The following is a 72,089-nucleotide window of genomic DNA, read 5'->3' on the forward strand; positions in this document are numbered from 1 at the left end:
TAGACATACTTTTAGTAAAAATTTGTTAATGTTTTCCATTTTAATACCTTTATTTGTATTTTATTATTATTAAGATTATTAAATTAATTATGACATCATCACGGTTCGACCTTGGTTGAACCTCGGTCCGACCTTAAAAACCTTGAATCTCTCTCTTTTCCGGTTCGTTAAACGGTCCGGGTTTGAAAACCTTGGTTGCTACTATTGCGATGTTGATCTTGTGCATGGCAATGTCCCTTTATATACTGTCTGTCGTGACTGATATTTACTATTTTACCCTTTAACTATTTTTGTCTTGGTGTGGGTGTACTTCTAGACCACTTATTGGTTTGTCAGTTGCTCGGCCACCACTACTTACCTGCACTGGCCGTGCCACACCCTATTACCAGACAAAGAATTCTACTTTGTTTACTTGTTCACTATGGCACTCCTATCTGCAACAAGTTGGGAATTCTCTCTCTCACTATCCCTCATAGCATGCACCTAGTGGTTTCAGCTCATCCTCCCTTTTTTTGGATAATATGTCATCCCAGCATGACATTTCTCCTAAAAGAGTTTGAGCGGGAACCCAAAATAGGCCTTCCCTTCTCCTCACCGCCAAACCATACCCTCTCTTATCTCTTATCTCTAACCCATGACCCACTACTCCTGTATTGGCTAGGTAAAGTTAGTGGTGCCTGGACCTTATGCGTGCTCCACTTCTATATATGTCTAAAGCTTGTCTGCTACTCATGCATTTGTCATGGACTAGAGGCTTGTCTATGCATTCTGCCGTTCATTCTTGACCTCTTGTGGCATGAACTGTTTTCTGATCTTCCATCCTTTATGGCTCGCTTCTCCCGAGGGCTGGGCCTTGCTTGATTGTGGCCTTTTTTCTCTTTCAGTCTGCTATTTGTTCCTTCCGTTGGCTTGCCAGTATTCCTGCCATGTCATTCTGCTATTCCTGCTGCAGTGCTATTTGATCCATGCTTGTTGAGCCTCTTTCGGGCCTACTGTATGCTCTTCCCTCAATTAGTTACAATGTCCCAATATTGTCATTTGGCATATACTCATGTTACTTTGGGCTTTCTCGACCCATTACATTGCTTGTGGACTCCTTTGGCCCATTTCTTCCTCGTTGGGCATCCTCAACTCATTTCCAACTCTACATTCTCATGGGCTTTTACTAACTCTATTGGGCTTCCTTGCCCCAATTTTCATATCCTTCACCCTTGAGGTTCATAGGCTTTCCATCAACCCCTCACTTTCTTACTTCATTATTTTGGGTCTGTTGTGATTCATTCTCAGTTTTCTACATCACATAATACCCATGGGTTTACTGTTTCTTCCTTTGGGCTCTTGTAGGCCCATTTGCTTTTCCCTAAGCCCATTTGTTTACTTTATGGGCCTAAGACTCATTAATCCTGCCATTTGGGCTTGATGGGTTTTTTCTCTCAATTCACTAACTCTTCTCCTGCCCATATTATTGGGCCTCTTCCTGCCGTTGAGCTTTTCCAAAATGAGCATCAACAACTACTACTAGAAACTTCTACCTATTTATAAAAAATTTTCCATTTTATGGAACATAATTCTGAGATATTTCATAATAATGACACATTCCATTCCTTAAACTTATCTACAACATTTTTGCGTAGCTACACAGCCTAAGAAAAAGAATCCTAAATGTGTGCATTTGTATTTTCCAATCAAGTCATTTTAGACATTCAATCAAATCAATTTCTTTGAAAAAGGGATAGTTCTGAAGCACTTTTCTAACATATGGTAGTATCCTCCTAAACAACCTTTGGGGACGTTCTCTTCGATATAAGATCTCAACGTGAATCTCTACTACCGAACTACATTATCAACAAGACAAAGACCCAAAATTTAATATTCAAGACATATAAGAATTAAAATTTTGGAAACAATAAACAAAAAATATTCCAACCAACCTTACTTTCATGCACCTTCCCTAGTGAAAGAGGCTTCATCACACTTCTGAAGTTTAACTCCAAATAATAATCAAGAAAGCTCAACAAGAAAAAGCCAAAGTAGAAATCTTGTATATGATTTTTTTTTTCTCCGATAAAAACTCTCATCTGCTTGAAATCTTGAATCTTAAAAAAAAAAAAAAAAAAAACTGAGAATCGAAGAATGGATTTGTGTTGGGTGAGATGGAGGCACATAAGCAAATTTAGAGCTTGTTTAGCTGTGTCTTGAATCAAACTCTCATCCGCACAGTGCGTTTAGAGCTTGCCTAGCTGTGTCTGGATTGAAATGGAGGCACATAAGCAAATTTAAGAATTTCTTGAAAGAACTGTTACACATGTTTACTTTTCAAACTTGAACATGAGAAGAAGCAATTAATTCAAGAGGGTGGAAAACGGTGGGAATATGAAACAAAGTAACAATAGAAATGTGAATCAGCAAAATAAAGACTTTTTTTTTTGTAGAAGAATGACAAAATGGGAAATAAATTTTAAAAAATTAGAAAAAATGGCATAGGTGATAATGTAACTCAATAACAGAATAGCAAAAATAAATACTAAGTTTCAACTATATATATATATATATGCTTTCATTTCAAGTAATTTCATTACAAATATTTCAAGTTAAACCAGCCAACTACATTGGTAAGTACTTTCCAATAATTTCTTCAATAAAAGCTTTCAGTTCAATTATATTATATGCAGTTTACATTTTACTTTAAGTTTTACATACTTACATTAAGTTACCGCGCACCCTTGGTGCAGTGGTCACTCCACAAGTATAAATGCTTGTAGGGTATGGGGAGCAAGGGCCAGGGTTCAAGTCTCCAGAAGGAAGTTTCACACACATACACACTTAGATTATGCTATAGTAGAAATTCTATCTTGTATAAAAAAAAAAAAATTTAAGTTAACCTATTATATGATGTTACTTTAAGTCATTTATGGAATTTATTTATTATATTTTATATTTATATTTCTTTGTCTTGTCTTAGAGTAACCACATCAGTCCCTCTAAAGTCTTCTAAAATAGAAAAAACTACCAATTTTACACATTTTGAGCAAAAAAAACACCCACATCAGTGGGTGTAAAAATGTGCAAAATTATGTAAATCCATCCACGAGCTACAGTAACCATGTATATTTACACTATTACTGTAGCTCGTTTATCCATTATGTTATTAATTTCGATTCGCTCTTTTTTTTCTCTCTCTTCTCCGTGCTCAACAAACCCAGTTAACTTCTCCTCTCCTTATCTTCTTCTTTTTCCTCAGATGCACACAAACACACCCACACACAAACACACCCACACAGACAAATCAATAGAGATCGATGTTTGACTAGATCGGAGCTCGTGGGTCTTGCCTGTGGATCGGAGCTCGTGGATCGTGGATCGAAGCTCGTGGATCGTGGATCAAATCAAAGCTCAGAGCTCGAGAGAGTTGATCGAGAGGGAGAGATGGATCGAAGCTTGGGAGAGTTGATCGAGAGGGAGAGATGGGTATAGAGAGAGAGCAACAAATCAGAACTGGGTAGAGAGAGAGAGAGAGAGAGAGAGAGAGAGAGAGAGAGAGAGAGAGAGAGAGAGAGAGAGAGGGAGAGAGAGCGTGCGTATATATCGGGTAGTTGAGAGATATAATAAAAAATTTGAGGAAATTGATTATTTAATTAGAAGAGGTGATAGAATAGATGAACTGATGTGGGTGTTTTGTAAAAATGGATGTGTAAAATAGAAAAAATAGGTTTTTAGTGTAAAAATGGATGTGTAAAATAAAGGAACTGATGTGGTTGCTCTTAGTATCTATCTCAGCTCCTCACTGATTGTATGTATTTAAATTTCATGTTGCCCTCGATAGAGGGCAAGTTAGACTTTAAGTTTTTTATCTTTTAGAAAAAATACTTTAAGGTTGATATCATCATTGCCCTCCATACAAGGGCAATGAAGACTTTAAGGTTGATACATATATCAATTTATTTATTAAGTTTTATATATTTTATCTTCATATTTCTTTATTCTTATCTTAATATTTATCTTCAAATGCATACATACAAAGAGTGAGGAGAAAGGGGGCATCATCTAAGGTAACTGAGACACGGTTTACATGCTTAACCCTTTAATGCATAGAACCCACATCAATGCTTGTATAATAAAATAAGGACCACATTTTTGTCAATCAAGCCCAAAATTTACCCACGTCAGATTATCCAAAATTATGTAAAAATACATTATTGTCATAGTAACCATAGATATATACATGAATGCTATTCATATTGTATTTCAATATTTTATTTTATTTTATCTCTCCTCTTGTTCTCATGTCTTGTCAGATTTTCTTTCTTTTTACGAAGATGATAATAAAAAAAAAGAATGAAAAATGATTATTTGAATAAAATATTATGTAGAATAAATAATTTAATTTGGATGTTTTTGAAAATTAATTTTGTAAAAAAGAAAAAGTAAATTCTTCGCTCCGTTTGTTTTAATGGAAAACTTTGTGTAAAGATAGTTTTCCTTATTTTCCAGTATTTGGTAGCATAAAAAAAGATGAGTCAAAGGAAAACTATCTTTGGTCAACATAAAAAGTATGGCTTATTTTTGGAGATTGTTTTCCATTAAATTTTTTTGGAAAACAACTCTATCTCACAGCAAGCTAAATAAGGGAAGTTAGGAGGTTATTTTTCAATTCATTTAAAGTTGCTACCAAACATTGAAAAATGAGATAGTTTTATAGAAAATGATTTTTTGGAAAACAACTCTATCTCACAGCAAACTAATAGGAATGCTCTTATTTGAAATCTAACTCACATTGTTATCTCCGCAATGCAGGACAGCTTTTTTAATGACTGCCAAACACAGCTTACAATATATATTTTCTGTTTTCTTAATTATAAAATACCCAAAATTAAAATTTTTATAGAAAATAGTCAAGAGAGCTGTGATTTGTGGAGTATAAGGTTAAGGTGACCCAAAGTGAAATAGAAAGATTTCTATTTGGGCTGCCTATATATAAGTACATTGGAATGATTCTAAAAAAAAAAAAGTACATTGAAAACCTATTTCTTCCCCACACAACTTCTAGTCCAATTACATATTTCTCTCCAATGGCAAACATAGTATTGTTGTTGGTTCCTCTTTTCCTAATCTTCAACATTGTCTCCCTCCCTCTCCTTGCACGTGCCACATCCTCCTACAATGGTCCATGTAGAACTCTCAACGATTGTAGAGGCCAGCTGATTTGCATTGACGACAAGTGCAACGATGACCCCGATGTCGACACCCACATATGCTCTGTAGGTGGAGGTGGAGGTGGCTCTTCACCATCTCAAAGCCAAAATTGCAAGTCCTCTAGTACCCTTATGTGTAGAGGCAACTCATACCCTCAGTACAAGTGCTCACCCCATTGACGTCAGGGCCGGCCTTAGGCCTAGGCCACTTAGGCCATCGCCGAGGGCCTCCTACTAGAGAAAGGCTCCCAAATTTTGGGGAAAAAGTTTATATATACATATATATATATATATATATATATATATATATTAAATGCTTTTTTGGAGATATAGAGAAAAAAATTTGGTTTTACATTTTTCCTTTACTTTTAAGAAGTCCCAAAGAATTGAGTAATGCCAAAAATAATACAACTTTAAATACATGGGTCTTACAAATATACGTGTACTAATCACAAGAAATAATTCAAATAGAAAAATGCTAGACATATTATTAATTATACTTGAAAACCTTTACAAATTGATGTGACAATTAATATGATATGTGAATTTCAGTAACCTATTAAATGCATTTTTTAATTACTTTTTGTGATTGTTGATACATCTTTGCAAGCCTCATGTTGTAAAATTTATAATATCCTTAACATCATTCATTCAAATACTTATTTATTATCTTCTTGAAGTATCACTAATCACGTTTATTGCTACATCATTTGTATGTTTTTTTAGTAAAATTTCATATAGTTTTAGCATTTTTCCAAAAAAAAAGAGCATATTACAAAATGAAAAGAATGAAGTTTTGTTATAAAAAAAATTATGATATTAAAAACTAGTTAAATATTATTTAAGTGCATTCTCAACAAAAAAAATTATTTATTTATTTAAGTGATAACAAAATTGCCATATTTTAATATATCGTCTTAGGCCTCCAAATTTTTTGGGCTGCCCCTAATTGATATCCTCCACACAAGCCCGTCTCCAGGGCCGGCCCAAGGCCTAGGCAACTTAGGCCTAGGCCTAAGGCCCAACAACAACAACAAAAATTTACTAAGAAAAAAAAAGACCCCATCCTCCTCAATTGTAAAAGGCCCAAAATTTTATAAAAATATTATAATTAACCTTGAATAGGTTGTTGAATAACATAAATTTCATAAGAATACCATAAATTTTACTATAGATTTACAAACTGACTTGTTACCAATCACATAAAAAAACAATTCAAACACTTGAAGTTCATCAATCACAGTTATTATCACATTATTATGTGAACATTTTGTAATATCTTTAGTATTTTCCTTTTTCATTTCTAACAAGCCTTCCAAAATAATAGACCAATAGAAATTTAACCCAATTGAAATCCTAAAATGCTTCAAAAAAAAAATGTTGTAGACATGTTAGATCATCAATGCTAACTAATGTCCCCTAATAGTTTGAAACATTAATTTTTGGAAACTAATCTCCTACAAATCCACACACCAAATAATATCTATCTATCTATCTCATCCTCTTAAAAATAAGATATAAAATTCAAATTTAGATTACAACTCTACTTAACTATTGCATAATCATATATCCAAGTTAAAGTAAGGCCTTGTTTGGTTCTAAAAAGTGATGTATTCACTTTTCATTTTCTCTTTTCTGTATTCAAATTCTAAAATTGAATATATATATATATATATATATATATATATATATATATGTGTGTGTGTGTGTGTGTGTGTGTGTGTGTGTAAGACCCATTTTTATATTTGATGGTGTTTGGTAAATTATTTTGAATACATAATTTTGGGTATAAAATTCATCATACATGATTTGGCATTATTTTATTTTTTTTAAGTTACTTTTTTCACTTACATACACTCACGTCAATCAAGTGGGGCCCTTTACGTTTTCACAAAATTCACGAAATTGCCACTCTATTCATTTTCTATGAAAATAAAAACGCTGAATATGTGTTTTCATTCTTTGTATTCAAATCTAACTTTTAGGATACTGAAAATGAAAAATGAGTACAAGTTCTTAAATCAAACAAGTTTTTTTTTGTGATGGGCCCCATTGAAAACTGAAAATGATAACAGAAGGCACAACTTTTTTCAGCTAACCAAATATGCTCTAAGTTTCTTTTATAAAAAAATTTTTAGTTCTTTTTGTTTAAATTTATGCTCCAACTATGATATTTAATCCTAAAATTAAATTTGCCTTAGTTTAGTTAGGATTATTCATCAATCTCTATATTTAATACATCAAATTAGTCTTAATTTAATTATTATTAAATAATTTTATTTAATTAATATTTAAATATAAAAGGCTCGCCCACATAAAATTTTTACCTTAGACAGATTGTGTTGGGCCGCCCTACCTGTCTCACACTCGATCAGCGAGTGGTGGCCTTATCGACTGGGTGTTATGACCATGGGTCGCGGTGTGGGAAGATGATAAGGATTACGGCTAGCAATGGGAAGAGTGTGACGGCTAAGGTGGTGGATGAGTGTGACTCTGAATGGGAGTGATGCTGAGCATGCAGGCCAACCACCATGCAAGAATGATATTGTTGATGGGTCTAGAACTGTTTGGTATGGCTTGGGTTTGGATAAAAATCTGGGTAATGTGGGAATTACTTGGTCCATGGCCTAGCTAGGTATGGAACTAACTAGTTAGCTAGCGTGGGCTAAAGAAAGACCAAAGGCGGCACGCCACTCTAGTGTAATAATTGGTCCCTGGTCAGCTGGATAATAATGTAATATTATCAAGTTTGATCCATGTCTTGTGGATCATATCTTTGTTTTCAATTAATGTTTATGGGAAATATATATATATATCTATCTTTCTGGTTTCACCGCACAATAGCATCCTATGACATAGTATCTCTATACATCTTATGATATAGTATCTCTATACATTTCATGCTTGCAAACCCTACGCCGTTTTTTTAATGGAAAGACTAGAGATTTTATTGATCAAGAAACCAAATGAGATACATCACGGGCCATGGCCATGGGATAAAGCACTCTCAAAGTCTCAGTGAAACCCAGGATCAATCTACAAAATTCGTCCACTCCTTTAGCCAACAAATTAATGTGCTGGTTGATTAATGACTACCTTGCCTCTGTACATGTGCAATTGCAGAATAATCTAAAAGCTCCAAGCAAGACTCTAGTCTCTAGTGCTTGAGATAATGTCAATGTGCATGAGCATGACTAGTTGAGAGTCACTTTCAAACTTGACTTCCTGCAACCCCACTTGCAAGTAAAGCCGCCACTGCCTTCACATCTTCACTCGAACCCCCATTACTAAGAACACATGCCACAAGATATCAATAAACTCTGCTTCCACCCCAAATGACAATTTATCGGCCAAGTCACTACCCAGTCTACTTCTTTAGCTCTGTCACAGGACCATATATAATAATATAAAGCCATGTCCTGTTAACGTTGTTTCCCGAGCTTTATCCATACTCTTCACATATAACATCACTATTAACCCCACCTCATTTTGAGAGAAAGCCAAGTAATTAACGCCTAGAGTTATTTAACAACATATTTTCAATTTTTAAATAATATTATACTTATTTTTACACACTTTTCACTTTTTCACCTACACCTATTTCAAAAAAATATAAACAACATTACTAGAATAATGTTTCGACACTTAATAAATTCAAGATTGCTGGGCTATTCCTATTTGAGAGATTGGACTAATACGAGTTTTAAATTCTCTATTGGATTCGGCTTTCCCATATGAGCAAATGAGGAGAAGAAAATTAAACATAGTACTAAATGGGTTGGGCTTATCCAGCAGAGTTTGGGCTCTGATGTTATTGTTTCAAGACCTTTGGATCGCCCCATCACACAGCAGAATTTTATAAATTCTTTCTGAAGTCATCAAATAATGTTTTAGCTATATAAAACAATAAACAGGAAAGAAAAAAAAATTATGTTGGTGTGTGTTCCAATTTCCGCACTTGCTTTTTTTTTTTTTTTTTTTTTTTGGGTGAGTCCCAGGAGTTTTTTTTTTTTTTTTTTGAAAATCCTGAGTCCCAGGAGTTTGAGTTTGTATTATTTCTTAAAGTCTCTAGCTTACACTTGGGTCTTACCTATGATACAGATGCTCTATCACGTCTTGCTTGTGAATCCAGCTCAATTGTGCTTGGCCCATATATCTTTTCTTTTTCTAGGGGCTAAGCATTCTTGGGCTTTATAGCTGTTTGTGATCAATGGATGTTTTGGCTCGTTGGTGCCTCTTTTTTCTTTTCTTTTTTGAGAAGGACGTTGGTGCTTAACTGCTTATCTTATTGTGTAAGGCTGTAAGCTAATCAACTTTTTATTAATATTTGAATAAGTCAACCACTTCTTAAACACACAATCATATTACTTTTGAAAAATGCTAAAAATATTACAATTTTTATTATATAAAACTTACATATTAATGTAGTAGAATGTGAATAGTGAGCTTCAATTACCTAATAAATGAATGTTTGAATTGTTTTCCTTTTGTGATTAAAAACATATTAGTTGTTAATGTTAAGCTCTATGCAATAAAATTTTATAGTATCTCACTCTCTTAAAAAAAATAAATAAACTTTTTCTATTGGAATCCCTTCCTTCTTCACTAAATTTTTCAAAGATGCTCTTATTTGCAGTAGCATACATTTTTTAGATACAACACTCTTTGGACTGATCATAGCATGATTGTGGTTGTTGAAAAATGGTTCCACAACCCATTTCTTAGGGATGTTTGGGAGAGTAATTTGAGTTATGTTATTTAAGTATTTTTGATATACGTATAGGTGAAAATGTATGTAATGTTGTTTAAAATGTGTTATAACTATGCTATCAAACGGGCTCTTAGACTTCTTTAGTCTTTGACACCCCTAAGCATTGCTTTTCATACCGTTCTAAGAGTTGAACAAAACTTCAACAGTTTTTGTTTTGCGTTGCCCTTCACCACTAACATAAATATGACTTGCCACATCTTTACTTCTAGAAGATGTTTTTTACTAGAACAAACGCAAATTCCAAAACCTTCTTTTTCTCTTGCAAATTCTTTAAAAAATGCACCTCAACACCTGCAAGGGAATCAAATTGCATACTAATATATAGCCTGAAATTTAATTTGCATACTAACATATAGCCTGAAATTTAATTCACAATCTCCAAAATTATCGTGTGGCAAATATTCACAAATGCCCTTGTGAAGTTAGGATAACAACTATATGACTCACTACTTTTCCTACTTGTAGATTTGGACCTAGTAAATAGGATGCTATAATGGTAACGCCATGTAAGGAAACCATTAGAGCATCCACAGCCCATAGGGCAAATTGTAAATGTAAACCCAATTTGTCATTTAAGCCCAAAAACGTCACTCCATCAGTTATTGTAAAAGCCAACAATTGCAAATTTTTTTGTAATTCAACTACAGTGTAATTCTAAATATAGAATGCACTGTAGTTGAATTGTAAATGTAAATAATATTATTTAATTTTCTCTCTCTCCTCCTTTTTATTAAACAATTCCAATACTTTCTCTCTCCTCTCTATCTCTCTTGTTATTTCTCTGCTCTCTTCCTTCTCTCTTCAGACCCAAAACCCATAGCCACCACACCACGGCAGATCGGTCTGGCTGACGACGACGACGTGGCTTGGTTTCTCTCTCTCTGGTTGACGGCGGCAACATGGATCGGTGTTGGTTTGTGTTGATTGTGTTGGATTTTTGGAATGGGTTTTGGAGTGGCGATTGGGTGGTGTTTGGGTGGTTGAACGAAATCAGGGTGTGCTCATCGTGGGTCTGAGTTTGCCGACGTAAATCTAGGATTTGCTTACGGTAGGTTTGCCGCCATGGGTTTGGGTTTTGCTTGCCATGGGCCTACATTTGCTCACCGCGGATCTTTTTTTTTTTTTTTTAGTGGTGGGTTTTGCTCACAATCATACTCTTCAGTGGTGGTGGTGGTGGCAATGAGTTGTGGTTAAGGTTTGTGTTCACGGTGGTTGCTGGGTATGTGGTGTGGGTTGGTTTCAAGTTCGATGGTTCATTGTGTAGGTCACGGTGTAGTTCATGGTTGTAGTTGAAGTGTGGGTCACGATGTGGTTCATAGTTGTGGTCGAGGTGTCACAAGTGTGGGTCACGGTGGATCATGGTGTGGTTGAGGTGTGGGTCACGGTGGTTGTGGGTTGTGTCATTTTGGTGGTGCTGGGTGGTGGTGGGTTGCTGTGTTTTTTTTTTTATGGTGTTGATGATCGGAAAGGGTGGTGTTGATGGTCTGGGCTTTTTTTTTTTTGTGTTGACGGTAGATTATGGGGTGGTGGTGGTGGTGTCAGGTGTGTCTAGTGCAGCGGTGGTGGTGATTGTGGTTCTTGAACAGAAAGAAAGAGATAGTAAGAATAAATAATGTGTTGTATTGTAAATGACGGTGATTGTTGGATATATTATTTTATTGTGTAGAAATATTATTTTAATGAGTAGAATAGGAAAATAAAAGTTTGGCTGCTAGAATAATTATAAAATTGTATTGTATAATTGATAAAGTGACTTTTTGAGATGGTAAAATAGGATAGAATTGAAAAAACCACTGTGGATGCTCTTATGATCGCCATAATCAAAAATTCTTTTTTCTATCCCAAAAAAATCTTGCCCCAGTATTTCTATACAAATTGTCCGCCTCATCCTATGACATATTCCATTTTTTCTTCATTCTCAATAACATCACATTGATGGAACTCTTCCTAAAACAAATCTTGATGACAATCTTCTCCAAAGAAATTATCCATATTTATAAATTTGCAACTTAAAAAAGACTGAGAAGCCGAGAATATACCTAAGGAACTTGAACACAAAATATATAAACGCAAGGTTTTTCCCTAAAGTAAGATATAAAACAAAATTCAACAAAGCATGTAGTATCCTAACACATATCTATGGTCATACCCTATTATCCAATGGCCATAAGCAAATTATAAGAAATAGTTTTGTCATATCATGAAAGGATCGAATATCAACCATTCAACTTCTAATTTTGGTTTTTTTTTTTTTTTTCTTTTTAAACGTCATATTAGAAAGATGTTGGTTAGCCATATAATCGGTGAGTATTATTAAAAAATGTGGTCTGCACTTATAAGTTATAATCAATCAAGAAGATGCATTCCAGATATGGACAAGGAAGTATTGTAAAGTAGCAACAAAATATGTAGTGTGTGTGTGGCAATTAGCTTTTGACAGGGGTATTTTCGACAAAGTAATTGAAACTTATAAACTGAAGGCTAGGAGAACAGATGAGCCCTACGAGACTGTCGGCTTCACAAAAGATGACGAAGGCTCCAGAACGGCTATAATATAGGTAACATACCCTTAATAAACCAATGGTGCTTTCAATGGACGACGCTACCGCAAAAGCCGACGGACACATCTCCCTCACAAACCAACGAGAGAACCTTAAGGCCGACGGAGTGGAGAAGTCGACGGGTCTTGCATGGCCTTGCTTAGTCCTCACGAATACTCATACATGGAAACATCTTGTGCATCACGCACAAAAACCCTAATACTCACCCATATCTCCCTCATATAGAAAGACGCCCTAAAATCTCGAAAACCTTAATGACAGATCTTTCCCATAAGGAAAAATCTCCACTCTTAAGGGATTTTGGTTCACTACTCGCCACTATATAGGCAGCAAACCCCTTCTTTCCCCAAGTATGCAGAAAATCTCTAACTCTCTCATTATAGAGTTCTTAGAGATTTCTTATTCACTGACTTAACATTTGAAGGGTTTTTGGCCACCACACTGATGCCTTCTGTTTGGTCCTTTTTTTCTTGTTCTAAAGGTACCCATTGGCGTGATTTGAAGCCTACAACTCACTGACGATTTCAACACATCATCAGCTTCTAATCTAATTGAACAGTTGTCAAAAAATGCAAAATCTGTAGTTTATGGCAGTTATTAGCATCAAATCAAATTTATTGAGTTGTCAATTAATGCGGTACAATTACGTTCATTGTCACACATTAATTATTATCAAATCTCTAGTAAAATTGATGCTAGTTTTAGCATTTCCTGATAAATAAATAAATAAATGTCCAAATTAAATCTTTGTGATTTTTGTGATTTTGACACATTAATTTAAAATAGTTATGTAATGAAATTTGTAACCTTCCTAATACACGACTCCATTGGGATTGAATGCGCTGCACTGCCAATATAAGTACATGCAAATTCTAAACCCTCTTCAAAACACAACTGTTTTAAGTCCTACATATTTCTCTCAAATGGCAAACGTAATATTATATTTGGTTCCTCTTTTCCTAATCTTCAACATTATCTGCCTCCCTCTCCCTACACTTTCAGGCCGTATCCTGCAATGGCCCATGTAAAACCCTCGATGACTGCGACGGTCAGCTTAGTTGCATCAACGGCAAGTGCAACGACGACCCCGCAGTTGGCACCCACATATGCTCTGGAGGTGGAGGTGGAGGTGGAGGAGGCTCCTCACCACCTAGCCAAACTTTCAAGTCCTTTGGTACCCTTAAGTGCGGAGTCAAATCATTTCCACAGTTCAGGTGCTCACCCCCAGTGACTTCCTCAACAAAAGCTAGTCTCACACTAAACGATTTTAGCCAAGGTGGAGATGGTGGTAGCCCATCGGAGTGCGACAATAAGTTCCATGATAACTCAGAACGAGTTGTGGCGTTATCAACAGGGTGGTATGATAATGGATCGCGGTGTGGGAAGATGATAAGGATTACTGCTAGTAATGGGAGAAGTGTGACGGCTAAGGTGGTGGACGATTGTGACTCTGTGAATGGGTGTGACTCTGAGCATGCAGGTCAGCCACCATGCAATAATAATATTGTTGACGGGTCGAGTTCTGTTTGAATCAGGATCAGGGTGTCGTATGAGTTACTTGGTCCATGGCCTAGCTAGGTATGGAACTAGGTATAATCTGTATATAGTACTCTGATACCGATACTAGTATTATTGTAATTATCTAGTTGGTCCATGGTCGATCAGCTGGTGATCTCCCTGCAAACTAATGGTGTAATATCATAATAATAAGAGTTTGATTCATGTCTTGTGCATCATATCTTTGCTTAAGGTTAATGTTTGATTTTTCGAATTAGAATTCTTTCTTTGTTTAGATTTTGTGCATTCTCCAGAAATATTTCTAACATTAATTTTGATAATATAAATGGCAAAAAATGTTCATTTTTTAGTTGTATTAGAAATTAGAGAAGTAAGTATACAAGTATAACAAATCTATAAACAAGTTGGTAAATTATTAATCTTCCAGTTCTTACCAACCGTAATGATACAATTTATACAAAGTGACAAATAAAAAACATATATATGTATGTTTGGATCTACTATCATCCAACAGAATTTTGAGTAAAAAAAATTAACATGTGAAATATTGATAAATAAACAAGAGGAATTACCTTGGAATAGTAATAAAAGAACACCCTTACTTAAAGGTCCTTAATTTTTTTTTTTTTTTCATTGTTTTCAGTTGATTAGGAAAAGATTTTTTGTTTTACTAAAAGATTTTAGCTATATAAAATACCAAAACAAAGAAAACAATTTATAAGAAAATTGGTTTATGTTAAAACCACACGTTATGGACTAGTCAAACATTTCTTCTTCTTCTTCTTTTTTCGTTCTTTTTATGCCAATTGAATTCTTTCGATCAATGTAATTTCTAGTTACCCAAATTTTGTAGTGGTTTTTTGTATTCTAATACGGAACATAACACTCTCGTTGGTAATCAAATTAAAGGGCTCCAATAAATAAAATCACCAACACATACACAAAGATAAGATGTGTTTACAACCCAAAAGGGAAAAACTCTCTAAGGCTTAGCCCAGCAAATGGAATCCACTAGGAAGATGTCTGTGATACATAATAATTCACAAAACCCTTAGTTATGCAATGTTTATTGGGGAGAAGAATTTCTAGGTACCCCTCCCATTGCTATAACCGTAAGCTATGGTAGTTCGAATAAATCGTTGACACCTTGGATGTTTGAGGAGAACACGTGTTGAGGATTTTTTTTTTTTTTTTTTCTCCAATTTAAGGTGTTCAAACATACGTATGCTATTATATTTTGATTATATGAGAACTCCTAAATACTATCAGATTGCTTTGAAGATTCTACTAGTAAATGATCATCCAATACCTAGATTTTAGCTATAGATAATATTGTGTCAATACTCCCTATAGTATTTAGACTTATATTGATATTTGATAACGTTATCTCAATACCCCCTATAGTATTAAGACTTATATTGATTTTGATATTTCGGTAGATCGTTAGCATCCACCTTGTACATTTTGCTTAGTTAATCTAAATCCTTAATTACCAAAAAGAAAAATACCGTTGAAGATTGGTCATGACATGGTTAGTGCGAAATGAAAAATTAATGAACATAAAACAGGTCCTGTTCCGTCCAAAAACAAAAAATCCTGTAGGGTGACAGTGGAATGTGCCACCTCAAGCTCTACTTTAATAAAATAAAATTAAAAAAAAAACAACAACAATTACAATTTTTTTTTATGACAACATTGGAATGTCTCAATTTCAACTGCTTTTAGAAAGATGTTATGGCTCCATTAATTGTGATTGCAAGGCCCTACTAAGTAAAGCGTGAACTATCCTACCACGTCACATCTCCTATGAAGCTAATAGTATTGCAAATGGCCAAACCAAGAGAGAAGTAATGCAAAAATCAGTCTAGTGTGTTTGGAAAAAAAGCACTCCCAAAGAGTGTTCCTTAACGTCTTTGAACGCTAGACTCTGTTCAAAAATAACTAATGGACCAACTTTTGTAAGTACTTCTTAATCAAATAAAACATCCCCTCTTTCTAAAAAAGAAAAACAAAAAACTCATATGCTGGTATGCATGCATATGATGTTTCATATGGGTTTTACACATATAAATAAATAAATATATATATATATATATATATATATATATATATATATATATATATATATATATATATATATGAATCCTATAGGCGCTTGTTTACGTGTGAGACACCCATTGCAGCATTGCATACAATAGAGGCATGAAATACATTCTTCATGATAAGGGCATCTCACCATCTGCATGATGAACCTACCTCTCTGCAGTTTGATTACCATTCTCTTTTTTTTTTTTTTTTTTTTTAACCCCTTCTTTGTGCTTTTCTGCCGAGTACTTAGCAATAAATCATCATCAAACAATAAATGTTATGTCCACAATATTTTTATAACAATTACACAACAAATTTTAAGTGACCAGATATTATTAATTATACAATATATTATTTAAAACTTGTTGTAAAAGTGTTGTCAAAACATTTTGAACTTCTCAAATCAAATAGTCCCAATTTAGTCTCGGTGGAAGCCAAATACCTAATAATATACCAGCCCTCAGCTAGATACCTAATAACATATATACCAGCCCTCAAAATAATTGGATTTAAAAAAACTATAACCACTTCAAGAATTTAAAAAATAGAAAAAGATTAATTTAAAAATGTAAACGATCTTCGTTCATACTACACACAATTCCAAGACTTCCAAGGCCTGAGTTCCCACTACTGCACGACACGTTTGAAGGTGACTTTTTTTCTTATTATTCTTTCTTTTTGTTTGTTGAAACGTTTGAAATTGAAGGTGACTTTTGTCGTGGAATTAACGACATTATATATATCCATGGATCAACTTTCGGCAAATGGATTTTTAATTTGACTGTATGATGACATGTTGTATTCGCATTTGAAAAGGATTGATAAAATTAGTCTTTAATGCTTATCCTGAAAATTAAATAAAAGAAGATCACCTACCTTAGGTTAGGTTGCACAGAATTTTGAACTAATTATTTATCCAGACTTGTGAACTAATTTAGTATATTGATTTCTCTGCATCCTTTTTATTAATAATAGCTAGTAGATTGTTTGTAATTGTGTATCTCAGCCAAAAAAAAAAAAAAAAGTGGATTGTTTGTATATATGTAATTTTCGGGTAAAGACTAAATCCAATATTTAGTCATCTGGATGATACCAGATGTCCACTATTAGACATGCGTGTATTATTATCTAGATGGGTCCAGTACAACTAAACAATAAACAATATACCCAATAATCCATAATTTTCACCAACGTTCAAAATAGAAAAGATTTTGCTGGTACTAGCTAGTGGTTAGAAATGCTGCCGGGATATATCATTTACAATAGGCTGAATGATTTTATATTTATTTTTTGAATTAAAATTGTTTTTATTTCTTTTTGGGTCATAACAAATTTTGTACTAATTTAGAGTTTGCTTGAGATCTACTTATTTTGTTGAAATTGAAAATTTTTTGCTAAAAGTACTGTAAATAAATATAAAAATTAGCTGAAATAGTACAGTAAGATCTTTAAATAGTAAAATAAATTGACAAAAAATAAGCCATTCAAATGCAACCTTAATAAAGGAAAAAAAAAAAAGATAATAGAAATATATTCACTCTTTTCTAGGGGGGAAAGTGTATATAAGAGTTGATTTTTTAGATGGTAGTGTGTATGGATTTAATAATGATAAGATTTGATTTTTAGATGGTAGTGTGTATAGATTTAATAATGAGTGTCCATCAAAAAAACAATAATAACAATAATAATGACAGTGGATCAGGCCAAACGGACCGCTTTTAGTCAATTTCCCGTGACAAAATATATGATATTATGATGTCGAGACCCGAGTTATTCCCATGACAACAGACAACACATGATGCTAGATTGGAGTTATTAAGGGTCGGGACTTTACGCCAATAATGTAGGAGTACACTTAGGTGAGTTACTCTTATTGAAGGTACTTAACTAAAATTCATTTACCAAAATGGATTGAAGTGGAGAATTCCCATTTGATAATGCAAAAAATATATAAATTTCATCTCTCACAATACCATTTTATCTATTTTACATTTTTATTTTACTATTCATCAAATTAAAACAATCTATTAAACCCACACCAACAACTACATCTAATAATAATAATGATGATGATAAGAATAATAAATCACACCAACAAGAACATAGTGAGAGAGAGACGAAATAAAAAAATATTAAAAAAAAAAAACTATACAACTTGCTAAAGGGGGTTCTATTTTTACGTGACTGTAGCTATATAGTTTGCTACAGTGATGCTTTCCTAGATATGGGTGCATTTTTTAGAGTTTTGTATATATTGGAATGCATTTTGCATTTAGGTGGTTTTGCCCTCAACATGATTTTTTTAAAATCACAATTTTAATATTTAAATAATCACTACAAAAAACTGGTTATATAGCTGCATTTTTTTCTAGCAGTATTGAAAACGGCCACTATAAAATACCTAAAACAGCACTTTTAGAAACTGCCCCAATAAGTTGACCTATTATGGCAATTTAAAGCCAGCACTAGAAGAATTCAATGATTACACAACCTGCTTGAAGTTGGGAGTTGGGACAACTTGTATGAAAGACGATTGAATAACTCATACGGCACTGAAGTGATATTAACATAAATTTCTTTGATGACTCCCAATATGTTCTAATAATAAAAATTTTGGTGGTAGTTATAAGTGGACTCAAAGGGATTCGAGAGGGGCAGTTGACCCCCCAATAACACCTCCTAAGAGCATCCACATTGGTGGAGCGATAAATTTAGTAATATGGTTCCACAAAAAGCTAATTTAATCAGTGAATTTATTTTAGCTTTGAACATAATAAAATTATATAAACAACACAATAAAATAATATATCAACTACAATAAAATAATATATTCACTACAAAACAGTGTGAACACATGAATAAAATAATATATTTAATGTAAAGTAGCGTGAACATACAATGTAGCCATAAATTTGTATAAAGCACGGTAGCTATGGAGCCAAATTTTTTGACTTTGGCTCCACCAATGTAGCCATAAATTTGTATTTGGTGGTGCTAAAAATAGCAATATAGTTTTTTAGCACCACCAGTACTAATGCTCCAATTAGACTACATCTTTTCTTTGAGTTTTTTTTTTTCTTTTTTATGCTTTTTGTTTGTATTTTTTATATGTCAAAATAAACAATATAATTTTTTTTCCTATTTTTTCAATATTTTTAATGGTCAAATTTATAAAAGGAAAATAAGGATTTAATAATAAGAAGAAGTAGAATTAAAGAATTCAAATTGAAGATAAAAAATGCGCACAAAAAATCCTCTAACGGGTTAAAGATATCAAATTCTTTATATGATAATTTATTATTTTTCATGAAAATGAATGTATAAGTAAAAAAAATTTTAAAATAATTATATAATAAACTTCATGATTTGATATCATTTTGAAGTGAATTCTAAAGTTTTAAATGCATAAATAATTACTATTTGGCTTAAAATTGTTGTAGTTTAATCATTTTATAAGTTTAACAAAAATTAACATAAGTTGTAGTTGAGGTTTATATAATTCTAAAATATTTACATGCAAATTATAAGTGAAATTTTGATAGTGAAAAAAAAAATACAATACAACTTACTCATATATTAAAATCCTAACAAATAAATACAATATAATGGATATGTTATATTTTTATTGGTTATAGAAATGTCACTTAGTCTTCACACAAGTGTCATTTTATTATATAAATTGATCTTAAGTATTACATATAATATATGCATATTGTGAACGCGCATAATATGCGTATTGCATAACTATCCAGAGACATATACATTAGTTATATATTTTTTTTATCTGAAGTCAAATCCTGGCTGCACTACTAGTATGGCATTGTTCTTGTACCCTCATCGTAATACTTCATCATTATCGTTACGACAATATTTATAGAATCTTAAGGGTCTTTGATTTGTCCTGCCATTTCAACAATTATAGTAACTATGGTTAAGGAGCTCACTTTTCGTGCTTTCATGGGCAAGATAAATAAGGGGTGTAACTTAGGATTTTGTAAATTTATGGCATATAACTTTTATTCTCATGATCAATTTAGGTCACATATTTCAAGAGTCGCGTTCCTTTAATCAAGAGGTCTTTTCCGATTTAGGAGAGGTTGTCTTGTCTATGAGAGGTTGTTCATCCATCAGGACTCATAGTCATGGGACAAGGACATTAGATGAATTCAACCTCGCCATAATACACAAATTTTCAATTTCATTCTTTAAGTATAAATTTTAAAAAAAAATTACAATCAAATCTCAAATAGCTTTTAATAATTCAGCAATTAAATCTCTCTGTTAGTGTTAGTGTTAGATCTTAGACGTGAAGATTCTCAAATAGAAATGGTTGTTAGGTTTAGGAAAAGGAATAAATTGTCATATAGATAGATAAAACTAATTACCACATGATTTTATTTTATTTTTATTGTAAGCTAAGTCTAAGTTTTTTTTTTTTTTTTCGCTGAATAGCTAAGTCTAACTATTAGATAATACCACCGCACACACATATACACTTAGATTAGGCTAGAGTAGAAATTCTATCTTGTATAAAAAAAAAAGTATTAGATAATAAATTAACACGATGTATCATCATAATATATATTATGGAGAATAATGAAAGAATTAAGAATGTATTTATGACCCTTTCAATTGTTCAGGAATTTAGTTGTCATTTTAGAAAGAGAAAAAAAAAATCAAATTGAAATTTTATTTATTTTAGTGATTAAAATTTAAAGCAGGTGTTTTAAATTTTTTATTAAAAAAAAAAACTTAGCAAGGTACAAGTACGACATTAGTACATTTACATTCACTTTTCATTGAAATGGGACATTCCATCAAATGATAACAACAGATACACATAATATTGTCAAAATCCATCATTAAGCCAAAGCAAAAAAATAGACCTTATTGCCATATTAGTCTAACATAGGCCTGAATGATTAGAGGTTAAGAAAAATCATGATCTACTTACTATAAAAAAAATTAAAAAAAGGTTTAAATCATGTTCAAAGTTCAATTTATGATGATCAAAGAACGTTGGTTGCAATCACTTTAATCATTGTACTATTTTTCTGCAATTGCTCTGTTCTTCACTAGTCTCTCTCTCTCTCTAGACTTTTTATTTTTTATTTTTTTGAGAATAGTATCTTGAGTCTAGACTTTAGTCTTGGCAAGATGATCCCCGGTCCAAGCAAAGACTGTTCGAAGTTTCCCAATAGCATCAATCAGAGTAAATACATTATTTTTATATAGATGATGTATTATTAATATTAACTACCTAATGTTGTGCAATGCACAGGCATAATATAAATTTCTTTTAAATATTTCATAAAATAAAAATAAAAAAATTTTATATGAAATTATTTTAATACGCATACTTAATACTTATTCTTAATATTGTTGCTTCTACCATAGCTCATAGTCATGAATTATCTTTCTCCTTGGATCTAAGTTTGTCAATGCATTTGTTAAATCTCCCTCCAAGATGATATCTCTTACACCTATCTCAATTGCAAAATTGGACAGTTGCGGCTAGTTTTGCCTCCTCCAAATCCAATTTGCTCTCCCCTCGCAACTCAATGTTGCAATGAGCGACTTGTTATCATCTTGAATCAAAACTTCTATTCCCGCTTTGTTCTTTTAAAATCACTCCATCTAAGTTTATCTCGAATGACAACTTTTAAGTAGGTGGCTATTTATGATTGATTGGGAAAATGCGTAGAGACAAATAATCATATTATCCAATCTATTAAATCTGATTTTTGTAGTTCTACATTGAACTTAATTCTTGGAGGATAGCTCTTAACGAGGTTGCTATTTATGCTTGATTGGACAAATGTGTAGAGACAAATAATTATACTATCCAATCCATTTAATCCGACTCTTGCAATTCTACATCGAACTTAATTTTTATGCAACAAAAAAAAAATTTTGAAAAGTTATCCATTGAATCTATCTAAAGCATTTAAAGTGATAAAAGCATATTTAAATTTGGAGTTGTTTGGTTAATGTAGAAAAGTATATGTTAAACTACTCTAATAAAGTGCCACATGCATTCATACTCTCCCACATAAAGCCTCTCCTTTTATCCATTTAATCTATCTAAAGCATTTAAAATAATAAAGGTATATTAAAGATTTGAGTTGTTTGGTTAATGTAGAAAGGTAAATATAAAACTACTATAATAAAGCGTCGCATGATAGAACCTTGTGCTCTACTTCTGTTTATATATATATTGATATTAATGATTACAGCATGACGTCTTACTAAATTACTAATTATGAAAAACAAAAAGTGAACATTTTTATGCAACTTATTATTCATAACAATCATCAAATGAAACATAAACTTTAGTTTAGAAATTAGAAACTACATGATCAACTTATATATATCATCACTCATTTGCAAGTCAATAACTATCAAGAACATTTTTAGATATCCTTAAAAATTACACCGTATACTCTCATTTCAAATAAATAGAAAATTTCACCATATATTTAATGAAAAAAAGATATTTATTACACACACAATCATGTACACGTGCTAATTTTAAACTAAAATTGTTTGTTGAAAATTGTGACTTCACTTCAAGTCATGATTTCATTTAAAACTATATGTGTATACTGTTGTGTTTTCCCCTTTAATTAATAAATCCAACTATAAAATTTAAAGTATGTTTGGCAGATTGTAATAGACAATGTAATGCAATAGTTATTATGTCATGTTAATGGGTGACTTCAGGGCAATAGTTAATAAACCATCTAAGAAAAAAATTTATATCACTTTTATGAAAAATTAAAAAACCTGTCAAAATATTAATTGTTTTTTCCCATAAAAACCTTATTCAAATAGTTTATTAACAAATGCCTTTAGGCATTCTATAACTTTTCCCATATATTTATTCTATGGTTTAGCTATTCTGAAATTTGGTTACGTTTTTATAACAATGAATAGTAATTCCTTATGAATGGTTATTCTTTAAAGTGAGAAATAACTATTTCTCTCTAAAAATGTTATAATAGATATTCCTTAGTAGGTATAATTATTTCTTAAATTAATATATTTTTTAAATAAACAAACTTTATGTATACATATAACAATTATAAAAATAAAAAATCATTAAAAAAATACATATAACAATTTCTAAAATTAATGTATGAGTAAAATATTTTCTAAAATAAATTTTAAATTTATTTTTAGAAGGAATTTTAAGTTTTATTTTAATGTTATAACTCACCCTAAACTTATGAATAAATTTAATTATTTTATTATAATTAATTTTAATTCTAATAATAAACATTACAATTTCTATTTGTAACTTTCATTCAATATATCAAACATGCTCTTAAAATGGATTTAAAGTTGTGTGTGAAAGAGTTATTTCTACTTTAATTGATAAAACCAACTATTATTAGTTGAGAGAAAAGAATAACATGTCTTATTAGGCTATTATTCACGAACTACTGAAGTGTCTACTGTACTGTGTTTTGTCGGCCCAATCGTCTAGCGCAATATCTGTGTCGTCCCAGTCTAAATTATTACGCGTTTTGCACTGAGTGTGAATCACCGACTCTTCTCCACTCCACCACTTTTAATTTTAACTTTTACCCAATCCACTAACACCTCGCGCCATAAAATAATTGGCAAACACAACACTGGCAAAAAATTTCACGTACCAAAGTACCTACTCCAAATTCAATACAGTGTGTCCCACCATTTGTTCTATTTTTCCACTCAAGATCACCTACACGTGACAAAGAATAAATGGCAGGACCACCAATCATTAATTATGGTCACACTCGTGCTACATTTTCATCCACTTAATCACTGTTAAATAATTCTAATCTTTAACATCCGTTTAGGTTTGTTTATTTTGTTAAAATTAAAAAAATTTTATTAATAGTATTATAAATAAAAGTAAAAATTAGCTGAAATAGTATAATAGAATTTACAAATAGTTTTAAAAAGTGCAGTGAAACCCATAAATAGTAACAAAAATAAATAAAATAGTAAAATAAACTAATTTTTTAATTTTGAACTAAACACACACTTAATTAAGAAGTTGGTTTAGAAATTCCTAAACTCTCCTAATATTTACGAGATTCGAAGTTTGAAATCTCTTATGAATATCTTAAAGGAATTCTTCCCGATGATAATCTAATATAAAATAATTAGATACTTGAAAAAATTTAAATATTTTATGTTGAAAATAAATAACTAAATAAAAGATTAGTTTAATGGGTTTTAGGATAATTGCTACTAAATTATGTTAATAAAATTTTGCCATTATTTTTATGAAAAAAAAATATAAAAAACTGCTTTATCATTTTTTTAAAAAAAAATATTTCTAAAATTCTCCTTCTATAAAATTAGGCCTTGCATTACCATCCAGACACAGAAGATAAAGTGAGTGAAGTGTGCGAGTGAATAAGGAGAAGAGGACGAAGAAGAAGAAGAAAAAGTAGAAAAACCAAAGACGATATGATGAGGATGATGATGTTGGTGATGATGACGCTCTTATGAGGAGTTGACGTATACTCTCCAGCTTAATTAGGAGTATATATCTTTAGCTATCTATTCCTGTATAGGTTGTATTTGATTCCCTTGCCTCCAAGTCTTTATAATACAAAGCGGGCAAGCAACTCACAGTTTACACTTGTCAAACAAAGCATCTAAACCAAACCAAAAGTTAATGTTTCAAGAAACCAAGAAGACAAACACTTGATTTGAAGCCATTATTAAGAAAAGTGTTGTGTACTAGTATAAATAGCAGAAAGTAAAAGTAAAAATACTTGTCTCATTTTGAAATACAAGTCTGTCTGGGTGTGGTAGCCATGATTATGAGAGGAGGGACAACAGTGTTTGTGTTATTACTGTGGTGGTTGCTGGCGGCGCCGCCAACGTCGTACTGTGCCAATGTGACTTACGATCACAGAGCATTGGTGATCGACGGCCAGCGTCGAGTCTTGATCTCTGGCTCCATTCATTACCCGCGTAGCACTCCCGAGGTTCCAACTTTTTGTTGTTGTTGTTTTATTCTATATTTTAAGCTCTCTGTGTGTTTCCAATACTAAATTGTTTAATGTTGTTTGCAGATGTGGCCGGACTTAGTACAAAAATCTAAAGATGGAGGATTGGATGTGATCGAGACCTATGTTTTTTGGAACTTACATGAACCAGTTCGAAGCCAGGCTAGTTTGTTTTCCTCTTTTCTATGTAATTTTTTTTGGGTTTATAGCTTAGATATGAAATGTATGAAGATTTTGAAGAAATCAAAATCTTGAGCTAATGCTAGTCAGCTGGTCTTATTGAAGTGTTCTCAGTAGTTAAGGAAAGAAAATTGAACTAAAAGTTTTTTTTTTTATCATTATTAGGATTTTCCTTTGTTTTCTCATCTAACAATTAGAGGGTGATTGTTAGTTTGATACTCTAATTCTTGATTTTTATTTTTTATTTTTTATTTTTTAAATTTAATTTCTTGCTGACCCACTAAAAAACTCTACAGTATGATTTCGAGGGTAGGAAGGATTTGGTGAAATTTGTCAAGACTGTTGCTGATGCTGGGCTTTATGTTCATCTTCGTATTGGTCCTTATGCATGTGCGGAGTGGAATTATGGGTAATGACTTTTACAATATTTTACTCAATTGGTCTGCTTGCCTTTTTGTGGGAAAATAATTGCTGATTAGTTACCTTTTTTTACTTTTCTATTTTTTTTCCAATCCTTGATAAAGTTTCAATTTTTGAACAGTGGTTTTCCTGTATGGTTGCATTTTGTACCTGGAATTGTGTTTCGAACTGATAATGAGCCCTTCAAGGTTTTAAAGCTCACCCTGCTTTGGATTAGTGTGCTATTATTTTCGTATTTTTAAAAAGTTGTTTTCATGATTGCAAAATTCACTATTTCAGGCTGAAATGAAGCGATTCACAGCTAAGATTGTGGACTTAATGAAAGGGGAGAAACTTTATGCCTCCCAGGGTGGACCTATTATTTTATCTCAGGTTAATTTTGCAAGTATTTTACTCGGTTCTGGTTGCACTTGCATAATAATATAATAATGATTCCTTATTAACTTTGTGGTTTTTTTTTTTTTAATGCCAGATAGAAAATGAGTATGGAAACTATGGCATTGAGTCGGCATATGGGTCTGCTGGAAAATCCTACGTAAATTGGGCAGCAAACATGGCTGTGTCTTTGGATACAGGGGTGCCCTGGGTCATGTGCCAGCAAGCTGATGCTCCTGATCCCATTGTGAGTATTTTCATTTACCTTGTATGGAAATTTATTGACTTGTAAGTTTTATAAATGCGGTGACCAAAATAATATTGAATAGAGGCTTTACTAATCAGAGGAATTACTCAATTAGTTATTATCATCTTTTCAATCTCAATTACTTGCAGATTAACACTTGCAATGGATTTTACTGTGATCAATTCAAACCTAATTCTAACCAGAAGCCAAAAATGTGGACTGAGAATTGGAGTGGATGGTAAGCTGTCGCTGCATTTGCTAAATGGGATGTGTTCCCTTGTATATTAATTGCTTATTTCAGCATTCAACCTCTTTTTTCTTTTCTTTTTTTGGCCGGAAATAAATTTTCTTTGTTTACTGGTGTCAAAATTATGGTTTAGTGATTCATATCACCATTTCTTAACAGCTTAAGCTTTTGGGAGAATCAGTAACTATATACCTTCTGATTTGTATGGAATATTTTTAGGTTTCTCTCTTTTGGTGGTGCTGCGCCGTACAGACCTGTGGAAGACCTCGCATTTTCTGTGGCTCGCTTTTTTCAGCTTGGTGGAACTTTACAAAATTATTATATGGTATTGCAATATATTGGCAGTTTATGATGGTTTAACATAGTTTTATCAGGATTTCCTATGTGTGTACTCTAGGACAATATTCAGCCTAAACTCTGTTACCAAAAAACATGAAGTGATAGATCAAGTTTGTTGGTTGCTCTTAAACAGTACCATGGTGGGACTAACTTTGGTCGGACTACTGGTGGACCCTTCATTTCCACAAGTTATGATTATGATGCTCCACTTGATGAGTATGGTATGGTGCCCATCCCTCTTTCATCAATGTTATATATCAGACTTTTACAATGCTCCTGAGAGTTTTGCATGTAGATGCTGTGATAAAATGGTTGAAGTAGTTGAATCAGAGGATCACTATGACTGATGCCCTCTCAAAGTCATCAATCATATACAGCCTAACTCGCATTTGCTGTAAATATGATGCTTAGAGGCGCAAAAGCACTTATGACAAGCTTATCATATTTTTACGTTTGAAAATAAAAAGTTATATAATAGCCCATAGGTTCTTGGTTTTATAATATGGTAGGAATGTCTTTGGTCTATGCCTAAATTCAATTCCACGTATTGTGCAGGGCTTATTAGACAGCCTAAGTGGGGCCACTTAAAAGATGTGCACAAGGCAGTGAAGCTTTGTGAAGCAGCATTGGTGGCTACTGATCCAACAGTTAGTTCTCTTGGTCCAAACTTGGAGGTATAGCTCATTATGGTCCATTTTCATCTTTTACATTTGTAAGAAAATACCAGTTCTACTTTATGCATTAATCCATCACCTAATTATTCAGAAAAAATAAATAATACAATACCAAATTGGTGTGCAGAATCTCTACAAATAAATTTTTTTATGCATTGAGATGTAAAGTGAGGTTTTTAAACTAACATGGGCTTATTCTGAATTTCAGGCTGCAGTTTATAAAACAGGATCCACGTGTGCAGCCTTTCTTGCCAATGTGGGCACCCAATCTGATGCAACTGTGAAATTCAATGGCAATTCATATCGCTTGCCTGCATGGTCTGTGAGCATTTTACCTGACTGCAAGAATGTAGTTCTGAATACTGCAAAGGTTTGCTCATTAGTTTCCATTGCACTTTATACATTTTAATTGAGACAGATTCCCTTGGTTTCATAATGATACACGAACTATTTTATAATTGGTGATAAAGATGTGAATCATGATTGCTCTTTCTTAGTTATATTAGTAGCTCCATTCTGTCAAGTTCCCTTTAAAAAGTGTATTAATTAATTATAAATCTATAAAGCCCTCTAGTTCTTATATCACCTGAATTGTTTGTTCCTAAATTTTATTTTATAGTTAAATATTATTCATATGGTTTACAGCAGATGAACCCCCTCCCTCCCCCCTCAATCCAAGCATGTCATAAAGGATTTTTAACTTGCATTAGGATTCTTTGGCAGTTCAAAATTTCCTTTTCATTGGTCTTGATTTAGTTCGTACGCTGAAAGACTACAGCATGTCTAGATTGCTTGTAATTAGGCCCCAAGCAGAGTCATGAGTTTTTTAACCTTTTGAATTAGTTGTGAATATATTTTGCTCTTTTTACTTCAACAAAATATCAGAGGACATACTTTGAGTTGAATTTCAGTACTAGCTTCTATATAACCGTTTCAGAACTTGTAATCTTTGTAAGAGATTATTTTCCATGAATTTGTCAGAAACTTGAATCAAGTTTTGAATTTTGATGGTTGTCTAAATTGATTGGTTTTTATTATATTGGAGCTGCTTCTTACCTAGTAGTTTTGTCCAAGTTTATTTGAGAAATTTTATAATGGTTGTAAATTTATGTTCATGTAAGAGGAATATGTGTGTAAGTTACATTAAATGAAGTTATGCTTTGTAAAGTTTATACACCACAGTTGCAGCAATCTCTCTTATCATATGGATTGTTTCATTTGCATTACTGGCCTATGCAATCATTATAAGATTTTCTTTCTATTAAATTTCTCTTATTATCTCATGATACCATAATGGTAAAAGGATGAGTTTCTCTTACTCTTGGTGTGCTGCAACCAAAGAGGAGTATTATTGCCAGAAATGCAATGGTTATTTCTAGAGAATTTTATTTCGTGAAGCACCCTCTTGCTTGTTCACACATGAGAACTGTGGAAGCAACCAAAACTGCTAACATAAGCATTTTTGTGGCTATCATTTTCTTGTAGTAATCAATTTCTATTTTTTTTAATTAGCATTCCCTAATTGATCACTTTGAATATAATTTTCTCATAACAGATTAACTCTGCCACTATGATTCCAAGCTTCATTCATCAATCTTTAAACAGTAATGTTGACTCCTCTGAAGCAATAGGCTCCGATTGGAGTTGGATAAATGAACCAGTAGGTATCTCATTGGACAGCGCATTTGTGAAACTTGGACTATTGGAGCAAATAAATACTACAGCTGATAAAAGTGACTACTTGTGGTACTCATTAAGGTATACAAGTCGCTTTTTCATATGGCTTCTTTCTTTGGCATATTGTTAGCCTCTCTAGCCAGTTGTGATGCATTCACAATTGTAAAACATTTTTTTTTCTTGCTATTTTGTCAGAACTAATATTAAAGGCAACGAGCCTTTCCTTGATGGATCTCAAACAGTTCTTCATGTGGAATCACTTGGTCATGCCCTTCATGTCTTTATCAATGGGAAACTTGCAGGTGATGAAAAAGTATTGAGTAATGAGAATGTGACATACTTGGATTACCATAGAATTATAATTCTCTCTGTCTTTCCATACTGTTTCCTCTTTTGCCACTTTTCTTGGAGGTCCTTTGTTTTTTGTGCCATATCTTAAGTTTTGGATGGTTGCTCCCTTGATAACCTGAGGCGTGTAGCGTTTTGAGAAATAATGATGGAATAATTGCTTTCTTTTGATCTTTTTTCTTCAATTATTTTTTCCTGCAACAAAACTACTAAGGCTGAGTTGGTTAAAGGTCTGGAGGAAGGCTCGATTTTGACTTCCTTCCTAATTTGTGAAAGACAAAAGCTATTTATCATTAAGTAGGTTAAGGAAGGCATAGGTTCTCAAAACATCTAGTGTGCACGTGTGTACTATAAATATACTTTTTAAGTGTTCAGTTACTTCTATATGTGGGTGCCAAGATCCAAAAAAAAAAAGAACCTTGATATCTCCTGTAAATTAAAAGGTTAAAGGAACTAGGAGTCTAGGACCAAGCCTGATCCAGACACAAAACTTTCATGTAATAATTATGGTAGTTCTTTTGAAATGTTTGATGGATACATGCTAGTTTAGAATTATTTTATACTGTGTCTTTTGTACTGATAGTCTGATATAAGTATTGGAACCTTTGCAGGGAGTGGAAAAGGCAACAGCGGCAATGCTAAGGTTGCATTGGAGATCCCCATTGCACTTTCAGCTGGGAAGAACACAATCGATCTCCTGAGTTTGACAGTGGGACTTCAGGTTTAGCCTTCCTGCATTTATTAAAGAACGGAAATTATTTTTTCCAGAATAGTTTTTGTTGAATAAATCTAATATATATTGGATGAACAAGTTTCAGCACTCAATAAATCAGTAGTTATAAGTATTATTTAATTAATACCTCTATATATTTATATCAGAACTATGGAGCATTTTATGACCAAACGGGTGCGGGGATTACTGGACCGGTAAAGCTAAAAAGTGCAAAAAGTGGCACTACTGTTGATCTCTCTTCTCAGCAGTGGACATATCAGGTCAGTGTACTTGCTATTTCTTTTTCGTTTGTTTTCTTCGTTAAAAAAAAAAAAATCAAAATCAAAATCAATATGTCCTAATACAGATTTGGGAAAGATAGAAGTTCTTAAACAGACAATAGGATGAGTCCCACCAACGAGGAAAACTGAAGAAACCTATTTATTAATTAATTAGTTCAGAATAAGCTGAAATACAACTCCTAAAAAGGATATTTAATTTTTTTGTTCATAACTCAAAAAGGATTAATCAACAATATTCGTTTTTCCTCTATTTTTCTCTTTGTTGTTGCAAGTGCAGGTTGGACTTCAAGGTGAAGAATTAGGTCTGTCTAGTGGAAGTTCTTCACAGTGGGTTTCACAATCTACCTTGCCCAAAAACCAACCCTTGACTTGGTACAAGGTAATTTTTTTTTAACTTTAATTTTGAGTTGAATCATTCAAATACCTAATTCATGACCAAGGGAATCATAAATGGTAAGTTTTTTACTCACAATGGCTCAATTGTCTTCTGTAATCTTGTTGTCCATTTCCAACTGAAGTGGATTTCAGTATCACTAGTCTACTTGCATGATTTAGAAGAAGATCAATGGAAATGCTATTGGGAAAACTTTTTAGATACTAAGAAGAGAACTATACTTGTTGATGCAGACAAAGTTTGATGCACCTGCTGGCAATGACCCAGTTGCAATAGACTTTACAGGGATGGGGAAGGGTGAGGCATGGGTGAATGGACAAAGCATTGGGCGTTATTGGCCAGTGTATGTCGCTTCAAATAGTGGCTGCACTGACTCTTGCAATTACCGAGGATCTTATAGTTCAAGTAAATGCCTCAAGAACTGTGGGAAGCCATCTCAAACACTGTAAGTGTTGTACTCATCATGAGAAAAGTACTGCAGTAAAAAGATTTATTTCTCATATCACTGATCTCACAGGTACCATGTACCACGCTCATGGTTGCAATCAAGTGGCAATACTCTTGTATTGTTTGAAGAAATTGGTGGTGATCCAACGAAGATATCTTTTGCCACAAGACAGATTGGAAGTTTGTGCTCACATGTGTCAGAGTCTCACCCATCGCCTGTAGATACATGGGATGCAGATTCAACATCAGGAATGAAAGCAGGGCCTCTACTATCATTGGAATGCCCATTTCCTGGTCAGGTCATCTCTTCAATCAAGTTTGCAAGTTTTGGAACTCCTCATGGGACTTGTGGGAGCTTTGGTCATGGCCAGTGCAGCAGCAGTAATGCTCTTGCAGTTGTACAGAAGGTGTGATATTGCTCACTTTTTTTTTAAAGAGTTCCATGAACCTCCTCCCTTTATAATACTCAGCTTATTTTGGTTTATACTGACTAGTCTGAATTTTTACAGGCTTGTGTTGGATCAAAGAGTTGTAGAGTTGGAGTATCAATTAATACATTTGGTGACCCGTGTAAAGGAGTAACAAAGAGTTTAGCAGTAGAAGCTTCCTGTACAAAGAGACATGCTCAAAGAATTCACCTATGAATTTTAAGAGCTTTCACCATAGATCTCTATTTAATAAACTTTTAGATTGGATATGGAAGCAAAAAAAAAAAAAAACCTTCCAGAAAAGGAAATGTGTCCTCAATGTATTCTTGCCAAAAAAAAAATGGTTATCTGATCTATTGAGGAATAATAATGGCTGGTACAAGATATAGTTCTTGACTTTTTTCCAATACACCATTATAGCAACCAGGAACTAGTATTCACTGGAGAAGTTCTATATAGTTAGAACTGTAACAATTGATTTGCCTGACCAAATCAAACTACTGAGGATGGACTACGGCATCTTCTGATATACTACCATTCAGGATCAAAAGAATATAAAATTTTACCCTAATTTACACTTGCATGTGTAGATAAACTTTGTGCTGATTAAATCTCTGGAAGTAGCAGTTTATAACAATTGTCGGCTCTGGTAACTCAAAATCAAGATGTAAAAGGATTGGCTGTTCCAAGATTACCGTAGGATTTAATTTATTAATTTTGAAATTATAGGGTTTTATTTGCTAATTTTTGAAATTTAGGATAGAATTTCATACTTTGAAACTACTGAGTTTAATTTTTATATCCCTAAATCATTGGATTTAAAACGTAATTTTCCCAAAAACAAATATGACAAGCCTTTGAAAATGACTATGTCACGAGCTGACTTTTCAGATCTTATTTTATTATTCTTAATTAATAAATACTGTTGGTGCAAACACAATGCTCCAGCAAATACAAATATGAAGATCCAAAGTAAAATAAATTTTTTAACACATTTGTTTTTCACTACAAAGAGCAATGTTTATATTTCTTGATTCTCATTACTCATTAGTACTGAGCAACTTCTTTTATAGCACCAAATCCAGGCTGCCTCTGAAACCTGCAGACTTTGCAAAGAGGTGAATAGAGAGATGGAGTATGATATTTGTCCTCCCCACCCATCAATGGCATTGGAACACCAATCTTCACAGGGCTAACATAGCCAGGCCTGTATGTCTTGCCCAACACTCCTTCAACAAAATCTGATAAGTTGGAAAACTTGAACTGTGTCTCCAAATGAGCAAAAGCATCATTGGCTGGTATGTGGTAGTGGTGAACCCGGTTTTCCTTTTCTCCAATAGGTCTCACCCTAATGTCAATTTGAACCAACCCAGCAACACTAACTCTTATATTATTAGCATCATCAGTTCTTTCCACAATGACTTCTCTTTCTTCACCATTGGTCCTCCATTCAGCCTCTCCATCAATGGGGATGTTAACTGCTTCACCATCCCACCTTACAGTGAGAGCATCAAAATTATTATCCCAGTGTGAGACTTTCTTTGCTGCAATGACAAGGGTGTGAGTGTCGAACATGACGGCCAAGGCTTGGACCCATGTAAAGTCACGAGTCCTTCCTTCTGGTCGGGTTCCGATGAAGTGAGCATTAATTTGGAGGTTTTCATCTGAAACAATGGCAAAATCTCCTCCCTTTGCTCCATGGAAGTAGAACATTACACCATCCCCACCAATAAATCGAGGATCATAGCATATGGAGCCATATCCATTGCAATTTGCTCTTCTATCTGTCAAATAACATGACCGAGTGTCAATTCAAATTCAATATCCTATCCATCTTATGCATGCTCCCAGAATTTGACATGGAAACATATTAGAATCTAACAATATGTATTGTAAATATAAGCAAGTACTAAAAACATAAAGATAGAAGAAGGTAGTGAGTGAGAATGCTTACGCTTGCAAGTGGCTTCACACTTGCTACTGCAATCAATATAGCACCCCTTCTTTTTCTTGTTTTGCTTGGGTTTCCTGTGTGCACATTGAGATGGACACACAAGGGTTTTGCCGTAACAGGCTCCTCTAGCTTTGCAAGAAGCTCGTTCCTGTCCTGTTTTTGGTGTTGGTGTCAACACTTCATAATCTGTTGGTGCAGTACTATTCTTGTTGCCATTTCCATTGCCATTGTTATTGCCATTGTTGCCATTGCCATTGTTGGCATTACCATTATTATTGCCATTGTTGCCGTTGCCATTGCCATTGCCATTGTTGCCGTTGCCATTGCCATTGCCATTGTTACCATTGCCGTTGCCATTACCACTACCACTGCTGCCATTACCATTACTATTGCCATTGCCTCCATTGCCATTGCTACTATTGCCATTTCCATTGCCATTGTTACTGTTGCCATTGTTATTGCCGTTGTTGCCATTACCATTACCATTGCCATTGTTGTTATTGCCATTGTTGTTACCATTGTTGTTATTGCCATTACCATTGCCGTTGTTGTTATTGCCATTGCCATTGCCTTGGCCCTGAGCAAAAATGGCATCCATGGAGAGAAGTATAATTAAGAAAGCCACCAAAATGTATAACTTTCTTTTGCCCATCTCTATGATGTTCAATCCCACTGTTTTTGTGTTTATTTCTCTATCTCCTTCTGTTGATTTTCTATTGATGTGAGAATGGAGAAGAGATATGGAAAATGCAGGGCGCAAGGGGCCTTAAAAGGGCTTGCTAAGGTGGGAAATAGGCCTTGGAGTTCGCCATAATTCATGTGAATTGTCTTCTTCCTATAAAGTATAAACTAGAAGATGAGAAACAGCTATTCTACAAGTATTTTTTTCGTTAGATTTATTGCTTTGACTGTATACCTTTGGACAATTTTTAAGTAATTAAAAGAGATAAACGTTTGTGTTTGCTTAAGCATGTGAAAAACGACCTGGTACGACTTCCAATATTTTTAAGTGAGGCCTCATATTTGCGTGAACCTTAAATTTTAGGTCTTTATTAAAATGCAGTTCACTATTGTTTGGAAAGAATAGCCTTTCTTTTTACCAATTGCTTTTAAGTTCAGTCCTCCTATCGGTGCAAATTTGCATGAAAGATTGAAAAAAATTAGATATGAAAACAAAAAAGCAAAACAGCTAGCCAAAAGCTTTTCCCTTTTCAATTTGTAGCAGTCACTTGTCGATCAAAAGGGGAAAAAAAATCCCAACTTTACCCAACCTTATGGTTCTGGGTGCCATTGCTGCCCTGTTTCATTAGCATTCCAAAGAACTTATGAGAATACAAATGAATAAGTGCACCAAGCTTTTGATCACTTAGAGACTAATAAGTGATGCAAATGGTCTTTGCAATGAGAAATATTAGAGAAATGTATACAACATTTTCACAACAAATCCTAAATGGCAAGTTGTTACTAACAATTACTAGTAATAAGTAATTTAAGTGATAGGTTCAAATCAAAACTAATAACAATTTACCACCTATTATTTGTTGTGAAAATATTGCAAATGTAGCACTTCTCAAAAAATTATGATGGAACTTCTACGAACTTTTAATATAACTCTCTACGTGACAAGTTGTGGCAAAAATTATGTAAATTTATGCGGTCATATCATTTTTCTTTTAACCTAAAATGTTTCCTATAGCCAATTGTCAAATAAAGCACTAATTGGGGAGTCTTCCTTTTGGAATATTTTTTCAAGATAATTTATGCTCCCTGTTTTGAATTTAAGAAGTAAGAACAGTAATTAGTGTTCCACTGAAATCTAGTGGGTTGCTTAGAAATAAAGAAACCAGCTTATATCAAATATGAACGTGTTTATTATGCGTTGGAATTCAAACTAAAGAAGTCACCCGCAGTTAAAGATACATCTTTTTTTTAATAGAATAACTTGGATGATATGCAACATTACGTATGAACATAGCCTTGGATATGCGTGAAGTCATCCTTTAATTAAAGACATCAGCTGAAGTGGCCTTTAAAATTTGCAGAAAAGTGGCAGATAACCCAAAAGAATGCAGCTTGCGAGCCCTGCAATTATGGACCTTAAAACCATAGGAAAGGAAATAGAACCTTTTCATATTGTAGCGGTAGCTAAGCTACTTGCTGAAGTTCCGATTACGCAGAACTCATGTGATCTGGAGTTTCGGACTCGTTCAATGACTTGGATTCCATGATAAATCAAACTTGGCAAATTGCAATTTAAAAAAAAAAAAAAAATTCTTTGGACTAAATATGGCTGTTTAGAATGAATTATGATTATAGTTTCGATTCTTATTTTGTAGTGCAATTACATTAGAAGAGGTTAGGTTTTGATGCAATGCAAAGTGTCTTCTATCAAAAGCGACAAATCGCGAATTAAAGTCTAGGAATATAATATATAGAACAATCATCACAAACTTTCCTTGAGCAGCGAGGCCAACAAAAGTCAATAGGTAGGAAATTTAAGAAATAGAAAAGTATTGTTAGAAATCATTGAGGACAGTGATGGAATCAAGAGAGTTAATCTCGTATCAGAGGTTGTACCGGTTTGACCAGTAGAACGATATATTTCAATATCAATTAATACCGGTAAACCATTTTGATTTTACCGCTATTTTTTATTTATAAATATATATAGGCAAAAATCTAAAATTGACCCTCTAAATTTCAGTCTTTTTTATTTCAGTCCTCTAACTTTTAGGTTTGTCATTTCAGTTCCTAACTTTCAATTATTTTAAATTCGGTACTCCGTTAGACTTTTGTTACTTGCAACCGTTAAGTATGCCAAAACGACGTTATTTTTACTTTCTTTTTTTCATAAATTTTGGAATTAAAAGAAAATAAAAAAAAACTATTATTAAATTTTTTTTTTTTTTTAAACATTTAGGGGAATGAGTGAAGCTGGCATGCATGGATTGGGTGTCACATCTGGAACCCATGATGACTGAGGGCCTTAGCAAGCAGCCCATGGATGCCATTTCCAAGAAGATTGTTTCCATGGGATTCAACTGTGTTAGACTCACTTGGTCACTTTTCTTGGTCACCAATGATTCACTAGCTTCTCTCACTGTGAGACAGTCCCGTCAGAGTCTTGGGCTGTCTGAATCCATTGCCAGAATCCAAGCCAACAACCGTTCCATCATAGATCTTCCCCTCATAAAAGCTTACCAGGTAAAATACCTATTCCATTTTTTTCTAGATTTTATAAACTGAGCAGCCATTCTTATGTTTTGGGCTGTGTCGTTTTTTATATAAATATATCCTAAGCAGAACATGGGAATTAATTATGTTAGGCTTCTTCATGGGTATGGTTTGATCTAAGTTAGGGAAAGACCAATTCATTCTTTTCCCCAAATTCTCTAAGTTAGGTATTTGGGTCTCTCTCAACCAGTATGACCGGTATTTAAATTGGTATGAAACGTTAACGTTTTGGTACCAGTGCACGTACCAGTACGATACATACTGGAGGTACCGGCCGGTACAGTATGATATTGAATGCATTGGATGGAACTACATGAAATTTAGTGATGTGAAGAGAATCAGTGCTAGGATCACAACTCGGCGCCTTTGAGCACAACCAAAGATACTTTTTAAGCAAATTCCATTATTTAGCCCCTAAAATCTAGTTTTTTTTTATCATTTTTAGTAATATTTATTTTCTTAATAAATTTTAGTTTAAAAGTAATAATAAAGTCCCGTCTATTTTAAGACGCCTCTTATGCTCTGTTTATTTCGAAGAAAAACCTTAAAGTGAAGATAATTTATCACGTTTTCCAATATATGATAGCATTAGGAAAATGGATCAAATGAAAACAATCTTTAGTCAACATAAAATTATTACTTTCGCTTTCTAATTTTCCATGTCCCAAATTGTTGGTCTAATATTCTATTATGAGATGTCCCAAAATTTTATCTTGATTCTAAAATTAGAAGTAATTAATTTATTGAGTTTTCTATTATACTCCTACCAAACACAAGTACTTTAAATGATAAAAAAATTTTGAGAACTTTGTTTAAGGGTAATTTTAGAAACTGCTATCTTTTTAATTAAGAGAACACAATAAATTATATTTTCTTAAAAAGTTGGTTTTCTAAACAGGACTAACAATTTGGAACGAAAGGAGTTTGACTTATTTTTAAAGAAATTGTTTTCCGCTAATTTTTTTTTATTTTTAGAAAAAAATTTCATAGAAAGTTAAATAAAGGAAGTTATGAGATTGTTTTCTAACTTATTTAAGTTTGCTGTCCAAAATAGAAAAATGAGATAGTTTTATAGGATATATTTTTTGAAAAATTACTCATTTTTTAGAAAATATTAACGTAACAAATAGAATGTTAAAGACCATAATTTTAATTTTCGCAATTATCTCAATTTTTTTGTTTTTGTTTTTGTTAAATGCATTGTAACTTCCAAGATAATTTAGTTATCAAATTAATAAAATTTCATACTTTTGTCTGAGGGCGGCGGACGTGTGGTTGCATCAACTATGTAGTTGACTTTGACCACCTGTGTTAGGGGCTTATACCCTCATGCATAAAGCTGCTTTTTTCTTTTTTAATGTTAAGGGTGTCTAGAGCTTTTCGACAGTTTATCATTTCTCCAAAGGGTGTGAAGTTCCTTCATTCTTTACAAACCAGTTAAAAACAAAAATGAATCATTTGAAAATGGCCCGATGTCATGTAGGTAAAATGTTTCGAATTTTTTTTTTTTTGGTAAACAAATGTTTCGAATCAAAAACTTGTTCATCGTAGAAGTTAGAAGAAAACAAATATATTACTTTATGAACAAAAAGAAAGCTATAAAATTGTGGAGAGTGCAAAACTGAGATAACACATTTTTAAAAGGTCAAGAAAAGTTAAATACTTTGATTTTATAGTATATATAAATAGAGTCTGGTCAGGGCATAAATTAATCTCCATTTTTGAAAACTATTAAAGAAAATTTGAAAAAATTGTCAAAAAAGTTGGTCACTTTTTTATTTTCTGATATACCGTTTGCTTAAATGGTTTACTAATATATAACATATTAAGTATAGATATAGATTCCTTTCATAAGTTGTGTCTCATTTACAAAGCGCAGCAAGTCACGTCCTATTGGATTGCACCCTAAAATGTAAAGGTGCAGCAAGTCCCATCCTATTGGATTGCAACTTATTCCTTCTCTTCTAAGTTCTAATTCGCTGAAAACCTTTTCTCCTACAAAATTTTAACCTAAAGGAAGACAATAAGGTTGACCATGACCAATCAACTCCATAATCAGTGCAGCGATCAGCGATGATTAAGATATAACTTATAAAACATTCTTTCTTTATCACAACGACCATGCCCATGATCTAAGAACGCGCTTCAAAACAATAAAATAGCAACAGCTTAAAAAACACAACATTAAGTGTACGATTGGGTATCATGCAATTTTTAGTTGTTCATTTTTTTAGCATTTATCAAAAAAATATATATATATTTTTTAATAATTTTAAGTTAAATGTGTGACAAAAATATATATAAATTTTTTTTTGAAGCCCTTTTTTTTTTTTGAAGCCACATATAAATTATAAATTAAATGCGTGACAATATATATATATATATATATCTTAGCAAAAAAACCCTTTTCCCAAAGATTCTCTTAATGGGGTTTAGATCAAATGCTAAGGCAAAAATTCTAGTACACAAACTAACCACAATTTTTGTCACGATTATCTACTTGACAAAGTGTGGTAGAGAAAAAGTTATGAGTTTATATAAAAGTGACAAATAGCAAATTATAATCTGCTATGTAAGATAATTACAATAAATTTTTGACTTATTTTATGGAACTAGAATTACTCTTTTTGCTTATGTTCACCGTCAAACAAATATGAAAATTTTCAAAAACAAACAAAATTTTTTAAAAGATGGGTTTCTTTTTATTGGGCTTGATCTCGCTTTTTATGTTTTCACTTTTAAGCCTCGGTTGGGTAGTAGACAGCTTTAATGGATTTTCGGGTTGATGGGTTTAATAGTGTTTTGAGTCATTGGGCTCCAGCTTGAGCATGAATTGTGGAGTACTCAGACTGGATTTAGGCCTAGGGTCTTGGGCTTGGGTATTTCGGGGAAGGCACTACTAACAACTTAGGCCTTGTTTTTGGGTTTGGATTTAGGTATTGGTCATGACCCAATAACAATATAGACCGACCAGCTAAAAAGCCCAAGTAGGAAAAAGTCCGATCAAAGAAAACCCTACCGAATACAACCTAAGCTAAGGGAATGCCATGTTATGGAAATTTCTAATTACACACCAAGAATAACTATCATAATGGAGGTAGTTAATTAGTTATGCTCTGCATCTAAGCCCCATTTAGAGTCACAACTGATTGTTGCAAAAAATAAGGAAACATCCCAAGAGTCAACCTATATATCAAGAAATCCTAGTCAAAGGCTTGTATGAGGATATCTTCCTATTTTCTCTTGATTAACCCTATAAGCTGAGGATGTATTTCATTAGCATAAAACAACCGTGGCAAACTACTTAATCCTGGCCTTATTTGACTTCTCCAACTAGATCATAGTGGAAATGCGAGTGACCAAGATTGGGTATTACATCTGATGCAATAGCTCTTAATGGCTGAGATTAAGAGTTGAAAAGCAACTTTCAATCTCAACCATTGAATAAAAAAAGTAAGAAAAAAATTTCAAAAGCTAAAGTTAAAAGGTAAATATGGTAAAAATAATTTGTGAGAAGAGAGGGGGTAATTGTACCAAGTGCAGCCGATCCAAATCCAAATGTGATGGTTTTTTAGGCCTACTACTCTACAAAGGGAGGGTGTTTGGACCTAAGTGCAATCTTAAGCCTTTAGTGTTGCAGCATATATTCACAATAGCCATCTAGGTAGCCATTCTAGGTACTTTTACTGATTGGGAATGAAAAATTATTTAAGCATATTAGAGAAGTGAGGTCTGCTAGAGAATAAAAGCCTTGTAGCCCTGCTGGGTTAAATACAGCCACTAACAATTCCCACGAAGTCATGGTTTCACATTTTAGTATGGATTTTGTAGAGGAATTGCCTCGATCTCAAAGACATGATATGATATTGGAGGTAGTTGATAGGCTCACCAAGTGTGTTCATTTAATTGCCATGTCCCATCCATATGCAGTAGCCAAAGTTGGAGCATTATATGTGCAACATATGTTCAAATTACATGGGTTGCCTTCCTCAATAGTGAGTGACATAGACCCTGTCTTTACTGTAGCCTTCTGGGAAGAACTGATTGAGGCTGCAATGTGTGGAACTCGACATGTCATTTTCATATCACCCCCAAATTGATGGCAAACTAAGATAGTGAATAAAATCTTAAAAGCACTTTGTAAAGTCATTTGCTGGTGATAAGCCCAAAGAATAGGTAGAGTGGCTAACACTGGCTGAGTTTCGGATTAACACCAATTATCATTCAGCCACCAAATTACTCCCTTTAAAGCAGTGTATTGTGTCCCTCTCCCAAGGCTACTATATTACACATTTACATTCCAGGCACCACCAAAGTAGATGTTGTGGATTGCCATTTGAGGACAAAACAGTAGATTTTGGCCTTGCTTAGGAAAAAAAATTATCTATTGATTTCATTTAGCAATGATATATAGTACTATATAACCAGATCACAATAGAAGATATAGAGGATTTTACATATAATTTTTATATAGAAAAAAAAAAATTAGTATATATTATTCATCTTTATTGAGTTGGGCATAACTTTGGAGCCCTTATTGTTGTTTTCTTAATCAAATACAAAGCTGAAGAGTCAAAGCAAGATACACGTTTTAACTCATTGGCTAAGAACAAAGATTACTTTTCTTGAATCTCATTTGTTCTGAGCAAACTTCATGTTTATTATTCTTGAGTATAATCAGTATTGAGCAACTTCTTTTATAGCACCAAACCCATACTGCCTCTGAAATCTGCAAGCTTTGCAAATAGGTGAATGGAGGGATGGAGTCTGGTACTTGTCCTCCCCACCCATCATTGGCATGGGAACTCCAATCTTGACAGGGCTAACATAGTCAGGCCTGTATGTCTTGCCTAACACTCCCTCAACAAGATCTGATAGATTGAAAAACCTGAATTGTGTCTCCAAGTGAGCAAAGGCATCATCAGAGGGTAACTGGTAGTTGTGAACTTTGTTTTCTTTTTCTCCAATAGGTGTCACCCTAATGTCCATTTCAACCAGCCGAGCAATTCTAACTCTTACACTGTTAGCATCATCGGTTCTTTCCACAACCACTTCTCTTTCTTCACCATTGGTCCTCCATTCAGCCTCTCCATCAGTAGGGATGTTAACTGCTTCACCATCCCACCTTACAGTGAGAGCATCAACACTATCATCCCAATGTGTCACTCTCTTTGCTGCAATGACGAGGGTGTGACTTTCAAACATTACAGCCAAAGCTTGGACCCATGTAAAGTCGCGAGTCCTTCCTATTGGTCGAGTTCCAATTAAATGGGCATTGATTTGGAGCTTCTCATCTGAAACAACAGCAAAGTTTCCTCCCTTTGCTCCATGAAAGTAAAACATTACACCATCTCCACCAACAAACCGAGGATCATAGCAGAGGGAGCCGTATCCATTACAGTTGGCCTTTCTATCTGTCAAATAATATGGAGTCCGCATTAGTTCAAATTCAACACATCTTCATGTATCTATATAGCTCTCAGCATCAGCAATAGAGATAAAAATTTAAATTTAAATATGTTCATCACAAATTCAAATAAAGAAGTTGTTAATAAAGGATGCTAGCTTACATTTGCAAGTGGCTTCACATTTGCTACTACAGTCAACATAGCATCCCTTCTTCTTTTTGTTCTCTTTGGGCTTCCTCTGTGGGCATTCATTTGGACATGTAAGAGTTTTGGCGTAACAAGCTCCATTTGCTTTGCATTTAGCTCTTTCCTTTCCATCAGACTCTGGTGATAACACGTCATAATCTTCTTTGGTGTTGTTGTCACCGTTGCCATTGTTGTTGTTGTTGTTGCCATTTCCATTGCCATTGCCATTACCATTGTTGTTGTTGCCATTTCCATTTCCATTGCTATTTTCATTTCCATTGTTATTGTTATTGTTGTTGCCATTCTGATTGTTGTTGTTGTTGTTTTTGTTGCCATTGTTGGCATTACTATTGCCTGCAGCCTGGACAAAGATGGCATCCATGGATAGCAATAGAATAAAGAAAGCCATCAAAATGCATGACTTTCTCTTATCCATTGCAACTAAGTAGTGTATTTTTCTTCTCCTTCAGATGATTTTCTGTTGATACGAGAATGGAAGAGAGATATGTAAAGGGTAGGGTGCGAATGGGCCTTTAGAAAGGGTTGTCCAGGTGGGTACTATGCCTTTGAGTTCGCCTTAATTCAGGTCGATTTTCCTCTTCACATAAATTCTTAAGATTCCTTGCTTTGATAATATAGTTTTGTACCATCTTTTTTTTGTAAGAAGTCCCTCACAAAACTTATAAAGGTTTGCGTTTGCTTAAGCTTTTGATATAAATGACTTCAACATTTTTAACGAGCAAGAAAGTGTAGGTGACGCAAATGGTCTTTGGAAGGAGAAAAAATATAATGCAAATTCTAATGCTATTTTTAGTCAAATGGATTTTCCTCAACAAATTTTCACCATTAAATGTCTTATTTTAGTTTTAGCCACATTCAAATAAAGCAAATTAGGGTGACTTCTTTATGGATTTTTTTTCTTTTATCAAGGATTTTATTTTATTTTTTATTTTTTGTGCTAATTAAAAAGTTGACTCACACATTTGCATATGATATATTGTTTTATTGATTGGGAGACCACTTCAGTAGGACTGTTGAACTGGTCACTTGGTAATTTTTTTTTTTTTTTGCATTAATTAGGAAGTTAACTCACACATTTACATATGTTATATTATTTCATTGATTGGAAGGACCACTTCATTAGTCCTCCTAATGGATCTAATAATTTTTAGAAATTATTAGGTTCATAGGATGACGGCTGAAGTGGTCCTCCAAACTAAAAAAAGATGTTATTTATGCAAATATGACATCACTTGGTAATTTTTTATTTTTTATTTTTGTATTGATTAAAAAGCTGACTCACACATTTTTTTTTTTTGGTAAACTGGATTTCATTAAAGAACAGAATCAAAAGCAACAGAGTTTAGAGGGCATAGCCTCTCATAATACAAACCCAAATAGTCATAAAACAACAACATATTTAAGTCCACAGGTGGACTATCAAAATACACAATGTCTTGGTCTAGTTCTGGACATTTCCTTGCTAAAGCGTCGGCACATTTATTTGCTTCCCAGAAACAGTGACTCATCCTTACTTGGGGAATCTAGCTGATTAAGGTCCTGCAATCCAAAATAAGAGCAGCATGTTGTAAATTCCTATTATACTCCTCAGATATCCAACCAATCACTACTTTAGCATCTAGTTCAATTTCCACAACCACAAGATTCAGATTTCTACACATTAATAACCCTTCCCTAAGCGCCCATAGCTCGCATCCACACTGGTGGACACACCAATAGCACGAGAAAAGCCTTTAATCCAAGCCCCATTGTGGTCTCAAATAAGGCCTCCTCCACTAGCCAACCCCGAGTTGCCCAAGGATGAGCCGTCAGTATTCAACTTGTACCAACCAAGAGCAGGTTTGTTCCACCTAACTTTAGTGACTCTTTTCCTTCTCACCACAGCTGATCAAGCAACACAAAATAAAAATTCACTGGCCATAGCCTGAACCTCCTTATCAAGCTCACAGTTAGGGAAAGACCCCTTGAAGACAACCTTGTTTCTGTGCAGCCAAAGACTCCAAATAGCAAAAGAAAAAAAACATGTTCCAAGGCACATTTGAAACATGCCAAGTAGAGGTATTGGCAACATTCTTCTCTAGCCAAGAACACAGGTCCAAAGAATAAAAATCATGGAGGAGATCATGAGCTTTGGTATTATCCCAAAAGCTTTTAGCATAGGGGCAGTCTCTTAACACGTGTATAATGGTTTCTTTATTACTTCTACAAATTTGACAATTGACATCACCTATAAATCCTCTTTTTTCCAAAGTATCTGTTGTGGGAATACTGTGAAGAAAGCATTTCCATAAAAATATCTAAATTTTTGACATTGTATCAACCTTCTAAATCCAATTCCCAGCAAAAGTAGAGTTAGAATTCACATCACCATTAGCAATTTGATAAACATTTTTCAGCTCAAAGGATCCCGAGGAGGAAGAGGACCAAGAAATCTTATCATCACAGTTAACACAAATGGGAAATGGGATAGCTTTTAACACTAGGGAGATGCTTGAGGGGAGATCAAATGAGATTAGGGAAAAATCCCAACTTCCTCCTCTTCTCACATCTTTCACTAAAAGCTGCTCTTCATCTAAAGGAATTAGGCCAGATATGGGGCTTCTAACATACCCCACAGCTAGTCATTTGTCATGCCAAAAGTTTAAGTTACTATTAGACCCCATCATCCACTTAGAACCTTTAGCAAACACCTTCTCACCATGCTTCAAGGCAATCCAAGTGCTAGATCCAACTTTCCTCGAATTCCTGTACTTGTTCTTAATCACCTTAACCCAATCTTTATCCTCCTCCATATGGTACCTCCAATTCAGCTTTGCAAGGAGAGCTAAATTTTTTGGTTTAGATGCTTGGATACCCAAACCCCCTTCTGCCTTAGGTCTAGTGATTTTCTTCCAACTCACCATATGAAGTTTCTTCTTTTCTGGGGTAGAGCCCCAAATGAAATCCCTGCAAATTCTGTCCAAGGAATCAAGAATCCTCCCCGGGAGAAGGTTGGTCTGCATGACATAAGCAGGATTAGAGGACAGCACCGATTGGGTTAGAATAACCCTCCCAGCAAAAGAAAGAAGGTGTCCCTTCCAGCCCGCAAGCTTGGCTTTCACACGCTCAACAACAAAATCAAACTCTTGATTTGTAGATCCAGGTTGCTTAAGGGGAAAACCTAAATACTTCCCAAGATTAGGGGTGGAATGGAACCCCAGAATACCGCATAACTCCTCTCGAGTTTCAACTATAACGTTAGGGGGGAAATAAACTCTAGATTTTAGCTTATTCACTTTTTAACTAGAAACATCACCAAAAACTTCCAGCATCTCGCTAATACTCAGACAATTCTTCCTATCTGCCTTGGCAAATAACACAAGGTCGTCCACAAAAAAGAGATGGGAAAAATCCAACCCACCCCTAGAAGCCTTAACTGGATCCCACATTTTGGAGTCACATTTATCTTTAATAAGAAAACCCAACACTTCCATGCACATAATAAAAATATACGGAGACAACAAGTCACCTTGTCTAATTCCTCTCGATGGGCAAAAAGAATCAAGAGCTCCTCCATTGAACAACACCACAATACTAGACGAAGAAATGCAGCTCATGATGACACTACTAAGGAAATGAGGAATGTTAAAAAGAGCCAAAGTGTCTCTAATGAAGCTCCACTCCAATCTTTCATAAGCTTTCTCTAAATCTATCTTCAAAGCCATAAACCCTAATTTACCTCTCTTTAATCCCAAAGTGTGTAACAACTCTTGGACTATAATTGCATTATCAACACCTTTGCAATCGGGAACAAATGTAGCTTAAGCGAGAGAAATGAGCTCACCTAAAAATGGCCTTAATCTAGCCACAATCACCTTAGACACCATTTTATACACAGTATTACAAAGGCTAATGAGTCTGAAGTTACTAAAAGAATCTACACCATTATGTTTGGGAATGAGGGTTATAAGTGTTTGGTTTTAAGTGGGCAAGCATGCTGCCGGAAGAGAACACCTCTTTGACCGTCTTCTTCAAAGAGCCCCCAACTAATAACCAAAACCTCTGGAAAAACCCCGCATGAAGCCCATCCTGTCCGGGAACCTTGAAAGCCTTTAAAGCCCATAAAGCATCTCTAATTTCTTCATCAGAGATAGGTCTCGAAAGGTAATCAACATTCTCATCTTTAATTCTCACAGACCAATTAGGGATGTCCCACGTCCTCAACTGAGAATCCCCCATCTCAGTAGTGAAGAGATCAAAGTACCACTTCCTAACATATTCTGCCACTTCATTCTCATCAGAGATGCAATTGCCAACATTATCCTTAATAAAAGATGTTTTATTCCTTCTCCTTCTATTAATAACAAAAGTGTGAAAATAGGTTGTATTTCTCTCCCCATGGACTAAATAATTCAGCCTAGACTTCATTGCCCAAAACTCCTCTTCAAGGCATTTAACCTCCGCATACTCCTTTCTAAGACTATACTCCAATTCTAGGAGGAAGTTATTCAGATTAGAGGCAAGGGCAGACTGAACACCTTTCAACCGAGCTTCCACCCTTCTTTTCCTGTAGAAAAGATTCACAAAAACTTATTTATTCCACTTTTTCGCAGTTATGGTAAATAACTCCACCGCATTGATCAAGGAAATATTACCAGCCCAAGCATCACGAACCAACCCATGAAACCCAGGGTGAGATAGCCACCCAGGTTGGAACCGAAAAGGTCTCTCATGACTCCTACGCACTGGTTTGTCACAATAGACAAGAACCGAATAGTGATTAGAATTTATGCGGGTAAGATGCTGAACACTAGCTTTAGGATATAACAACCTCCAGCTAGCATTACAAAAGCCCCTGTCAAGCCTTTCCTGAATAAGATCTAAAACACCTCTCAAATTTGTCCATGTAAATCTAGGGCCACTAAAACACATATCTATCAAACCACTATTGTTAATACACTGTTGAAACTTACGAGCCCTATTACAATTAACTGGTCTACCCCCAAGACTACACATTTACATATGTGATATTGTTTAATTGATTGAAATGACCACTTTAGCAGTCTTCTTGGTGGACCTAATAATTAGAAATTATTAGGTCCACTAGGAGTAAGTAGTCCTCCTAACCGATAAAAAAATGCCCCTTATGCGAATGTGACGTCCACTTGGTGATTTTTTATTTTTTGTGTTGATTAGGAAAGTAACTCACACATTTGCATATGTGATATTGTTAGATTAATTAGGAGAACCACTTCAGTAATCCTCCTAGTAAACCTAATAATTTCTCCTAACTGACATTTGAGAGTCTACAAATTAGAACAATAATTGTGCCTTGAAAGGCCAAAATTTAATGAATTGCCTATCAATTAAGAAATTAATAAATCAAGATATATAAATGGCGAAACTTAAATACAGTACCTTAAATACAGTTCCTTAGGTACCCCTTTTAAATTGCTGCCACCTGTCTAATTTAACGACTCTACTAACTGACGTTAAAACACCATCTCATTTTGTTTCTTTCTTCCCTTTTATTTTTACTTTTTCTTTTCTTGGCCCGCTAGAAATCCATTCATCAAATCTCTTAGACTCACCCAGATGGCTAATGATGATCAATCTATGGAAATTTCCAATGACCAAAGACACATGCATTCAAGGGATGCACTACCTAATTTCATTTTTCTGGACGGGGTAAGTGAGTCTGCAGATCTACAAGGGAGTGCCTAACAGGTAGGAAAAAAAAAAGATTTCTTAGTGCTTTTGATTTTCTTTCAAAGCCAAATCTTGACACCGAATCTCCAAATTGGGCTTGCTGCGTGGAGTTTGGCAGGGAAGTGGTTGTTGGGTTTGGGTAGGAGTATGGGTTTGCAATGGTTTTGTTTGGGTGGATACGAATTGGATTTCAACGTTAACATCAACACTCAACTTCAAACCAGTTTTTTTTCCCCTTTTTTTGTTTGGTAACTGATAAATATTGAAACATCAAATAAAATGGAGGAAGGAAGAGATCTGGTTACTGGGTGAGAAATTTGAAGCTCTCAGATTTTCTCTCGGGCTAAGAGAAAACAAAGGAGATTGTGTTTTTTTTTTTTTTATGGGAAAAGGAGATGGGGTTTGGAGTCATTAAATTAGACAGGTGGCAATAATTAAAAAATGGTACCTAAGGAACTGTATCTACAGTACTGTATCTAAGTTTTGCCCATATATAAAAATGAGTATGTGCGCGCGTATGCATGCGTGCATTTAAATTTATTCTTAAGAAGTCACCAGCAAGAGAGAACTTCTCTAGGAGAAAATAACTTGGATTTCATGCAACATTACATATGAATATAGCCTTTGATAAGCGTGAAATCACCTGTAATTAAAGATACCAGCTCAACTTGCCTCTAAAATTTGCAGAAAATGGGCACATGAGCCAGTTGGTCCTGGATAACGTCCTGATTACGCACCATTCATGTGATTAGTACGTACCGTTGAATGCCTTGGATCCCACGATACTCTATCCAAACTTGACTGATAAGGATTTTCTTTTCTTTTGTCTTCTTTGCACTAAATATGGCTGATTAATTAGATTATTAGAATGAATCACCGCATATACAAAACTTTTATTTTTTTTTATGAACCACAGCTGGGATTGGCAGCTAAGTTAGGAAAAGGGTCAGCAATTTCTTGCTTAATACGATTAATGAGACCTTTGAGGGAATGAAACAAACATGTTCTTTTCTGCTCAAAATAGGTCATTGTAGGCTTAATTAGCTTTCCTGGATTGACTTGAGCTCACATGGCGTCAAAAGAAAAAAGAAAAAAATTCAGTAGTTCTTTAGGCTAGCCTAGCAGTTCTGAAGTCCAATACTGCCCATTTGGAGGGCCTTTCCACCATCTCATATTTACTTGGAATTTGTGACTTAAGAAGGTGCGTTTAGATACGACTTATTTTGCTAAAAACAATATATAAAAAAATAGTAAAAAAGTTACTGTTCACGCTTGAGTTGCTGTTTATTTGCATATTTGCACTGTTCATGTCCCACGAACAGTGCAATAGACGCTGGTTTTTAAAAAAAAAAAAAAACAGCTGAAACGTCCGAATGCAAAACGTGGACGTGATCCAAACATAGTCTTAAAGTCATGATTTATGTACCGTTTAAATGTGTACAATAGAGTTTGTATGGATTAATTTTTACCCATTTATTTATGTAAAAACTTTGGGTTGAATAATAGTTCAAGAAGTAAATGCGTATTTGGAGGAAACCTTTTTTTTCCTATCAATTGAAAGTTTTTGAGTTTGGACGTTGTCTCAAGTCTCAACTCTACTTTAGAAGGGTACTGTTTCACTTTGAAGGTGGGAAAAATTTTCTATGGAAGGCATCAAAGCACAGGTCGAAATAATGATACAGTAACAGCACACTCTTTCTTTATCACAAGGCCCCATGGCCATCCGTGCAGGTTTCACACTCCTGTTCATCTACTTATTTTTAATATTATTGTTAATACTATCATTTGAAACTAGTCGGCAAGCCCGTATAATTTGTGGGATAGTTACAGTTTTCTGTGTCGAATTTTTTTCAATAAAAAGTTTTGATACTTTTTCCAACCACACAACAGAGCTGTCATCCTAAAGAGATTGCTTCCTGTGCCCTCGTTTTGTCATATTAACTTCCTTTCTTTTTTGTTTTTTAAGAAGAGTCATATTAATTATTTTGAGTGCTTGTATGAAAATATATATAATCATTCTTGTTAAAAATTTGTGTGGACAATAAATTTATGTATAATATAATTTCTGCTATGCTATGTAAAACAACTTATCTAGCTTTAAATGTCAATAGAAAAAAAAAAGCTTTCATGTGCTGAAGGTATAGCAATCTCCTAATTTCTATATGACTTAAATTTGTTTAGTCATTTTAAGAAGCCAATTAGTGAATCATTGACTGCAATTATAAAAGACGTGAAAATAAAATGATATGTAGTTAAATAAAAAAAGTTGACCAAAGTAAATCGAATTGGACTGAATGGACCGAGGTGGACCATATAGATCAAAGTAGACAAATTAGACAAAATGAACTGAAATGGCCCGAATGGACAAAAGTGACCAAATTGGATCGAAGTGGCGCAAATGGACTAAAGTGGACCAAAATGAACCGAATGGAATGAATCATTGGCCAAATCACTATTTTTTTAATTGATTTGTTCCTCTACTTTTTTATGATATTAAACATATTAACTAATTAACTTTACACATTCATCTTGAACGGTTTTAACTTTACAGATACTCTGCCTTTACACCTTTGTCTACTTCATTTTAGAAAGAACTCCTTCCACACTTTTCTGTTTCTGCATTTCTCTTACTTCAATTCATTGTCTCTACCTCTTATTTTTGTCATACTAAATAAAATGATGGCAACAAAATAGAATTGGTTCCAAACAAACAAAAGTCATAGCTTTATTTTAAGTGCTATGACAATGAATTTGTCATAGCAACTAAATTCATTGTCTCTCCATCTATTTGCTGCAACTTATTTTGCGGCAAATCTTTGTCCATACAAAAATAGAATTGGTTCCAAAAAAAACAAAAGTCATAGCTTTAATTTATTCTAATTACAATTGAATAGATGTTGTTAGGTACACTCCCGAACCCATTTAGGGCTTGCTTTATTTTTGTAATTAAACATGCCTATCATTCTTCTTATCCTCTTTCGTTACAGACTTGATTGCAATACTTGCTTCAAAAAGAACAAGAATTCGATGCAAACTAAGTTGCAATAACTCCTGTAAAATGCACACATGCCAAATGATCATTTGGTAAAAAATTCAATCTTGACAAAGAAGTTTTCGTTTCAATATAAGCCTGAACAAGTGTCTATTTGAGGCATTTGAGGCATTGACATGTGTGCATTTTTTCAGGAATTGCTGCAACTTAGTTTGCAGCTAATCCTTTCCCCTTCAAAAATCTTTGGAAAGCACTCTAATCAATATCATTTTAAAAGTTTGTAAGAAAGAGAAGATTTAAAATGAAGAAGATTTTAGTACGAGTCACTCAGTTTGTGAGATCTATGCTACTCCCACTGCACAAACTCGCCACTATCTAGTTCTTCATTGGTACCCAAGTTTTTGGTTAGGCTTAGGGGCGGAACCACAGGAATATTACTTTGGGAGGCCAAGTTGTAGTATTGATACATTACACATATATATTAATGTTGAAGTTATCATCTAGTGTTCATAATATTGTTTACCTTGATATTAGATATGTACCACACACCCACACAAAAAAATATGGTATTTTTAAAGCTTATAGAATAAAACTTGATGACGATATTTCATAGAATAAAATTCAACTATTATCATCTTCATGGTGAATTCTTACAATTTTCATTTGCATATAGATTACTAAGTAGTCTATCATGAATAAAAAACCTCCAATTAAACTAAAGAAGTCTTCAAAATTGTGAATGATCCAAAACCTTGAAAGTATTGTTAAGAAACAAATGAAATTATAAAAAATGAAATTGAGAAAAACAAATACATTATCTATATAATTATTTGGTCTATTAATCAATTCTTTATTTTTTTTTTTTAGAGCATTGTTTGAGAATTTAAATTTTTTGGGAGGCCAAATCCTAATTTTTTAATGAATCCTTTAAAAATTTTCACTAATACATATACTAGAAAAAAAATATTTTAAATTTTTTTGGGTGGTGGCCTGGTTGGGGGGAATGTAGTTCCGCCCCTACTTAGTCTGAAAAGATTTGTCTTCATTCTAAACCCACAGTCACAAATTCAATCAAAATCGACAACAACAAAAAAAAATTTCAATCTACCCAGCACACTTTAGAAGTAGATTTGCGACCAAAAAAAATCACATATCCACTGGAGAGAGAGAGAGAGAGAGAGAGAGAGAGAGAGAGAGAGAGAGAGAGAGAGAGAGAGAGAGAGAGAGAGAGAGAGAGAGAGAGAGAGAGAGAGAGAGAGAGAGTCACCTTAGGATTCTACTTGTTCAATGAATGCGAGAGGTGAGAGGACAAAGAGGGCATTTAAAAATCTACTAGGAAAAAAAATCAATGGACTATTAATTTTAGAGAAATGATATGTCCACAACATTTTTACAACATTTTTACAACAAATCCTAAGTGGCAAGATGTTACTGGTTGTTATTGTTGTGGCAAAAAAGTAATCTCAGTGTTAGGTTCAAATTTGAACCAATAACAACTAACCACCTATGATTTGTTGTAAAAATGTTGTGGACGTAGCACCTCTCTTAATTTTAAGGAGTAGCAATTGAAGCACCTAGATAGTCATTCGGGTTTGATGGGCAGAGGAAGGGTCAAAAGAAACGGAGAGGCAATGAATTAAAGACAAGTGATGAAAAAGAAAAGTATGAAATGAGTTCTTTCTAGGCCAAAATGGGCTTTTGCCCTTTCGTGAAAAAAAAATCACCATGTTGCCCCCTTTCCCAAACTAATTAGGGAAATACCCTTCTTTTGAAACTCGATTTTCTCAAAATCGAGTTAAACCATATAACGACATTTTAAGGAGCCTATAGTGACGTTTTTAAGGACCTATAACGGCGTTTTGTAACTCGAGCTCCATGAAGTCAAGTTATAGGTAACTCGACTTCATAGAGCTCGAGTTACAAAACGCCGCTATAGGTCCTTAAAACGTCACTATAGACTCCTTAAAACTTCGCTATAGGACTCCAAAATTTTTTTTTTTTAACTTGATTTTGAGAAAATCGAGTTTTAAAATAAAGGCATTTCCCTAATTAGTATGGAAAATGGGCATTTGCCCCTTTTTTTTTTTTATGCGAAATGGACATTTGCCCATTTTCGCCGTTCTTTCTAAATTAAATTAGATGAATGAGTAAACACAAAGTATATATAAAGTTAAAATCATCTAAGATGAATATATAAAGTCAATTGACTAATATATTTAATATTATTAAAAAAATTAGAGGAACCAATTAATATAAAATATTTAAAAAAAACAGTGACATCACTGATGATGTGACTCAGCAAAAGCATTGAAACATTAAATACTTTGATGTTATATAAATATAAACAGATGTACGTCAAATAAGAATATAAGAATTGACCACCAGCTAGTGTGGTGTAGTGGTTGCCCCCTTCTTGATGGCTATGCCAGGCGCCAGGCGCAGGTTTGAGTCCTCATACCCCCACAAGTGTGGGGTTCGAACTTTGGTTTCTAAAAAAAAAACAATGTGTCTGTGGAATGTGGTCGGCTGTGATAACACACGTGAGCAGCCCTTTTCGATTCAAAAAAAAAAAAGAATTGGCATAATGTCATAATTATAGCCATCTGGCATAATGTCATTAATATAGCCATCGTTGTCCGTTGAGATGACCAAAACAAAGTATGCAGTCGGCTAGAGATAAATCTATATATAGAGATAAATCTATATATTGTGTTTAAACTTTAAACCTACTGGAGTTGACCAAATAAACCTATATGCTGCATGCGTCTGGATTTTGAGGAAACGGCACCGGAAGCCCAACAAAAGCCCAACAACCTGATTATAGTTATTTACTTGTGTAAGTAATGACATTGTCGTGCACAATTATATTCTACTCGTTCTTGGCAGTTGAGCTAGAAGCCTCTTGGCAGAAAAATTGTTCTTGTTGGCACTTAATAACTGAGTTACAAAGAGCCTAACACTTATTGGCTGCACTCGCTGGCGCACACAGCCCACAGCAACAATGCACCTAGGCTGCATTGCATCACCAATTGGCTGCAACATGGTTGGCAACCACTTGCAACCAATGAATAAAGCACTGCATCAAATTATATATAGAGTACACGTCCACGCAATTGATAATAAATATAATGAAAACTTGAATGGTGTCATTTCTCTAATCTATATCAGTGAAATTTCAAAGCATCAGTACTCTGATAACTTCAAAAATTTCTGGCCTAGTTGGACAGACAAAACGAGCACTATATCCTAATTTAACATTGATGGTAAACACCACATTATTAGTTTGCAAACATATGTTCAATTGCCATTTAACAAGAATTGAATGACTAAATATAGTTATTTCAAATTATATTTACACCATGTGACTGAGAGTCTGCCTTAAATCAAAATCACAAAATTTAAAGAATGCTAGCTCAATGTATATGACCTTTAAAAGATATAACAGTTCTACAAGGATGCGAAAACTACATAATAGAAAGAAAAATAATTTAGAAAAAGAAATGCGGTAAAGAGGATTTTTAGTTCTTAATGCTCCTATATATAGGAAGGTCATTCCTAGGCTGATTGTTTGAACCTAAATCCACTCCAACAGCGATAATGCTAGTTGAGGCCCCTTCTGCAGCATCATTTGCCATCTTCAAAAAGTAACTATGCCTGCAGAAGCAAATGCTTAGACCTGGTATAATATTATAAAAATATTTAAGCAATGGAAAATAGTCAAAATACATATACCATCGAGTATCTGCTGTCAATTCAGGATGGAAGGCAGTCGCTAACAAGTTTCCCTGTCTTACAGCTACAATCACTTTCTTTTCAGACTGAATTTTCTCCTGAAATATTAAACAATGTATAAGTAGATAACTAATTGATACAATCGATTCCATTTTAACCATTCCAGTGATATTGTGTATGGCATATTATGATCACTATTTAACCCATACACACACACACACACACTAACAAGTGTCCTCCGTTGGCTCTTTTTCTTTTTTTCTTTTTCTTTTTTCAAGCTAAATAGCTGCATTTATTGCACCCCTTACCAAAGACTCCAGCATATCTTCAAAATATACGCTAGGGAAGTCATTGATGACAGAAGTCAGTTATCACAGTTAGTCATCATCACAATGTCTCTAGGGCAGTGTCTAGTATGGGTCCTGTGCATAAACACTATCAGACACTTACTGTCTTCAATTTTGGAAAAAAAAAAATTATAACAAGAAATGACTTTGACACAGTTTGGTTTTTACAGCAGCTCTTGTGAAGAAAGAAATGATTGAGTAGTACTCTAGCAAATGAAATTGTGGCTTGCTAGTTCATGTGGCAGCTCTTAGGCACAGAGGTAAGCCCTCTAAAGCTCTAAAACCCCATGGGAGAAGGCTCAACCAAAACGGGATTTTCCTTATCCTCTTAGAAGTGGAGACAAAGGGAAGCACTAGCTGCCCCTTTTTTTTCTTTACCTCCTTTCCACCCATAAAATCATAATAACTTGTACTACGGTGGACGTGGTGGTTCCAATTTTTAATTATCTAAAGGCTAATATAGGACAAAAGAGATAAAAGGCACAAGTGCAACATTACAAAGATGTCCTTGTCCCATAAAGAAAGCAATCATTGTAAGGCACATCAAGAACAAAATTGTAAGTATTCAAAAAATGCTCACTATCAGATTGCTAGTTTGCAAGACAGTCTTCTCTATCAATATAACCTTTATAAGACCCAAAATATGATGCTATACCAGCGCCATAGAGGTTAAATCATGGTTTCAGGATCTAAGATGACTTCTATAAGCCATCCCTGCTAATCTCACTTCCTCTATTTACAAATGATAGAATAGTCCATCCACTAATTAGAACAGATTGTAGTCTTTGTTGTGTGATATGATAATTGTACTGATGCATGCATATCTTTTACATTGCATTTAAATAGCAACACGGTCAACCATATTTTGGAGAAGACAAATAAAATACTCTATTGTTTATATGTTAAGCAGCAGATTAAATTTTTCTGTTAAAGTACTGAATCAATAGATCATTACAGCAATGAGCATATAACAAACCTCTGGGGATTCAATAGTAGAATTTGAATCCAAGACGTCGGATAGGACGAGATAATCAGCCAGCACTTGAACTTCTGGACCTACTTCAAGGATTGCAGGAGCACGAATGAAAACTCCAGGAAATGTCTCAGGACCACCTTCCTTGGATGCAAGCTCCGGTACTGGAAGCTCTGCCTCAAAGCTTTGAATCTATATACACGTGAATTTTTTAGATAACAAAGACATTTGAGAAACCCCATAAGTGGATATTGACAATAAATTGACACACATCTCACTATATAAAATTTTAAAGAAGTCAATCCCTCAACAGCAGGACTTTTCATAAAAGGGAAGATCCAAACTTGTGTGCCATAAACTTCGTGCATTTTCCTCTTCCCTTTTTTTTTTTTTTTTGGCCACCTACCAGGGCCAGAGGGAGGGGAGTAACTTCATACATGATAAATCAATATTTATCTAAGAAATTTCTAGGTGAGTAAAATAATATAGACGGGCTTTTCCAGCCAAATGAGTATGAATGCTTTATATATTTTATTCTGTTCATCAAGAAAGCAAACTAAATATACTCAATACAAAAAATACATAACTTAAGGAATTTAACCCCACACTCCATGAAAAGACTTCATAAATCATTACTTCAATGCAAAAATATTCCTAGAGAATCTGCACCTAGCAATAAACAAGGTAGCTCTTTCAATGCTCTACCCGTCCTTGTATCAAACAGAGAAAGTTCAGTTAATCTCTTTCCAACCAAATATGGCAAACAAAGAACTCTGAACCTAACCAAATAACTTTAGCAGTTTTTATCTAGTTCAGTCCATACCTTCTTAGACAACATAAACTCTTCAAACTTAAATACAGAACAGGACAGCTTCTAATTAATTGAAACCTGCCAGCGCTACTCCCCCCAAACACACATTTTCATTTAACAAATATTCTATAGAATTAACCCTATGCTACTAGACTACTAGAACACATTAGAAGATTTAAAGGATTTTACATATAATTTTTATACAAAACCTTCAAAACAAAAGAACTAATAAAGATATTTCAAAAAAAATATAGGGTTAAGATTGAAATGTTTCATGAGATCCTAAGACCTGATCCTACAATCATTTTTAGGATATAAATCCCAACTTTTTGAATGGCTCCATAATGACAGATTTGTGACATGAGATGCTATGGAAAACAAATTAATTGAATTACTACAAGATGCTCAAACATACTTAAGTACTCCTCATCATATCCAAACATGCTTAAGTACGTCTCATCATATTATATCAGATTTCCAGACCATTACTCTACAAACCCCAACAGCTTTAGCCTTTGTTGCTTAACCATCTGAATTAAACATAATGCACTTGAGAGATAAGAATGCAAAGAGTTACCTGACTACCAAAGAAATTCCTATGCACAGTACAATCCAGGCCACCAACTAGCTCCTGCCCACCTGTTTTTTGCCCTGGACAGATATGCCAACCACTCAATGTATAAACAAGTTTCGGGTGCTTCTATTTCTTTAAGGACAAATCAAGGTTTTAAAAAAAAGCATTAAAGTAAACCCAATGCAAAACAGAACAAAGGATGGAAACCCCACCTACAGCTTTGTTTGCTAAGAAGATAAGCCCTGCACAGGTCCCCCAAACAGGCTTCCCCATTTTAACAAATTCACGCAATGCAGGAAACTACAAAAAAGTTCAAAATTAATAAATAAGCTACATTGGTTCTGAAGAACAATTAAGAACATATATGTAAATTACTCAACAGCCCTGCATTGTAAATAATTTGGGCTCTGAAAAAACAAAACCTTGTCAAATAGAAAACTTTAGACAAGTTCATTATAACTAGCATTTATTTCAAACCAACAGAACATGAAAAAAATATATAAAGTTTAAGTACTCCAAAGCCCAGCATTTTAAATAATTTGGGCTCTGAAAAAACAAACCTTGTCAATAGAAAAATTTAATGAACAACAACAACCAAGTTCAAGGAATCACATGGTACATTAAAATAAGTTCTTTTCTCTCCTAATCAACGTTAAGCATCATTCTTGAGATTAAAAAGAAGAAAATTTCAAACTCTAGCATGGTATATATTTACATATCACGCTAACTTGTAAGAAAGTAAAAGGCTTGAAGCAAATTAGCAAGAGGGTCTCGATTATTAGCCACCCAATTGATTTTTTAGTCTTGTTTGATTGTACTTTCGCAAGAAACATTTTTTGATAATAAAAATGTAGGGAGTGAGAGAGAGGACCAGGTTGTGGTACTCAGCGAGCTTAGCCATGGTGGTGCTCTCTCCTCCAGGGATGATAAGGGAGGCTACGCTGTCAAGCTGCGCTGGCTTCCTTATCTCCACGCCTTTGACTCCTAGCCTTCTCAGCGCTGAGACCATAAACAAAGACGAGATATTGAGCACACGCAAAACAGTATGTGAAGTGTGTGTGTGTGTGTGTGTGTGCGTGTGTGTGTGAGAGAGAGAGAGAGAGATAGAAGATGTGCCTGCGATGTGTTCGTTGAAAGATCCCTGTAGAGCGAGAACGCCGACGAGGGCCATGTTCGCGAAAGATTTGGCTGAGTGAATCTGCGAACGAAACAAATTGAGAGAGAGAGAGAGAGAGAGAGAGAGAGAGAGACGTAAACCACTAGAGGGCCTCTTGTTTCTTATGGCGCTCCTCGTTAGTTTCCACTGGCCACTTTTCCACCACCTTCGCTTATTTTATGTTGGCTTTAATTTTCACCTATTACATTATGGTATCATAGTTTTTTTGATGAACACATCATGGTATCATGCTACCAGCGGGTCCAAGTAACTTTCTTATTTTATTTTAGCTTTAATTTTCACCTATTACAGCATGGTATCATGCTGCCAGCGGGTCCAAGTAGCTTTCTTATTTCTCATTTATTTAATGATTGAAAAGACAATGGGGAGGAGGAATTCAATTCAAACTATAATGTAAACAGGTTGTTGTACACAACAAACACATAATTTTTTTTTTTTACTGAAATCGTGACTTCAAAATACCGTTTCAGTTCAAAAAGTGAATTGTGCATAATAGAGCGGTATGTAATAGACAATAGACATTACCTCAACCATAATTCTCCCTATTATAAATGAAAGCAAGTTACCAAGCTCTTGGCCATGTCAGTCGAACCATTTAGAAAGTATCTCCAACATAAAAGATACGTGCCTTCTCTCTTATAGTACGTCAACCACACTCGCATGAGTTTTATTGCCAAATATACATATGGGTCAAGTCGATTCAAGTTTAGAGTCAAATCGTTAGTCAATCAAATCTCGTCAGATGAAAAACTCTCTCGCATAATGTCGTTTGAGAGATCAGACAAAACCTTTCGTATTCAACTACTGGGTGAACAATCATGCCTTGGATGAGTTATCGTCGAATTAGAACAAAATTCCATAGAATTTACTCCTAAGACCAAAAGCACGAACTCACTTATTGAGTAAAATTATAAAAAATGCACAGATTCAAATCTATAAATCTTAGATTTATACATATTTCACTTCAACCTCATTAAAAATCATAAGCAACATTATTACCAAACAAATTTAAAAATAAAAATAAAAAATCCTACTTTCTTTTTTGAGGAAAACAAAAAACCTTAATTTATAAATCTTGATATTACATAAGTCTAACTTTAATATTATCAAAAGGCAAAAACAAAACAAATATTCATTATGTTTCAATATTTCTAATGATGTGCTGAAATCGTCAGTGAGTTGTAGGCTCCAAATTACTCTAGTGGGTACCTATGAAATAGGAACAATAGGACCAAACAGAAGGCATCGATGTGGTACTGGCCAAAAACCCTCCGAATGTCAAGTTAGTGAACAAGAAACCTCTAAGAACTCTATAGCGAGAGAGCTAGGGATTTCCTACGTATCTGAGAAAAGTGGAGGTCTGGTGCTTATATAGTGGTGATTGGTGAATCGAAATCCCTTCAAAGTAGGGATCTTTCCTTGCTGGGAGGGTTTGGCACCTAGGGCTTCCAAGATTTCAGAGTATCTTTCCATATGAGAGTGATATGGGTGAGTAGCAGGCTTTATTTTACGAGGCACGCAAGATGTTTACATGTATAGACATTTGTGGGGACCAAGCCAAGCCACGCTGGACCCGTCGGCCTTTTCACCCCCTCTTTACCCCGTCCAAGGGTCCCCCATCCATTTATAGAAGCGCTCATCAGGTTGTCATTACAGGGTCGCCACCTGTGTTGTCGTCCCCCTTAATCCTTTCGTTTGTTTCCATAGAGTTGACGAGCTCGTGGGCATCGTCAACTTCCTTGCGTGACGTGTCCAGGGGTGTTAAATCTCTGTCTTAAATATCCCTATCAGTTGCCCCCTACTCCATGGTACTGTCGGCTTTGGCTGATGAGTCACAGAGTACACTAGTATTCATGACCATTAATTAGGTGTTTTATTGGAGAAAGTGTCATTAAACAGTGTAGGCAACCCTAAGTTTAAATGCTAGGCAACACGTGGCACTTGCTGGTTGGCCTCGTTTCTAATCAGAAGCATTGCTTCGTATATCATGCCCCTTTCTCTTTATAAATAGTGCCCCCTCTTTCCTTTAATCATTTTCTTCACTTCATTTTCACTCCTTGAGATCTTTGAGACCAGAGCACCTGCGTCAACCCGTCATCTAACAACATCTGTCTTCTACGTTCACTCTGTCATCCTCGAAGTAACCGTTACTTCCAGGGACTGTCCATTTTTCCTATAAGTTCCCTCCCTTTCTCTTTTATTTATTCATTTTTCTAGCTAATCGTCACCTATATAAAGACCCATTGAATAGTTTCTTAGAATACATTTGTCTCTTGTAGGTGACTAGATGTCAGGTGATAGAGAAGAGATGAGTGAACAATCGTCGTCAGTCCGTGAGGGTGCAGGCTATGATGAAATCTATCCGTCTAGGCGTGAGCTTGAGGAGGATGTATCCTGGTCCCCAAAAAGGGAATTGTCTGCTCACTTCCCTGCCGAGGAGGAAGAGGAGTATGAAGAAGATGAGAGGGACGCAGTGGGTGACGAGGATGAGGAAGGAGAGGAAGAGGGAGAAAAGGATTAAAATGATGAGGAAGGTGACAGATGAGAAGGCATCGAGGAAATGGTGCGTCGAGCGGACGGTGGTGGATCTAGGCCCTTCATCATTCCTCTTATATGGACAGTAAATGATTTTTATCCAACCATGTACCCTAACGTCTTCAACAAACTTCGCAACCGTTTCCAATTCCCTGATAATATTCCAATATGTCTACCGAGAAAATTTGAGAAGTGTTACTCAGGAAAGACAGCAGACATTGATATGTATGACGTCATGTTTGTCGCGAATCTGAGGTTGCCTTTGACAGAGCTACACCGTCAGCTAGCCAATTATCTTAGGCTATCCATTAGCCAGATAGCTCCTAACACGTGAAGGATATTCCTTAGGGCTAAAGTGATATGGGGTCGACTAAGTGGTGGCAACCATCGCCTTACCCTTAACGAGTTCTTATATTGTTATAAGCCTCAACAAATCTCCTCGTCAAAGGGTATCTATCACTTCTTAGCGAAGAAGATGTCACTTAGGCTGGTGTTGGATATGCCTGATTCAAATAGAAATTGAAAGAATAGATACTTTTTTGTCCAATGGACATATTTGGTGTGTAGACGTGAGGAATGGGACAGCATGCCTGATGAGTTTGTTAATACATGGGGTATTGTAAAGAAGTCAGGTGTGCCATCGTCTACATCTTTTTATCTTTACCTTATCCGTTTTTGTTACGTATCTAACACTTCTCTTGTTTTTGCTTTCAGCCCAGGTCTGTCTGCAGGTTACTACGAGCAAGAGAGCTTTATCAGACGTGTCTTGGAAATTCCCTTCGAGCAAAGGAAGTGGAAAGGTCTGGTGACCCTTGAGACTCTCCACGCCTTTTATGGTGGTCCGGTGCCTATGCCAATAGCCCGTTGGCTTCATGCTTACACCCGCCATAGTAAGTTATACCCTTGTTCATCTCTTTCTAGTATACCTTCTACTATTTTAAACCATTCCATTGTCTTTTTGCAGAAATGGGCGCAGGCAAATAGAGGGCATTAGTGAGGAAGTCCATCATTGCACGCAAACAATAGGGGTAGGCTTCAAGGTCGACCCCTAAGGGGGCTATTAAGCCACCTTAAAAAGAAAAAACAACGGCAAAGACTATCGTCCACCTAAGAAGGAAACAGGCTCGTCCATTGAGGATCATCAATGAAAGTCTCCTTCCCCCTTTCTCCCCTCCATCATGGAGTTGGGAAAGGCTTAATGAAAAGAAAGGGGCCCGTCATCTCTGGCCCCGTCCACAAGCCGGTCACTCACAAGGACTATACCGTCGAGATGGTTAATTCGATCATCGAGTAGACAAACTTGGATCCCTGCAGTGAGCATTCCTCAGAGGACTTGGGGGCTTCTGGTCTCTTCGACCTGTCCAGGGTATGTTTCCATCGCTTATGGTACTTTGTTATTTTTGCATTCTCGTTCTAACTGTCGATTTTCATTTCAAGCACTAGTGCGTATGAAGGCCCTGCAGGATAGGTGTATGGCCAATGAGGGGGTGATCTGATGGTTCTACAAGCATCAGGAGATACAGAACAAGGAATAGGCACAATATGCAAAGGTCGTCTGCACCCTTAACAAGGAGTTGACGGTCAAAACTGCAACGCTTGCGGAGGAGACTCGTCAGCGTGAGGAGGCAGAAAAGGCAAGGACCAATCTAGCGACGGAGCTGGCTGCTCTCCGTGAGTAAATGGAGAAGGCCAAAGCCAATGATGTGGTGGAGTTCCAGGTCTCTCAGCCTTTCTTTGACACATGTGGCATCTATTATAGTAACGGGGTTCGACGATTGCTTGAAGCAAGTGGGAGCTGCTTACCTCGATCTCGATTTGTCCCATATCACAATGGACAACACTGTCCCGCCAATGCCTGGAGGAGATGACACCATAAGCGAAAAGACCGGTGACTCCATCCTTACTATTAAGCAAGGAGTGAACGATGTCAACACTGAGACCGTTGTTCAAATTGCTCTCAACGGCTCAGAGACTCCTACCGTCCATTCTGCCGTCCATTCTGCCGTCGATCCATCTACCGTGGATGGTTCGTCTCCTGTGGACCCAACTGGTTTTCAAGCTCCCCCATCTTGAATCTTTTTTCTTCATAAGTTGTACTTGATCTTCTTTCATTTTATGAGCTCTTTTTGTAAGATAATGGTGTTTGCCCCTTTATAGGTTTTATGTTAAAAAATTTATCTTTATATTGTGTAAAAACATTTCCCTTTCTGGGTGTTTACCTATTGCTTTTATACTTGTTTCATTTTTATTACTATGGTTATGTATGCCCTCATCGTCATTTCTATTTTATCTGTCTAGTTCTCTTTAGACCAAGTATCTGTCAGTATCCTCGGCCGTCTGTTTACTTTGTAGCCATGGCTAAACATAACTTCGGGTAAAGTACCTGTCGGTACCCTTGGTTGTCCGTCCACCCCTTATGTAGGACTTGGTAAAATTTTTGAGACCAGGTACCCGTCGGTGTCCTTGGTCACCCATCTACCCCGTATGTAAAACTTGGTATGATTTTTGAGACCAGGTACCCGTCAGTATTCTTGGTCGCTCGTCCACCCTGTAGGTAGGACTTGGTAAAATTTTTGAGACCAGTTACTCATCAGTATCCTTGGTTGCCCGTCCACCCCGAAAGTAGGACTTGGTAGAATTTTTGAAACCAGGTAGTCGTAGGTATCTTTGGTTGCACGTCCACCCTGTAAGTAGGACTTAATGCAATTAAATGATTTATTGAAGGGTAGAGAGTCGAACAATGTTTCTGATAATCCATCCAAGTCTTATTAATAAATGAAAGAGCTAAAAAGAAACTTAACATCCTTAAAATTTCAATTTCTCTTTACATGAAAATAAAAGAAAGCGATAAAATAAGTTGCATTTGTCTACTATTGGTAGTACTTCCTCAAGTGCTCGGTGTTCCATGGGTGACGGAGCCTCTATCTGTCAAGGGTTTCCAGGTAGTAGGTCCCCTTTCTATAGCAATTGACGATCTTGTAGGGCCCCTCCTAGTTAGGGCCCAGCTTACCATGTGAGGGATCTCTAGTAGCCGTTGCTACCTTTCTTAGGACCAAGTCACCGACCTGATAATGAGTCATCCTCTGCTCTGCCATTGCTCTGACTTCATCAAGAAGATCTAACTATAGGTGCATCCCTTCTTCATTCTTTTCTTCACCATGGTGGGATACTCGATAGCTGGTTAGTCCAACTTCCACTGGGATGACGGCTTCGTGTCCGTATTCAAGGGGTGCGAGTCGTCATCCTATACGCCTACATGACGCCGGGTAGCTCATCTGGCCATATACCCTTTGTCCCCTCAAGCCGAGTCTTGATCATATTGAGCAGGGATCGATATGTGACTTCAACTTGCCTGTTGGCTTGGGGGTGAACGGGAGAAGAGTTGTGGTTCTTGATCCCTAACTGTTGGTAGAAATCCCTAAATGCATTGTTGTCGAACTACTTTCCATTGTCAGAGACAAAGACCCTGGGGATTCTGAAGCGGCAAATGATGCTTTTCTAGACGAAACTCTGGACATTCTTCTCTGTAATTATGGCCAATGGTTCTGCCTCGACTTATTTGGTGAAGTAGTTGATCCCTACGATAAGGAACTTGAGCTACCATATGGCAATGGGGAAGGGTCCTACTATGTCCAGTTCCGATTGGGCGAATGGCCAAAGGGTGCTCATTGGTGTAAGTTCCTCAGTTGGTTGCCACATGACGTTGCTGAAGCGTTGGCATTTGTCACACGCCTTCACGTAGGACTGGGCATCCTTCTGCATAGTAGGCTAGTAGTACCCAACCCATATCATCTTATGGACCAGTGAACGTGCCCCTAAATGGTTCCCGCATACTCCCTCGTGTACTTCTCTCATGACATAGTTCGCTCCATCTGGGGTTAGACACCTTAAATATGGATGGGAGAAACCCCTTTTGTAAATGACATCATCAATCATTAGGAAACGTGATGACTATACCTTCAGTCTACAGGACGCATTGCGGTTTTTTGGCAATGTCTCATTCTTAAGGTAGGATATGACTAGTGTCGTCCAATCGATCCCTTAAGGGATAACCTATACCTCTAATTTTTCAATGGCAGGGGAATATTGGACAAAGGATAGTACCTGATTAGTGATGTTTGTATACTCTGCGGATGCAGCTTTGGCCAAGCGATCTGCCTATTCGTTCTCTTCCCTTAGGACTTGCACAAACTTAGCTGAGAATTCCTTGCTCATCTTGTCTCTGACCATGCTCAAGTATTCTTTCATCCATTCCCCTTTTGCCTCGTAGTCGCCATTGATGTGCCCAACAACAACCTGCGAATTGCAGTGTATAACTGCTGACGCGGCTCCTACTGCTTTAGCCAAGTTGAAGCCAAAGAAAACCGCTTCATATTCTACCTTGTTATTAGTTGTTGAGAACTGGAGGCAGATCGCACACTCTACTGTATCTCTTTTTGGTGATCGTAGCAAGACCACAACTCTTTCGGCCCATTAATTAGACGAACCATCCGTTCATATCATCCACACCATTAGTTCCACTTCCTCGTCTTATTTTGTTGTGAACTCGGCAATGAAATCAGCTAGAGCCTGTGCTTTGATCACAATCCTAGGTCAATACTGGATGTCAAACTCACCAAGTTCTATTGCCCATAGAACTAGTCGCCTTGCTACCTCTGGGTTGTTCATCGCCTTCTGTAGCGGCTTATATATTTGGACCACAATGGTGTGTGCTTCAAAGTAAGACTTGAGCTTCCGTGCAGCTATGATTAGTGTGAAGGCCAACTTTTTCATTAGGGGATACCTCCTTTCAGCTCCTCGGAGTGCTCGGCTGGTGTAGTAGACAAGTAGCTATACTCGATCTTCCTCCCATATGAAAGCAGAATTAAGGGCCATTAGAGATACAGCTAAATAAAGGGAGAGCTCTTTACTAAATTTAGATAGACTTAGCAATGATGGAGATGCAAAGTATGTCTTTAGTTCTTCAAATTCCCCCTGGCACTCATCGATCCACTCGAAAGCTTTTTTAAGCACCTTGAAGAAAGGTAGACACTTATCCGTTGTTGTGGAGATGAACCTATTAAAAGCTGCAACCCTGCCATTCAGGCTTTGTACCTCCTTGATGTTCTTTGGCGAAGCCATCTTTAGTATAGCTCAAACCTTATCAGGATTAACTTTCACCTCGCGTTGCAACACCATAAAGCCCAAGAACTTCCCTGGCACTACGCCGAACACACACTTACTGGGGTTAAGTTTCATATTGTAAAGGTGAAGGGTATCAAATGTTTCCTGAAGATCGTCTAAATGGCTAACTTCCCATGCGCTTTTTACGAGCATGTCGTCTACGTACACTTCTACGTTTCGCCTAATCTGTTGTGTGAACATCTTGTTCGCAAGCCTTTAGTATGTCACCCTTGCGTTCTTTAATCCAAATGGCATAACTTTGTAGTAGAAAAGTCCTTGGCTCGTGACAAATGAGGTCTTCTCTTAGCCTACTTCATCCAACCTGATTTGATTGTATCCGGAGAAGATGTCCATGAAACTTAGTAACTAGTGGCCAACCATAGAGTCCACGATAAGGTTGATGCATGGGAGCGGATAGCTGTCCTTTGGGCAAGCTTTGTTCAGATCGGTGAAATCCACGCACATTCTCCACTTGCCGTTTGCCTTTTTTACCATGACCACGTTGGCTAACCATTCGGGGTAGTAAACTTCCCTAATGAAATCTGTCTCTAGTAGTTTGCGTACTTCTTCAGCTATAGCTTTGTCCCTTTCTTGGGCGAAAACCCTCTTCTTTTGTCGAACTGTAGGGAAGGACGGGCATACGTTGAGCTTGTGTACCATGGTACTAAGGTTTATTCCCAGCATATTCTTGTGACTCCAAGCGAAGATATCTCGATTGTCCTTTAGGAAGAGGGCAAGCTCTTTGCAAACTGAAGGGTCGGCTTGTATGCCGATACGAGTGGTTTGGCCTGGGATGTCATCGTCCAAGGAGACTTCCTCCAGGTCTACTGTTGGCTCTACTACAATCCTTCTTTCTTTTATGTTTAAAGCTTGTAAGTGATCATCCATTTCTAGCATGGCGATGTAGCATTCTCGGGCGGCCATCTGGTCCCCTCATGCTTCCCCAATCCCGTACTCTGTTGAAAATTTCACCAATAGATGATATGTAGATGTGACCGACCTCCATGTATTAAGTGTAGGTCAGTCAATGATGGCATTGTAAGTAGAGGAGTAATCGATGACCAGGAAATTGACTTCTTTAGTGAGCTGCTAAAGGTACGTCCCAATGGTTACTAGTAGGGTTATAGTTCCTACAAGGAAGACATTGGTGCCACTGAATCCTTCTAATGGCGTGTTCGAGGGTAGGAGATGCACTTTGTCGACCTTCATCTATTGGAATGCGGGATAGTAAAGAATATCTGCTGAGCTCCCATTGTCTACTAGCACCCATCGGGTGTTGAAATCTGCAATTGACAAGTTAATGACTAGGGTGTCATCATGAGGGTGGTGTAGTCGCCTAGCATCTTCTCCCGTAAAACTGATGGCAGGGTTGTCAAGTTTGGTTGCTTTAGGAGGTCTTCTGGAAATTTGGACGCTCTATACCATACGCAAGTATGTCTTCCTTGCCTTCTTAGATGATCCTGCCATGGTGCTCCCTCTTACTATTACCCTTATCTCTCCAAGCGGGGCTCTGGGTCTTTTCTCAGCTTGTCGATTGGGCTCAAGGTTACCTCGGCGAGTTTTCCCCATTCCTGATGAACCGCTGCAACTTCCTTTGTTTGATGAGGGCCTCAATCTACTACTTGAGGTCGTAGCATTCGGAAGTATCATGTCCATGGTCCTGGTGGAAGCAGTAGTACTTGTTCTCGGGCTTCTTGTTCGGGTCGCCCTTCAGTTTGTCCAGCCAGGTTAATGCTACGTCGTCTAGGGATGTTCACCAAACCGCATAAACCGCAAAAATCGCACCAAAATCGCCCTCAAAATGGCATAACCACACCGCACCATACCACAAGGTGCAGTGCGGTTTGTGGTTTTATAATAAGAAAACCGCACAAATCGCACCGCACCAAACCCTCCCTATATATAAATATATTTAATTATTTTTAATATTAAATATATTATTAATATTTTAATAACCCTAGTTTAAAAAAATAGTTTGATAACCCTAGTAAGTGTTGACTAGGAAAGCCAGCCCAAAATAAAGAAAAACTAGCTCAATAGTTTAAAACTTGGACCAAAATAAAGGGAAAAATTAGTTTTGGGCTTGGTAGGAAAAACTCAAAATTTTGATAATATACTAACTTCAAACTATTCAAACCGCATCTTATACATCGCACCACACATGTGACTGCAAAAATGAGGTGCGGTGCGATTATGATTTTAGCTAAACTTTAAACTACACCGCACCACACATGTGACCGCAAAAATTAGGTGCGGTGCAGTTATGGTTTTAGCTAAACCGTACCGCAAAGTGCAATACAAAAAATTGCCCAAAACCGCACAGCACCTCACCACGAACACCCCTAGCGTCGTCCCTTATCTACATGAGGAGTTGGTCCAGCAGGGTGTTTAAGGGAGTGAATTTTATCGTCCTCCGTAACGGGAGTCTTGATCTCCTATCGTCCCTTCTGTAATTTGTTCAAGTTGACTTCCTTCCTCTGTCTGGACAAGGGTAATCCTGTCTTTCTCTCTTCCTCGGGCCCGTCCCCCCAAGCTATTATCACGTCTTCGGCATTCATGTATTTCGTGGCTTTGTATAGCACTTCGACCATCATTTTGGGTCGCTCTTGTAGATGGAGAAAAGAAACTCTCCTCGCTTCAATCCAATGGTGAAGGTGGTGATGAGGACTTTGTCATCAGCTTCATCGATCAAGAGGGCCTCTTTGTTGAAAGGGTCACGTACGACCTTAAGCTTTCGTCTTCCCGTTGCTTACTATTCAATATGACTACAAAGGATCTTCTATGTCTCTATCCTCCGATAAAGTGTGTGACAAAGTGTCCACTCAACTCTTTGAAGGTGGAGACTGTATTTGGGGGTAAACTTGCTAAACCATACCCTTACTGCCCCCTTTAGTGTGTTAGGGAAGGCCCTACACATAATTTCGTCTAAAGCTCCTTGCAGGTGCATGAGGGTTTTAAATGACTCTAGATGGTCGAGCGGGTCCCTTGACCCGTTATATGTTTCTACTTGCGACATCTAAAACTTCGCTAGGAGGGGGAAAGAAGTCACCTGTGCAGTAAATGGGGAGTTCGTCCGCTGGACCAACTTGTCCAAATTGGTAGATACCCGTCCTCTCATGGCATTCATCATCATGTCCATCTTCTCCTTCATCATTTGCATATCATGGGCCATGCGCATCACCTCAACTTCCATTTCAGAGGGGCGGCTAGTATTTTTCGAGTCGTCCCTTCTACTAGGGATGTTGCTTTCTTCCTGGTCTTACCTTTCTTGTCTATCCCCCGTCAGTAGGTAATTACCATTCTGCTTGTCAACATCTCGTTCATCACGTGGGCTTTCCTAACGTCGCTTGTTCCTCTAGTTTAGTTGTTGTTCCAACTCCTGGTTGTGTTGGGTTAGTCGCTCTACCACTGCAGCCAAGGTTTATACCTATCTTTCCAAGGCGTTGGAAGGGTTTCTTGTTTCCTGGTTGATGGTTGATGGTTGATGGTAGCCATCAAACGTGTTTGAACCATGCAACTCTTTTGTCGTATGGGCGGTGATATGGTCAGTTCCCAGAAATGGCGTCAACTGATGATGTGCTGAAATTGTCAATGAGTTGTAAACTCCAAATCACTTCAGTGGGTACCTGTGGAATAGGAACAATAGGACCAAACAGAAGGCACTAGTGTGGTATCAGCCAAGAACGCTTCGAAGGTCAAGTCAGTGAATGAGAAATCTCTAAGAACTCTATAGTGAGAGATCTAGGTATTTTCTCCATATCTGAGAAAAGTGGAGTTTTGGTTAGGGGTGAGCAGAAAGTCACTGGCATCGATCCAATCGACTAGTGCCGATCGTCCCGCACCGCCACAGCAATCGACCGACGAAGCCGATGTCGGTGATCGGAGCGCGAAGGGAATCCCGATGCCTGTGCGGTGCGGTCACCGGAGCTGGAAATTCGAAACTGATATATGCCGAACCAAACCGATGCTTGTATGTATATCGTTCTCCACTTCTCGTCTTCTTCTTCTCCAGTTCTAACTTCTGAGTTCTTTGTTCTACTAGATACGGCGTCATTCGTTGTACAAGTTCTCATTTTATTTTATTTTTAATAAAACATCATCGTCATATCTGGGTGTTATTAAAAAAAAACAAAATAAAGACAAAACGGTGCGTTTTATGCTAGGTTTTCAGATTCTGCCTTAGTATAAATTCATTCTTTTGTGAGCTTCTGGAATCTCATTTTAACCGTTTAACTCTCTCTCTTGTTCTCGCCTCTCGCCTGAGTCCCGACTGTGTCTTGCCTCTGAGCTTCTGGAATTTGGAATAGTAATAGGTTTATTGTATTAATGGTAACCGATCATTGATTAATAGTATTATTTTCTCAGCTAAAAGTAAAATCTTCTCTTTTCTTAGGGTTTGGGTTTGGGTTTGGGGGCTCTCTTTGTGTGTGTTTTTTGGGACAAAATGGGAGGGTTAGTGAAAGTCCTTCACTGAAGGACGTGCAATCAAAGGTGAAGCTTGATAAAGTGGTGGGGAGTGACGCAGCAGTTAGTGTACACTTCTGGGCGTCATGGTGTGAAGCTTCAAAGCCCATGGACGATGTCTTTTCCCACCTCTCTACTAATTTCCCTCATGCCCACTTTCTCAGGGTTCGTTTCTTTCGCTTTAAACCAAGCATAAAATTTTCTTCTATTATTGGTCTCAATATTTTAGATAGTTTTGGTTTGGTCATTCATGTTCAAACTGAATGAATACACCAGTGAAAACGAGTGATTTGATTTTAAGTTAAGGAAACGAAAACAGGCACACACACAAAACTTACTTAAAATAACATTGGTTATTAACATAGTGATTTGAACAGTTTTTTTTTATTTTTTATAAAGCTTCTGTTGAACAATTTTTTTTATTAAAAAAACAAATAGAATTTTTAATGTTTCAAACCAACCAAACCAATTAAACCGAGCCTACCAAACCGCACCACTATAGGTCGGAAAACCAACCCTAATCAGTATGCATCGGTTTTAATTATGGAAAACTGATCTCTATCGGTTCAGTAACAAATTTGAGAAAAAATCGTGCCGACCGAACCGCGCACACCCCTAGTTCTGGTGCTTATATAATGATAAGTGGTGAATCGAAATCCCTTCAAAGTAGAGATCTTTCCTTGCTGAAAGGGTTTGGCACCTAAGGTTTCCAAAATTCCAGGGCATCTTTCCATATGAGAGCGATATGGGTGAGTAACGGGCTTTATCTTACGTGGCACGCAAGATGTTTCCATGTATAGGCATTTGTGGGGACCAAGTCTAGCCACGCTAGACCCGTCAGCCTATTCACCCCATCGGCCTCTTCACCTCGTCCAAGGGTCCTCCATCGGTTTATAGAA

General features: G+C 35.7%; 5 protein-coding genes and 1 pseudogene across 5 annotated transcripts; 2 read left to right on the top strand and 4 right to left on the bottom strand.

Moving 5' to 3' along the window:
- Positions 1–13,447: 13,447 nt before the first annotated feature.
- LOC142608386 (kiwellin-like) lies at positions 13,448–14,098 on the top strand (annotated as a pseudogene).
- A 10,543-nt stretch (positions 14,099–24,641) lies between these two features.
- On the top strand, positions 24,642–32,340 carry LOC142607272 (beta-galactosidase 8). Its single transcript, XM_075778713.1, has 19 exons — positions 24,642–25,120; positions 25,208–25,303; positions 25,618–25,730; positions 25,863–25,929; positions 26,021–26,113; positions 26,214–26,363; positions 26,513–26,601; positions 26,830–26,935; positions 27,083–27,170; positions 27,505–27,623; positions 27,832–27,993; positions 29,179–29,381; positions 29,496–29,602; positions 30,260–30,369; positions 30,528–30,641; positions 30,940–31,041; positions 31,290–31,501; positions 31,574–31,910; positions 32,013–32,340. Exons 1-19 carry the CDS (start codon positions 24,947–24,949, stop codon positions 32,145–32,147), a joined length of 2,577 nt encoding a protein of 858 aa, XP_075634828.1. The 5' UTR covers positions 24,642–24,946; the 3' UTR covers positions 32,148–32,340.
- Positions 32,341–32,978: 638 nt separating this feature from the next.
- Positions 32,979–34,537, bottom strand: LOC142606244 (uncharacterized). The gene is made up of 2 exons (XM_075777626.1): positions 33,886–34,537; positions 32,979–33,715 (listed from the first exon to the last, which is right to left on the bottom strand). Exons 1-2 carry the CDS (start codon positions 34,535–34,537, stop codon positions 32,979–32,981), a joined length of 1,389 nt encoding a protein of 462 aa, XP_075633741.1.
- Positions 34,538–41,595: 7,058 nt separating this feature from the next.
- Positions 41,596–42,869, bottom strand: LOC142606687 (uncharacterized). The gene is made up of 2 exons (XM_075778023.1): positions 42,690–42,869; positions 41,596–42,533 (listed from the first exon to the last, which is right to left on the bottom strand). Exon 2 carries the CDS (start codon positions 42,460–42,462, stop codon positions 41,797–41,799), a length of 666 nt encoding a protein of 221 aa, XP_075634138.1. The 5' UTR covers positions 42,463–42,533; positions 42,690–42,869; the 3' UTR covers positions 41,596–41,796.
- Positions 42,870–54,692: 11,823 nt separating this feature from the next.
- On the bottom strand, positions 54,693–59,250 carry LOC142608135 (putative pyridoxal 5'-phosphate synthase subunit PDX2). Its single transcript, XM_075779846.1, has 7 exons — positions 58,968–59,250; positions 58,723–58,850; positions 58,064–58,151; positions 57,855–57,928; positions 56,470–56,658; positions 55,147–55,244; positions 54,693–55,068 (listed from the first exon to the last, which is right to left on the bottom strand). Exons 1-7 carry the CDS (start codon positions 59,020–59,022, stop codon positions 54,933–54,935), a joined length of 768 nt encoding a protein of 255 aa, XP_075635961.1. The 5' UTR covers positions 59,023–59,250; the 3' UTR covers positions 54,693–54,932.
- A 7,446-nt stretch (positions 59,251–66,696) lies between these two features.
- On the bottom strand, positions 66,697–67,614 carry LOC142606245 (uncharacterized). Its single transcript, XM_075777628.1, has 2 exons — positions 67,105–67,614; positions 66,697–66,912 (listed from the first exon to the last, which is right to left on the bottom strand). The coding sequence occupies exons 1-2, from the start codon at positions 67,612–67,614 to the stop codon at positions 66,697–66,699; spliced, it is 726 nt and encodes a 241-aa protein (XP_075633743.1).
- Positions 67,615–72,089: the final 4,475 nt, after the last annotated feature.

This window comes from Castanea sativa, chromosome 8, assembly GCF_040712315.1.
Source record: "Castanea sativa cultivar Marrone di Chiusa Pesio chromosome 8, ASM4071231v1".
NCBI lineage: Eukaryota > Viridiplantae > Streptophyta > Magnoliopsida > Fagales > Fagaceae > Castanea > Castanea sativa.

Coding starts and splice junctions, on each gene's coding strand:
- LOC142607272 (XM_075778713.1), top strand. CDS start 24,947: ATGATTATGAGAGGAGGGACAACAGTGTTTGTGTTATTACTGTGGTGG. Junction 27,624..27,831: donor CTCTTGGTCCAAACTTGGAG/GTATAGCTCATT, acceptor TCTGAATTTCAG/GCTGCAGTTTATAAAACAGG. Junction 29,382..29,495: donor TACTTGTGGTACTCATTAAG/GTATACAAGTCG, acceptor CTATTTTGTCAG/AACTAATATTAAAGGCAACG.
- LOC142606244 (XM_075777626.1), bottom strand. CDS start 34,537: ATGGGCAAAAGAAAGTTATACATTTTGGTGGCTTTCTTAATTATACTT. Junction 33,716..33,885: donor GTGTGAAGCCACTTGCAAGC/GTAAGCATTCTC, acceptor GTTATTTGACAG/ATAGAAGAGCAAATTGCAAT.
- LOC142606687 (XM_075778023.1), bottom strand. CDS start 42,462: ATGTTTTACTTTCATGGAGCAAAGGGAGGAAACTTTGCTGTTGTTTCA.
- LOC142608135 (XM_075779846.1), bottom strand. CDS start 59,022: ATGGCCCTCGTCGGCGTTCTCGCTCTACAGGGATCTTTCAACGAACAC. Junction 57,929..58,063: donor CTTAGCAAACAAAGCTGTAG/GTGGGGTTTCCA, acceptor ATATCTGTCCAG/GGCAAAAAACAGGTGGGCAG. Junction 55,245..56,469: donor CTACTATTGAATCCCCAGAG/GTTTGTTATATG, acceptor TTAATATTTCAG/GAGAAAATTCAGTCTGAAAA.
- LOC142606245 (XM_075777628.1), bottom strand. CDS start 67,614: ATGGATGATCACTTACAAGCTTTAAACATAAAAGAAAGAAGGATTGTA. Junction 66,913..67,104: donor ACCTTATCGTGGACTCTATG/GTTGGCCACTAG, acceptor TTCACACAACAG/ATTAGGCGAAACGTAGAAGT.